Source organism: Ammospiza nelsoni, chromosome 3 (genome assembly GCF_027579445.1).
Source record: "Ammospiza nelsoni isolate bAmmNel1 chromosome 3, bAmmNel1.pri, whole genome shotgun sequence".
In the NCBI taxonomy this organism is placed as follows: Eukaryota; Metazoa; Chordata; class Aves; order Passeriformes; family Passerellidae; genus Ammospiza; species Ammospiza nelsoni.
In genome coordinates, this window is record NC_080635.1 from 10,992,501 (window position 1) to 11,064,589 (window position 72,089).

Genomic DNA, 72,089 nt, shown 5'->3' on the forward strand with positions numbered 1-72,089 from the left:
ATCTCTAGGTTATACTAAGAGCCACAACAGCAAATATTGCATATGCAGTTGAGAATATTTAATAGCAATTTTAAGTTACATAACTCCTAAATTATTTGAAATAGACATTTGTGCTGCTCTAAGCATAGGCAGGCACACACATAGACTCATGAATAATTGTCTTTCCTTTCAGAATGACCTGTCCCATTTCTTTTGATGCCTGTCTCTGAATTGATTAAGTTTGATGTGTAGATGAATAGAAATTCACCTCCAGGTTTTGTCTTAGTAACTTAGATTTATTTTTTAATTTTAGGTGGAGAAGTCAAAATAGTTTCTCCAGAATTGTGATATGTCCACAATTAAATTCATACTTGAATTATCTCAATAAGTTCTCAGTGTTACAGTTAATTCCTTTTCTTGATTTCTCTTTTCTGCTTGCTTAAAATTAATTTTTCTTACATGAAAATGCTGTAAAAAATGTTGTGTGATGCATTATATATTTATGGGACAAGAAAACACACCTACAAAGTGTGAAATGCAGCATTAACAACTTTAAGCCAACGTTATCTCTGCCAGTCTATTTTTAAAAAAAAATATAAATTTCTTGCATATGTGTAACCTCTTATTTTATGAGATGCTTTAGAAATATTTTAATATTTTCATTCTTCCTGCTTTAAACATTAGTAACCTTAAAAAAACTGAAGTAAAATAATGGAAAACATTTCCATTAATTCTATCAGAAATTGATAAATTTGGAATAACAACAGAATTTATTTACAACGTGCTTCAGCAAAAGGCTGAGATATTGCATAACACATTACTGTAGTTATAAACAAAATTTTGGTCATATCCAGCCACACAATTTGACTATTATTCTAGGAAATGGGGCAAATTATTCTGAAAGCTCAAAACAGATTTCCATTTTGGTTTTAGGTAATTATAAAGGGTACAAGATTGATTTTTTTTTTTTGTTATTTATATTTAATGTTATAAATGAATATGGAGCTAGGGAATGATCCAGGACATCTGAATCTGGTGGAACATTTTTCAGTCCTCCAGGACAAATATGGCTGTTGCTAAAGTAGTTACTCCTTGTTTGGATGGCAAAGTGTTTTGCAGAATAAGGAAACTCAATTATGGCTTCCAATAGCAATGAGAACGTTCTGTTAACATTACTGGAAATTAGACTGGACCACAAGAATCATTTCAGTACCTGGTAATTGTAGCCTTTCTTTCCTAATAAAAATCAGCAATCTTTTAGAGTGTCACAAGGAAGAAAAAAATTAATTGTATGCACAAATGGATTGTTCTAAAATGCTACAGTCTTCCAGGGGTTTCTTATTTATAGATTTTTTTCACTAAAAAGGGATAGTCATCACTTAATATCTTGCCACTTTACATGAATATGTAGATTTATTCTCAGAAGACCTCTAAAATATGGAACAAATTAATTCAGTGTTACAAGGTGACAAAGTGTGGCTGAGGAAGTCATATGGGAAGCCTGTGGAAGAATCAGAAACTGAATTTACAGGAGTATCAAATTCTATTAAAAAACATGCTTCAATATGTTCCACATTATTTAGAATAGGGGAAAAAACACTCTGCTAAATATTCAACGTGAAATCATAAATCACATTTTAACCACAAAGGATACTTTATGGTGTGCTTCTTACAGAAAACAGAAAGTTTTTAAGTTGGTACTTTTTTTTTCCACATTGTGGGGAAAAACAAAAATAAAAATAACAACAAAACAGACCCAAAACCCATTTAGACTTCCTGTAAAAATCTAAGCAGCAAGAACAGTCACACTAGTTTTCAATCCTCAGCCTGCAAGTAATAGGTTTTCACCTCCTCTCCTAGTTTTATTAGAGTTGATTCCATTTTCTTGTCAAAATGGATATCCACTTTTGAAAAAGCAGGCTTTGTTTGCTTTGGGCTCTGTGCAAGGAAAGTAACATCCCTCAAGAAGCTTTATCATACAGTCAAAGCTGATGACCTACTACCATAATCTTGAGATGAAAATGAAATATCACCTTGTGAAGTCTTGTGGGACTCCACTTTTCCTGTAATGCAATAACTCTCTGAATGAGATGGATCCCCTGAATATGAGCATATCCCCCACAAGTTCCAAGGACCTGTGTCAGCATACAGAAAATACAAATTCAGCCCCTTTGAATTTTTTTTTTATACCAATAAAAAAGCAATGAATTTTCTAATGAACAACCTTCTTGGCAGTTGCAAACCGTCTGCATATGGTTTTCTTTGTCACAAATGTATCTTTAACTAAAAAACTGTCTCTGAATGTTGGTGCTCTGCTTGTCTTTACAAAGCAAAAATTATTTAAAGTCAGGAACATTTGGAAGTTCTTCAGTAAACAATCTCCATTACTGCAAAATTAAATCTTCAGATATTTGATTCCATATTTCATCAGTGCAAGCACTCACAAATGTACCCCAAGAAATGCAGGGCCTAATGCACTGAGTTTTGATATAAATCAGAAAACAACACTGTTCTTAGACATGAGGAAAGCAGGTAGAGCCGAGGCTGGCACACAAAATGTGGAGAAGTCATTGACCAGACATTAACCTCCAAAACATGGCAATTTTCAAAGTATTTCTCACTCTAGACACAGGCTGCTGTTAGAATAAGATCTTAGTTTCTCTTAAAGACTTTCTACTTGTGGCTTTAGTGGAATCTGCAAGTTCATCAAATGTGGGATAAAGGACAACATCCACCCTATGAACCACAACCCCCTCACTCCTCTCCAAAAGTAAACATTTTGCATATTGGAAAACAAATATTCTGCTCAGGGTGTCAGGCTTGATTTGAGCAAAGCAAAATTAAGCTATAGAAAGTTTTTTTAAATGGCTTACTTGGATTTCAGGAACAAACAAACAACCAAATTGCTCTGATTCCATTACAAAAACATCTCTCTTGCTCCTAAAAAGGATTTAGATACAAATAATGCAACAAATGGCAAATGTGGATGATGTAGCAAGGATAAATTTTTTGTCTTTAACTTCCTTCCTGCCAAATATTGGGTGGCACTAATCAGTGGGTGCTTTTGCCTGGTAACCACATAATGTTCTGGTTATTCCACTTGTTTGTGCTTGGCTGGAAAAGTGGGACACTGAAGCCTCTGACCCAGGACTAGCAAGCACACACATGCACAACAAGGGAGGCAATTACAGATGTGCTGTCATTGCACTTCCAGTGAACTCCTAGAACATTTGTAAACAATTCTGTGAGAGGCAACCAAGGGCCTTTGGAAACTAAAAATTACAGACCAGTTTAACAATCCACTTAGCAGCAGAGTGAGTAGTTTAATTGCATTTGAATCCTCCAATTCAAATGTAAATTAACATACAGATAGCATATTTCAGCAACACAGATGCAAGTGATTTGCATGTTCTGTTCTGTTTATACCATAGTTAAATATGACACAAGTTTCACAAAATAAATAATCTGCCTGGCTGAGAAACTAAACTTTGATTAATCCAAAATTCCTGAAAATATACATATCTAAAAAAATTAAATCCAAACAGATGGAAAAAAGAAAAAAATAAAAGAAAACAAAACAAAGAACTGAAATTACCAATATTTTACCTCAGAAAGATCAGAAACTAAACTTGGAATCATTGGTTTCCCACCTGCCAGGAAGAAGTATGGGGCATATCTGGTGCCTGTATGAGCTGCTGACAGAACCTGACACGGTCTCAAAGTTTCACTGTTTTCTCCCACAAAACAAAGCTAAGCTAAGCAGTTTTACCAGTGATGAAGTCTGTTCTGAGAGCACAATAAATATTTAACATTACAGTATTTTGAAATCACATCCATGGAGGTGATATTTTGCTGTTGTTAATGCTCAAAAACATATAAACCTCTCATCCTTGGAAAAATCCCATTATGATATTATCCCAACCTGGTAGTAATACAACCAAAAAGTATTCAGAATGCTGCTTCTCCTTCCAGTGAGAAAGCTGATGGTAGTACAAAAATTGAAAAACAGAAATCAGAAAAACAACTCTAGTGAGGAAGTGACCTCTTTTAAATGATGAACACATTTTCAACAAATCACTGCCACTTCCCAGGCAAAGCCTTCATTGACTGAAAAATCAGTACAAGAACACTGAATTTGCTCAAAATACAGGTAGAAAATTTTGTCATGGGAACTATAAAAGGTGCAACTCTAAGCAAGGGATTTTATCTCAGTCCTCAAAATTTTGATGAAGTTTCTTCAAAAAAGAGAGAGGTGCACTAATAAGGCATATTTCTGTATTCAAGGGGTGTCTTTTGTAGATATGACTTTATTGCTTTTCAGGGAAAACATATTAATCCAAACAGAACATTGACATTGGTTTCTATTATTCAGAACAACCATTGCTTATCCCAGGGATATGCATTATTTTGAAATTCTTTATTTCATGTTAATGTGTTATGGTCTCAAGAAAAAAAAAAACCCTAGAAATAATTTACAATTAATCTAAACTGTGTTTTATTCTTATGACTATTTTTTATGATCTTGTGCACTTAAATTTTAAAAAATATATTTACACCCTGAACCTCAGTGGCATAAGTTCAAATTGTACATGCTATCCAAAATCAATACATGTAACAAATCTTTCCTGCAGATTGCTGCCTGATTCATATCAAGCAGCTTGTCCGCATATGAAAACACTGACCTTTGAGAAAAGGAAGAGAGAATCAAATATTAAAAAAATAGAAGTTTTTTATCTTACATGGTGGTTCTTGCAACAGAAGTTGCTTATAAAAATCTAATTTAATATTTGAAAGGTAAGATTTCTCAGGAAGAAGTTCCAGAAAAATAATTGGTTTTTTCCACTGGTCTTTATATTCTTTGCTAAGGGAAAAATGTATTTCTCTCTTTCCTTCATACATCAAGAACCTTGGGTAAGTTATTTTCCACTCTGAAACAAAACAAAACAGAAAAGAATTGATTCCTTCAAGTTTTTTGACAAGTATCAGCTTCCAAGGACTGTGGGCATTTACTAAGAAACCATCATTTTTATATAGCCACCATCATCATAAAGATATTAAAGAGAAAAAACTTGGTGAGTTTTTCAGAGTAACATCAAGAATTATCCAATACAAAACCATAGTAAGAACTGAATAAAAATTAGGATCTCCTATAAAAAAAATAATATTTTTAAAATTTATTTGGTCTGAGATTATTTGAAGTTATTGAGATATACCTCGATTTATCTAGTAAAATATTTTGTAAGGAAACATCAAACAACATAGGCTACTTTAACATGTTTGGTATTGAAACAAAATATGTTGTGTTGGGTTTTTTACTTTTGGACAGAATACTTACATGAAAAATTGAGGAAGTTGGCTATTAAACTTTATAAAACTAGGTGAAAAGGACAACAAAGCTGATTAACTTCTTGAAATGTGAGTGAATAGGAAGGAGAACAGTTGAAAATAAAAACATTTATTTTACTTGCCCTGTGAAATCACTACTACTAATAGGTGTTAACTTGGATGGCACAGTAAAGAAGCTGACTTTTAAAAAGTTCTTTTATTTCCCCATTTTCTTCTTGCATTTATTTTGAATCACATCTTTAGTAACACACTTTGCCTGCACCCCCTTTTCCTTATCAGCCAGAGGTGCCCACAAACACCTCAGTTCTCACTCCATTGCTGCTGACTTTGCAAGGGTTTATGGATCTCTCCTCTCAGAATATTCCTCACAAAATCTTTGTAGTTCTGCATTTCATATTTTGGATGAGATGAATCAAATGACTTCAGCAGCTACTCCATAACACAAACAGGCACAAGCTCATAAAAGGAAATCTCTCATAGTAAAATCCTTATTGATAGAAGCAGCAAAAGGTGAATTCCTGTACTTGATATTCAATGCTTCTAGTGCATAAGGAGCCAACTTGTTTGCTGTGCAATAAACCTGCTTCTCTTGCAACAGTATCTTTAATTAGAAAGTAAAAAACAAACCAAAACTGCTTCAAAATTCAAATGAGAAAATTCAGAAAAGAAGGGTGATCAACCTTATTTTTATTACCTTAGTGCAAAACAAAGAGCATATGAGCTATCACTGAGCTCATTGTACCCACAAGTCACACTCTCAGGCACAGACACAGAGATGACAAATTGTTTCACCTCAGATGAACGGCTGAATCCTCCCAGAAGATAAAGAACCAAACTTTGGACAACAGCCCAAGCTCTTGTCGAATAAATAAAAAATCTGCTTAGTCAAAGTTTAAAAGAAAGGATCCTCTCTTGTGTGAAAAGGTGAAACTAACAAGGATAATGTTTGAGCTGGGACAACCTTCTCAGGATTAGTCTCTATGGAGGTTTTCATTATTTTAGCAGAAGAGAATAAATGCAAGCAGTCACTACAAAAGAGCATTGCACAAAATCTTCCTCAATGAGATGTGCTCCTGTTGTTTCTGTTCCATAGAGTGTTTTTAATCCTCAATGTTAACTATTTGATATATTTCATAATAACAATTTATTTTAAATGGCCACACAAGTATATACAATACTCTGTTATTTGCAGGACTGTCTGCTTTTCCAAATTGCTGCTATTGCACTCAGGATTGATTTACAGACATAGGAACACTGCCAAAACAGACTTTGTACCATTCTGCTACTCTGTTTCAACTGGAGCATTCATAAACAGAAACAAATTATGTAGATAGAAAATTACACTTCTTTTAGACAAGAAGAGGCTTGCAAACTCAAAATTTATTTGTGTTTGAAAAGGTATTTGTGAAGGAATGAAATTTTTCGCTCAGCAAAAAAAAACCTACACAACAAGAAAATTAGGAATATGACACAAACAATAGAAGCCAACAAATAATTTTAAGTGCAAAACTCTCTATCATTTACTTCACAACATGCAAGCTGAACAGTTGTACGTGTTACTAATAGAGCAATTGATGTAAATATGTGAAAAGGGCTCAGTGTCAGGATAGATGTGAAATGCATTTCAAGATAAGAAAATAAACCTTAGAGAGATTGCTTTTTTCTGTTATTTGTCACCAGACTTCCCACTAAGAAAATTTCTAGTCTTGCTTTAAAAAGGAAAATATCCTGAATGCAGGCAATGCAATTTGATTTCTTTTTTCGAGACTTAAATTCAATTTGGTTTTGCATCCCCTTTCTTCAAGGGTGGGTTGGCAAGCCAGAATTGAAACCTCTCTGCTGTTTTATCCCTGTGTTCAGCCCTTGCAAGCATGTCAGAAAGTGTGAATTTCCCAAAGCAGAGAGTTTGGGAATAACTTAGAACACTTCCTACCTGCAGTGGTGGAGGATCAGGGAGTGCAGACTGAGCTCAGGGTCAAAGTTAAGGGTTCAACTGTTGCAGACATCTTTTCATAAAAATCCTTTCTTTAGGATTTTCCCTTCTGGGAAGCTGAGGCCTCAGAAAAAGAATGCAAACAATGGTTATCTGCTGCTGTGGAATGCAATAAGTGCACCTGTGATTGGCCCATGTTGGATGTTTGTAATTAATGGCCGAGCAAGGACGGAGCTCTCTCTGGTACAGAGTCGGAGAGAGCTCCTTTGTTATTCATTCTTTTCTGTTCTTAGCTTAGCTAGCCTTCTGAGAACTTTTCCTTCCATTTCTTTTAGTATAGTTATAATGTAGTATATATATATCATAAAATAATAAATCAAGCCTTCTGAACATGAGCTGAACATTCTTGCCTCTCTCTTCACCTGCAACCCTCGTGACCACGGTCACATTCAACCAAGTGTGTCTGGCTGTTATTAGCAGGATCTGCTGAAGCCCCACTGATTTCACTGGGTTTTGAACTGACTGCACTAAAGATGAGTCTGACTCTTCAGCAAAAAGGAATAGTTTGCAGCCTGTATCTCATGAAGTGTTGGATGCTGCTTTTGAGCTGTTACAAATTATGCAAGTTAAACTGCCTTCTTTCCACCTGTGTGATAACACAGCAATAACACCCTCCTTATCTGCTGCAGGATGGTTTGTTTAATATGCAGGTAGGCAGAGCCAGCTTTTGAAGCCCATAATGTCAACAGATCCATCCAAGGAAACGGATGAATGAACGTAAAATAGAATTTTTCTTCTTACTAAAATACCAATTAACTGTTATCACTTGTTTTGTTTTGAGAACCTTACAGGTAGGTAAACAAACAAATCAACCAAAAGGCTTAAATATCTTCTACAGGGCTGAGAGTTTATCAGTGAACTTTCTTGAAGCTGTTAAGTCACTGTCACATGGAGCTGTCAGGGCTGGTGGTGACAAACTCAATTTCAAGCACTTTCCAGCCAGCACTGATGGCAACAGACCTCACATTCAGCATGGCTCCCATTACTGAGCTTAAAACAACAGGAGAGCAGAGGGGTTTTCAGCAAATAAAGCTCTTTTACTCCAAAAAAAACCTGTTTGGGATCTGGAGAGACAGTAGTTTTCCAGACAAGAGTGACTCTGTAGAATGCAAGTGAAGTAATCAAGACACTCCCTGGAAGTAGACAAATAAATGCATTTGCCTGTTTTGAGGCTACTTTTTTCCATGTTGTATGTCTGGCAAACCTTTTTCATAACATCAGATGGCATTAAAAAAACCCAAAACAAGCCCTAGCAGTTAATTGAATGTAGTTTCAGAATGAAAAGAAAAATAAACAAGCAGGGAAAATATTTTTGTGTAGTAGATGCTTTGGAATTACAAGTAAGTTTATAGGAGTTGAAAGTTTACTTTGAGGGATTTTTAGATTTTGATTTTTACACATAATTATAACATTTTAATAATTAGAGGTGTTGCTTTACAACATGCTACAAAGAGTTTTCTCCTGTACCCAATTTTCAGTACAAGGCAAATATAGCAGTGTATAAAGCACTGAACTGACCCTCCAGAATATACTCCCATCTCTCCGCCATAGTAGAGATGAAAATTTGCCAGAATTTCAGCTGAGATAAAACGGAGCAACCCCAGCACCAGTAAAAGTGATCCTTTGGACAAAAGGTTTATCCAAATATTTTCTAAGTCCATATGCAGAACTCAGTCCTCGAATTCTTGTTTAGTAATGGATGGCTTAGAAGAAATATTTTGGCCTTCTCTTTCTGCTTTATTACTGACAAAAATTAAATTATTGAGAAAGGCTGGATACTAGACAAACAATTCTCCCTCATTTCAGATAGAGGATATAAAAGGAGGAATAGATTTGAGCATCTTGAAATTAAAGTTCGAGAAAATAGGGAAATTTCTGCAGTCTACACAACTGCAATGATAAACTGTGGTGTTTAGAAATAACACTGCCTGTGTTTTTGCCTCCAGTAGACTTTTGCAACAGCAAGTGTGACTCTTTATATATTCAGAGCATATATTAATTAAAAATTTTATATAATGCTTATAAAAAGCTTGAAAATTTTATTTCAGTTTTTTATCACAATGCATCAAAGAGTAAAAACTAAATAACATTAGTTACACAGAAGCATTAACTTCATGGCATATTTGCTAAGCGTGCTATTACAACAGGAAAGCAGCTGAGCTTTTCCTTCCCCAGCTACATTTTGTACCAAATCCTTCTCCATTATCTGACTACAGCCTCAGAATGTCCCTGAACTTATCTGGTTTGAACCACCTATACCTGAATGCTGGAACAGCCTTAAGACACTTTCATTATATAAAGTCACTACAGTTTTGTTTTTTTTTTTTCACCTAGTCTAACACAAATAACCAGTATAAATCCCTTCACATTTTATATGCCATATTTTTAAGACTCAAAATGGACCCTCAGTATTTTTAGGAAAGTCTGTAAACTAATACTAACTGTAGGGGTTTTTAAATCATCTTTATGAATAAGGATACCATCTAATAAATAGAGGGTTAAATGGAGTTCAGATTCAATAAGTAAATAACAGTCAGGTATTATAAGGTCTTAACTAATGAGCAAAGCTACTTTAAGAAATGTAACTTTCAAAGCTCACGAGTTTATGAGATTTTAATTAAAGTGTTATGCTCCTAATTTACTGTATACCCTTAGGTGCCCAGGTAATGAATAAAACAGATTGGAGGATATGGGATGGAGTTTTTAATTTTTCACTCTTATTTTAAGGGTATTTTCATTGTTGTACTAGATCTTCTTCATATAAGAAGAGTTTTTAAGTAAAATAGAACTAGATTTATCTCATTGCTCAAAGCATGGGTTCAATTTTTCCTTTTCTAATGTTCCTGTAATAAAATTCCAAATTAGAAACAATGTTAAAGCACTTTCCTTGGTTTAAGTTTGATTTTTTAAAAACCATTTTTAAAAATAAGAAACTTAAATTAAAAAGTAAGATTTATTCTTTAGGTCAGTCAAAAACCCCTTTTTGGATGTTGAGCAAAATAAGTAGAACTCAAAATGTTCAACCAGGCTAGAGTTTACAAAATGTTGTCTGATCATAAGTACTGCAATGGGAATTGCTGGATGTTGATAAAGTGTGAAAACCTGATCTCCATCAGCACCTAAGGCCTCAGCTGACAAGGAAATAGAAGGTTTTTCTGCCTCTTGATATCTGCTCATGTTATAAAAGCCTGCAGGAATAAGATTTTCCAAGAAACCTACTTTAATGAAAGACCGATCTAAATAGAAGAGTGTAACTCTAATTAAAAAAAAAAAAATAGGTATTACCTTCCATTTAAGCTGTGTTCCCACTCTCATATTTATTATTTCAACTTTTTTCCTGTTAAAGATTTCATTTATCTTGTAGATATGCTCCTGAAGGTATCACATGTGGCAAGAATTGCACATGAACACTGCGACAATGGCCCAGAGCATACATGCAATGACCTTTCAGCAAAAGAGCTTTTTTGCACCTTAAAGTTTCCTTTTGTCTTACCTAAGGTTATATATCCAAATAACCAAGGTTTCCTACCTCTTTTTCTGATCTCATCATCATACATATACACCCTTTATGTATATTCTCTGCAGTCATTTCACCTTCAGATGGTTTCTCTTTGGATTCTGCTTGAATTTTTCCTTTTCCTTCAGCCAACTACTCCTTAAATAAAAGTCATGATGGAAGTTCCTCAGCATTTACTGGAAAAAGGACACCACACTCTTCTGGAATTCTAGATTCACATGCCTGCCTAGATCTTTGGTCCATGAGATTTTATCTTCTGACCAAGATCCTGCAGAAGACAGGAAAGGAGTAAAACAGCATGTATTTGTCTTCTCGTTTGGTTTTTGATTAAACCTGGTGAAATTCTTGGGAAAAAGCTTGTCACGCCTTTCTTTTTGGTGCTCTTTCTCTCAGAAATGTAGATAAAATTAATTTAATAAAGAGTTTATCAATGACATTTTCTTCCATGGCAAAATCCCAGCAGCTGCCATACTCAGAGGTGTGGCAATGTGTCACATTGAAACACCAGTGTCAAAGGAAGGAATAAATACAGGAAAAGACAATTTATCTTAACCACTTGCACAGGTTTACCCAAGGTAGTCTCCTATGTCTTTCTGGGGAACAATAGGATTAAACCCCAATAAAGGTTTGGATCCAATGCACAGCTGTGAAAGAGACAAGGCACCTCAGACACCATGGATGTCCCTTCAAAGTCCCTTAGTCAATGCACTGATGCAGAGAACTTTGTAGTCTTGCTCTCTGTTTCTCTCTGTACACATTATTCCCTACTAAAATCAATAAGAAATTTTCGTAATTCACTTTCACAAAGTGTAATAATCTTTGTCAAGAGGTTTGTGGCACATGAAGGTTTTTCAGTTGCTCCTGGGTTTAGAGAGGAAGGGAAGGGCAAAAGGTTTCTCACCTACTATTGCTGAGTGGCCCTCAGCAATACAAGCAGAGGAAAGAACACATCAGTAGCACTTTGAAAGTCTTCCTTTTCTGAAGCAAAAAACTGAGCCTCAAGTGGTGATCCTTAATACCCTCTGTCGAGGCAGCAATTCTATGTTACTGTCACAGCCTTTTTCACAAGTTAGCAATAAGTTAGCATTAAATTCCTAGGACAATATCCCAGGAGCAGTCAAATTTCTCTCGCTTGTTCAGCTCACCAGCTCCACTTGATACGCATGTTCATTAGCTGCAAAGAATTCAATCTTTGATCACAAAGAAAAAAATCAATCCATTCTTGGTCATAGAGAAATAATGGACTGACTTTGTAGAGAGACTGAATCAATAGATATGTGGGTATACACTTTACTGGCTGATTCAGGATGTATTATTCAGCTGCTGCTCATTATATCAAAAATTTGAATTTTTTCAATATTTATCATCTCATGAAAATCTATTAATGAGGAAAAAAAAGTATTGTGAATCTTACAGAACTTACTATAATTAGTATCTTTATCCTGGTGACTGATAGGTAGCTTGTATAACAGCTATAACCCTTCTTTACTGTATCAATAAAGTTTCAAATAAAAGAAGTTCGGAGAATACTGACACTAGAAAGAAGTTTAGGAAAATACCTATGTTTTAACTCTACTCATGCCCCATCAGCTTTTCAATTTATACATCCATTATCAGGGTGTGGCCCAGAAACATTTCCATGAATTTGTGGTGCTGGTGGCTTCCTGTGACACATGATGAGTTCTTTAATCCTATCTCTAAATTAAACTTGTTTGAGTGGTGTGATTAATCAATCAACACCATTATCCTTAAGACAAATACTTCAGGCAAACTCTTTTCATTAGGACCTAATTCAGAATAATTGTTTTCACATCTTCTCATTATTAGTCAGTCTTTATCTCCATTCATATCTGACAAGAGGACAGAAGGACAAGAGGTAAGACAATGCCACAGCAATTGATGTTTCCTCCCAGAATGCAACAGATTGATTATTGTATCTTTTTTTTTTCTTATATAACTACACTAATTTTCTCCTTCATTTGCTGTGCTGTAATGAGAGACCATTGAGCTTACCAAAATAACCTTAAATCTTCCTATTATAAGTGTCCAATGTAATTCTTACTTAGAGGATCTGGGTCTATGGGAAGTTACCTGAAGGAAATGTGAAAAATGAGCATTTTAGAAGGTGAAATTAGCTGTGCCGTAACTGGCACAGCCCTGTGATTTCAGCTGTGACACCGACTCCACACTCCAGTAAATCAGCTGTACATCTCTTCTCCTCAGCTCACCCTGAAATGTTCCTTCCCAAGAAGAGCTGCACTGATTTACAGTCCTTTGGAAAGGAGCTGAGCTGGCAGCAGATTCTAGCAGCTGGGACAGATTCTTACAACAACTAACTAACAAATCAATATGCTATCTGAAATTGTTAATTAGCAAGGATTTTTTTGTTTGGTTGTTTTTTAATTGTCAAAAAAACAATGGAAAGAAGACAGGAAAGATTTGTTGCAGTAATTCCTACTTTCATAATTTACACTTTTTTATCTACAAAAACTCCTCACTATTTTGTTTTCCTTAATTAATAGTCATAAACAGGAATTATTTGCTAGAGCTTCTGGTTTGATTTTGTTTTGATTCAGTGAAAAATAGCATGATTTATATTCTAAAAGTGAAGCTAAATATAAATATATGTCTTTCTTCTCAATGTCTCATTGGAGCTAAACCTCTTCATATGAAGAGCGAATACAAAACAACAGCAAACAAGAAAAAGTGTTCCCCCTACATCTGTGTTTTATTTTCAGAGGCAAATTTGATTTTAAATTCATTGGAGAGAGAAGTTCTCTCTTGGGAAGGGCTCGAGTTCATTTGCAATTGGAGGAATGAAAAAAAGTCAATATTTTTACCCACTTTATTTGCAAATGTAACTCCAAAAAAAGGTAAACAATGTCAGTGTTGCAAAGAGCTGAAACAACACATGCAGAAAGGTCTTAACAGACAGGATAAAAATCCTGGTGGAGAGGCACTGTTATGTCAGCTGAGGTAGCACCATATGTTCTCTTTCAGACCTCTCAATCTCGAATGATAATGTTCAAACCTCCTCTTCAATTTAGCTCTTATCCCTCTGCTCAATTCATACCAGTAAAACAAAATCAGCGTAAACTAAAAAAAAAAAAAAAAAAAAAAAATTAATTAGCTGATGAATTGGTAGCCTCAAGTATTTTTCACCATGGCAATTCATACCCAAAGGTGAATTTTCCCAAAGCAAAGCTTTTTGAGTAAACCTGAATGGCTTCACCTTTGGAACACTTCAGCTGCTTTTTAAATTAGAGCTTTTAACTTTCAGAAATTTAAGTTTTCAGAAAAAATCAAAGTCATCCTGAACAAAAGCTTAATTTGGATAAATGTATCCTTGAAAAATGACTTTCTGTACCAAATCAAGGTGTCTGTTCTGTATTCACAATGTTGATGCTGTCTTTAAGTAATCTTAAAGAATAATTTTAAGGAACAACTTAAATATAAGAACTTGCTCTAAAACAGAGATGAAATGGTATTTTCAATGAAGCAAACAGAAATTTTATCATTATTGTAAAGATAAGGATTTTACACAAAATTTTACCTTGCAACACTTATAGGACTTTCTTGGACTAAGTGCCATTTTTCCTCTCCCACATTTCCTAGAATTCCTGTTATGGAAGGTTCCTGGGGACACCTTCATGCTTCCTGACAAAAAAACCCATCAAAATCCATTAATTCATGTGGATAATTTTCATGTGAGGGGCTGAATTCAGAGGGAGTGATGGAACAAGTGCTTGGAGAAATGTCATCCATCAGGTGTTGGAATTAGAGTTCTCTTGTACCACAATTTTATCTTCTGTTGAAGAAGGGGAAAGAACAGTTTGTCTGAGACTTTTTAGGGAATGTTACACAATTTCAAGGCTGCCCTGTTTGAAACCCTGACAAAAGGTTAAACTTTCCCACTTAACTTTCAAAGATAAAAGAGATGCCTACATTGAAACCTCAGCCACTGAGCAATAGTGGTAAAAGAGATTCTGTCCCTGAATAATGTGGCCTGTTTCAGATAAATTTCCAGGGTTTAAGCTTTGGTTTCATCAAGGGCCATAGGATGATTAATACTGGAGGGAACCTCATCAGGTCACCTCCTTCCTGCTCAGGGCACAGTAATTCACAGGAGCTCAGCTTGTACATTTGTCTCCACATTCATGTATTACCCAGCACATCATACCAAATCTGCACCTCTAACCTGGGATCCTGACATAACTTCCTCAATACACATTTATATTTGAAAAAAGAATCAAAATTAAAATACTTCACAGTTTTCCTCACTTAAAATATATATGTATATATATTGCTGGTATTAGCATATTATAATTAATATATTGGAATTCATTTGGATTAATTACTTTACTACTTGAGTTTCAAGACAGCTTTTTTTTTTTTCTGTTGGGATACACATTTTTTTCAAAGGATGAAAACCAGGATTTATTTGGTATATTGTAAAACCCAGAGGGCTTTTCTTGACTTTCACTATTGTTGCATGAGCCAAAATCCCATTATACCTGGCAAGGTAAGGCAGTTTCATTGCCAAGGAGCTGGAATATTTAACTGGGTTTTAAAATATGAGCAAATAAATATGGATGGTGACATGAACAGAAAATAATCCATGTGACTAGCACACGAGTGACAGACACTGTTTTGACACAGGAAACACTTGTTTATAAAATCATTTGTCAAGGAGGGGAGAATCCCAAAGATTTACAAAATCTGCCTCACTTTATCCCAGTATTTCCTGTGAAAAACACAGTTTTGCAGCATTCATACTCTTAAACAAGTGTCAATACATGGGATATTATATTTTTTTTTTTCCATTGAGAACCTTGAAGGAGATTCATTTGTAATACCTGACAGTGAAAAAGTGGCTCTGGAATGTATGACATCATTTGCCTGAAACCTATTCCTGCCTCAGAGAGAGGCTGATACTCTAAATGACAGTATTCCAAATAAATCTCATTCCATTCTGTCTTGTAATCATTGCATTTCTCAGTGCTGTCTATTAAGACTTGCTAAAAAAAAGATCAATTATTTTCAGCAAAAGTCATGCTGTGTTCTGATTAGAAAGGAAACTGTAGAGGAATTAATGTTTTTCAGGTAATAAACCAAAAATCCTGCTTATGCTCTTGCATTAACCAAATCTTTCTAAGATATAATTCAAATAATTAGTCAGTTGTTACTGGTTTCATTCAGAACAACCACTGTTGTATAATTGATATTAAAATCAGATATCTTTAATAAGTGATAGTGTTTCAGAGCTTAAGGAATGACAGCCATTTCTTTTAGCAATGGCAAATAATTTGATAATGATAAATGGAAGCATATTAAAAACTCTGAGTGAAATTGCCACTCTTTCCAGGGTGAACACCACTCAAATTCTGTACCATTGAAGTGTTGTGCTCAAGTCACTCAATTCCCATGATTTGTATTCTCCACATAACTGCCAACACACATCAATTTTATGCCATTTTAGCATATCTACCTCACTAAAATGTGGGGCCATCCGTGTAGTGAAAAGCAGCAAGAGCAAAAGTGTACTGCTGCTGAGGTACTGCAAGATGTATAATGAATATTGCTGAAAATCAGGATTATTTGCAGTGACTTCACCAACTCTGTGGCGAGGTTCTTAAACCTTACACTAAGATATAATTTTCATATTTTTTTACATTATTGCCAGTTTCTACAAAAGCAACAGTTCTAACCAAGAGGGAAACACTTTAAATAATATATCTTGAAAAAATGTTTGTAACTGCTTTGGGAAACTGCAAATACTTTTGCAGTTTCACACAGCAGTTATAAACACTTTTACAAGACACCCAGAGAGGGAAGCATTATTTAACCACACAGACCAAATGGAACAGATTAGCTGAGAAAGAACCCTATAAATTTAGAAATTCATTTGTACTCAAGTATTGAACCTGAATCCTTCACATTGCAGCAGATGCCTGCTGGACCATGGAAATAACAATATTTGGTAATTGCAAAAATTTGATAATTAATTGCAGAATTCCCTGTTTCAGTGTGGATTCGACTTTGACAGAAAGCCATCTTCCCCACCACCCCAAAAATACAGAAAATCCACAAGTTTGGGGTTTTGATGATCAATACTATTTGAAAATTTCTAAGGGATAGCAGCTTGAGTTCCTACCATAGAATTCATAGAAACCAGCTGAAAAACTCATTCACACTGCATTTCTTACAGCTGTCCTGAAGGTATTTGCTTCCTAAGCGTCATTTCCCATTTACAGGAGCAGCAGGTCTACATCTGCTTTTCCGAGCCAGCAGATGAGAATACAAAACACATTTTGCTTCAGCAGCCTTTCTTTAGTTTGAGTTTGGGGGTTTTTTTTTGTTGGTTGGCTGAGGCCTTGTGATCCATTTTGCATTATTCTGGAACAGCATAAATTAAGAATTACTCTGGCATGCAGAATTAGTTGTCTAGAGGTTGATCCTTTTGGTGATACATACATGTCATAACTTTGCATAATGCAAAGGATACACCTTGCACTATTTCATTTCCCTCTCCCCTTTATGGAATCAGCCAAAGAAAGAGCTTTCATGTCACAAATTCTGGGTTAAGGGGTTATGGCTCCACCTCAGGTTCTTGTTGCTCCCCTCGGAAGGCAGCTGCTGCAGGTCAGCTGGCATTGCAGCACAGACGCTGCCTGCTCCAGTTCTGTCAAAGGGGCTGAGTTTAAAAAAAAAAAAAAAACCACCACAACAAACCACAGATGGGATGAGAGGCAAGCAGATGCAGAGTTAAGCTGTCAGATCCAAAGGGTGATAAATTCTGCCTTACAAAGGCAGAGGGTGCAGAGGAGACAGCAACAAACCACCCGAGTGATCTAGGAGGCTGCTCAGCTGCATCCAGAATAGGAAGTCTGAGCACATCCTCAGAGGAGTTCTTGGGTGTGTTTTGCCACTGGATTTCCAGTCCCATGGGACAAGGTCAAGTTTTGCAATGTAAAGAACTGCGAGTTCACAAAGGAATAAAATACACCTATTCTATATATTCTATCCATGTTATAATGCTATATCTGTTTGCCTTTTAAAAATTGTGTTGTTAATCATACAAACTGGGATTATTTGCAGAATAACTAATTAATCAATAGGGTGAACTGGATTTACAGTACTAAAGTTATTAGAGACATTACAATTTACAGCTGCCGAGATTTTGCACCACTATGTGAGAAAATTTTAGCAAATCATTGAACATCACACAAAGAGAAAAGACAGAAGAGTTATTTATAAAAACAAAGAAGAAATATTTCTGATCTACTTTTCTGGATAACAGGAAAGCCTTCCAAACCAAGATGATGAATAAATTTCCTGTGTTCCATGTCTGCTTCCCCTTTAGTGCTAATTATACTTCTATGCTTATCTGACACCTGTCTGCTTTTAAATCACTAATTAAAATATGAAATGTGGAAAGCTATTTTTAAGCACAGCATTCTATTGTTTCACCAGGCTGAGTTATTCCTTGCCTTTTCAAAGAGGTGCTACCATACATTTCAGATCTTAGGGTCCAAAATGGAACAGAGACCAAACAAACTTTCCCACCACTTTTTGGAACAAAGCTTTCTGCTCTGTTTGCAGTCTGTCTTAACAGTTAACCAAAATCACTTTCCTCTGGGAACTATTCTGATTTAATTAGTAATGCTGGAGCATGACCACAAGTACAGGCACGTTAATTTCATCTGCATTCCAAACACAGGGAAAAGCCTTTTATTGGAAAGAAAGATTCCTTCTACTTCTTGTGCCTGCACAATTCTCCTCTGTCTCTTCTTAGCTGCTTGTTCTGGATGTTCATTTTCTTGTCCCAAAAATCCCTCCATGCAAAATTCATCCACAGAGTGCTCATCTTCTCCAGGACAGTTCAAATCACACTGGCAGATACTTGCACAAATAAAGGTATTTGAAGTACAAAAATAAGTCTAAATGGTCTTTCATTAGTATTTTTGCAAGCTCATGTGAACACAAAAGCACTAGACTATAAAATACATCAAAAATATTCTGAAAATTTTACTAAGCAGTATCTTAAATCTACTTAAAGTACCGGATCTAGCTTTTGAAGGGATACAGTTGGAATTTAAATAAAAATGCTCTCATATTCCATGCTGTTTGAGGATGCAAGCTCTCACTGAACATAAGAGAACATCATCTTTCACAAATGTTGTTAGGAGGTTTGTTGCATATTCCTGAATTTTACACCAACAATTTTTTATGCAACCTTTTTTTAATAAATAATATTTATAAGCACCTCAAAAATGACATGGAGTGTAATGTTAAAAAAAAAGAAAGATTTCATTATTTCTACTTGAACACAAACATCTGCTTAATAGTTACATTTCAGGAGATAAATTCTGCACTGATACATTCACAGAAACATCAATTCAATCTCAAAACCCGGCAGGAAGGCATTACATTACATGGGCTACATGCTAGAGCTCCTCAAGGTAAAATCAAATGTAATGCAGCAAATGCAAACCAGTCCCATTTGTGTGTGTGGAGAGCTGCCCAAAGTAATTCACAGGGACACAAATGTGCAGCCTCCTCTGGGCTTTGGATACCACTTTTTTCTGTCACTCTCTCTGCCCCTTGCTTCAAACTGCACATTCTGGCTTCAAAAGGAAAGCTCCTGTCACGTGAGAAGAAAAAGGGATTTCTTAATCCATTCCATTCATCTCTCATCCCACGTTGTTTTACTTTGATCATACAAAATTTAGAGGCTTTTACACGCATTTCCAGTGTGCCAGTGCAGACCATTCAGACTGAGGGCAGCTTATACGTGTGCATATGTACACATACAGATAGCTGGATCTGACCTCCACTGTTCACCCAGCTGCCCTTTGGTTCCACACAAACCACTCCAGGGATGTGCAAACACAACAGGAGAGATCCTGTCTGCACCATCTGAACCTCCTCTGTACCCACCTGACGCTGACAATTTGCACAAAATCCAGCGACACAGAAACGATGTTGTATCTGCGCCCAACTTCGCAAATTTCATTTCAATAATACAGACAAACATGGGGATTTCAATTTTTTCAAGTCTTACTCTTTTCTACTTGTTGTCATGGATACTACATCTTCTCTTTCTCTTTTCTCTCTTTCATCATATTTGACTTTTCTCTGCTGGTGTCCATGGTGACACCCTGCTATTAGTACACAATGCATGTCCTAACTTTCACATCCTTAAAATGGGCTCAGGTATTTTGAGAAGTTTCCCCTATGTGACAGATACTATTGCATATTAATATCTCTTTACTAACAAGGAATTAAAAAAAAAAAACCTGTGTATTTATGGGATGTTTTCAGTTTTATTCACTTGGATAAACTCATGAGTTGCAACATCTTCTTTTCAGGATGGCCTCTGGGGACAGCTGCCATACATTCAATCCATCACGCAGGCAAATGAGGATGCAGAGCAATCAGGCAAGTGTTTATGCATCAAAATATAATTGGCTGAATTTCCAGAGATGCAGAGCTTTAAAAGTAGACAGTATAAGCAAGCAGGCAGTGCAAGAAATCTCATAATCTGAGAACATTTCAAAAATACACATTTCCCCCTGTAACTCACAGTTACTTTCAAATGATTTACCAATATGCACCTTGAGGGGCAAAAAGAAATCCCTAAAACCCCAAGATAAGCACCAAACCCAAAGATGACAATACTAAAATGATGCACATTTTTTCATTGTTTCAGTACTTCCCCGTTTAACAGACTGTTTTCAGCAGATTATTCAGCAAATACAATCATTGGTAGGTCAACCTACCAGTTAGAACTTGAACTGGCTTGAAGATGCTATTTGCACATCTGTCTTTTTGTGAAGGCAAACTTTGTAGTAACGAGTTGTGGTTTTAAAGATGAAGAGTTGTGATGTTTTCTGGGGTCCGCCATGGCAGGAAGGAATGAATCTGACTCCATGTTCTTAGAAGGCTACGCTACGCTACAATACAATACAATAGTATAGTATAGTGTATAGTATAGTATATATTATAGTATATTATATGTTATAGTATAGTATATTATAGTATATTATATTATAGAATGCTATACTAAAACTGTACTAAAGAATAGAGAAAGGATGCAGACAGAAGGCTACAAAGAATGATCATGAATCTCATGACTCTCTCCCCAGAGTCCGACACAGCCTGACCCTGATTGGTCATTAAGTCAAAACAATTCCCATGAAACCAATCAAACAACCACCTGTTGGTAAACAATCTCCAAACCACATTCCAAAGCAGCGAAACACAGAAGCAAATTAGATAATATTGTTTTCCTTTTTATCTGAGGCTTCTCAGCTTCCCAGGAGAAGAATCCTGGCAAAGGGATTTTTCCAGAAAATATGACAGTGACACAGGGTAATGCTGTTCTTGTGGCTTACTATAAGGACCAGGCAGGTTTGGTTTACAAAACAGAGAAAACAAACTAACAAACAAAAGGTTTTCTGATATGATTCTGTAGACTGGAGATGAATTCCCCCAATGAGTCAGTGGCAAAACTTCCAATAGCTTCAGTAAGGCTGGGCTCCCAAATGGCACTTTGAATTTCCACAGGCAGTGAAGTGTAACCTGGGCATGCAAACTTCAGCCCCAGAGAAGCTCTGGAAAACAAATAAGTGATTCACTGTGTTGGACTTTGCCAGGCAGCAGCTGTCAAACATTCCCATGAATATTTGGTGGTAGGAATCTTGGCATACTGCTGTGTTCAACACAAATAAATAATTCTGATCTGTTTTGGTGTGATAAAGTAACCCCCCCAAAAAATATGCTTACAGCTGCATGAAATCATATTTATCAGGGAACAAGTGTAGGAATTTTTAAGTTTTTAGCATTCACAATAAATATTCCCTAGTGCCATAAATTGTAGAAATTCAGTCATGGACACTGTAAATCAGATTTGCAAGTTTTTCCCTGAGATGCAATCCAAAAACAATTCCTCTGATTTCCTTCACTTATTTTTGCCATCTTCCCAGGAGAGAGCTATTCTAACTTGCTTGCTCAGTAAACTGATATCTGAAAACTGGCTGCTAATTACCATGTGTTTCAATTCTCAGCTGGTGATCTGGGAAATCAAGTCCTGCTCTCCCATGTACAGTAAGATCAATAAGCTACCACCTAGACTGCTGAGACATGATGTCAGTATTGGCTGTTCTACAGAGCATCCCCCCTCTGATTTGCCTCTAAATTGTAATGATAATGTGCTCTTAAATTATTCAGACCGTTCAAATTTACCCTATTAAAAAAAAAAAAAAAAAACAAAAGAAAAAGTAAAAAGGAATGTGAACCTGGTAGCTATAGATATCTGATCCCAGTAGAGTTTCCAGATTTTAAAAAGGGCAGAGTTATTTCAAAGTCTATCATACAAGTTATGTGTTTTCAGCTTTTAGGAAGACAACAAGCATGAATGATGGCTATTTCCTCATTTAAAATCAATAGATTTCGCCTCTGCAAAAATTAACTATGCAGATAAAAGCAAAAAGCATTGAACAGATAATTTTTATGGAAAGATTGGGATTTCTTTCTCATATGGGATGGTTGTTACAGGTCTATTGAGTGCAATAGAGTTCAGCAAATTCACACAAGTAGCGACTCAGATGCTCCTCCATTATTTGTGTCTTCACTAACTGGTGTCTTAAAAATGATGAAGACCTGACAAGAGGAAAAACTTAGTAACTTTGTGTTTGATTTTAGCTTTATATATGTAATGAATACTAAGTCTTTATATATAATTAAAAATCTGATAGTTTTGGAAGGGTGTTTTACAGCCTGGAGAAACAAGTAACCAAAGTGAATTCCCATCTTGAATTACCTGCTGGGTTTGGCAGAAGAGAAAAAAAAAAAAAGAAAAAGAGAGAAAAAAGAAGACTTGCAAGGCAATAAAAAATAGCTCCCAAATGGCTGGAGTGGAATTAAAATTGCAACAGACCAGATTTAACCACGTTAAAAATTAAATACTGTTACTGGCAAGCAAAATTTGCAAAGGATTGTAAAATTATGGACCAAAAAGGCAGGTTAATCCATTTTCAGTTTCATAGTTTGTGATATTGTCTCAATTTTTAAAGGCATTTTCTGACATTGCTCAATTCCATTATGATGCTTTATAATTATAATCCTTTATTTGTGGTCTCTGTATCTACTCTAATGCTAAAACCTTAAGCCTCTCTAACACTAAGGTCATTATCTGATCTCTCCAGTTTATCCTCTCTGAAACATTAACCTTATCCAGGGATCTCTTAAAGGGCCACAAACATTTAGGGCCATGAGAGCCCTGACTGAAAACAAATTCAGCCCTTTGCTGATTGTCCTGGGGTGACACTGATGGTCTTTTTCTGGTGGCAAAGCCATGCATGCATTGCATGCTGTGCTAATGCTGTTGTGTGCTTGAATCTCCCTTTAGTTTAAATTTCGGGTACAAAAAGCAACCAAAAAACCTAGAACAGCAAGTTGATTTAATCAGCTAAGCAAAACATCCAACAGATGATCAAATTATGGATTTCTGTAGTTTTCTGTGGGCCTTGCACCTGGGGAGGAACGAGCCCAGGCACCAGCACAGGCTGGGCAGGAGCTCTACAGAGAAGGACCTGGGGGTCCTGGTGGACAAGGAGCTGTCCTTGGGTCAGCCCTGCCCTGGGGGACAAGAAGGCCAACAGGACCCTGGGCTGCATCAGGAACTGCAGTGCCAGCAGGGCAGGGAGGTGATCCTGCCCCTCCGTCAGCCCTGGTGGGGCCAGTCTGGAGTGCTGCGCCCAGTTCTGGGATCCTCAGGATGAGAGAGAGACCTGGAGCTCCTGGAACTTTTATGGAAAATCCTCTCCTTAGGACTTTTCCTCCTGAGAAGCTGGGAGGCCTCAGGAACAAAATGCAAACATTGATTATCGGCTGCTGTGGAATGCAACAGGTGCATCTGTGATTGGCCCATGCTGGATGTTTGTAATTAATGGCCAATCACAGTCAGCTGGCTCGGACAGAGAGCCAAGCCACAAACCTTGGTTATCATTCTTTGTTATTCTATTCTTAGCTAGCCTTCTGATGAAATCCTTTCTTCTATTCTTTTAGTATAGTTTTAATTTAATATATATCATAAAATAATAAATTACGCCTTCTGAAACATGGAGTCAGATCCTCATCTCTTCCCTCATCTGAAAACACCTGTGAACACCATCACAGAGGGCTGCTAAGGTGATTGGGGAACTTGAGCTCTGCACTTACAAGAAAAGGCTGGAGGAACTGGGCCTGCTTAGCCTGAACAGAAGTCTGAGAGGGGACCTCATCAAAATAGATGTTTTTGAAGGCTAGGTGTCAAGAAGATGGATCCTGGCTCTTCTTGATGTGCTGAGCAACAGGACAAAAGGGAACAGGGACAAACTGATGCACAAGGAGGTTCCATCTGAATGATGGCAAGAACTTCAGTATGTGAGTGTGACTGTGGAACAGATTGCCCAGAGAAGCTGTGGAGTGTCCCTCATTACAGATATTCAAAGACTGCATGGACACAGTCCTGAGCTGTATGCTCTGGGTGACACTTTCTGGATAAGGTGACCCTAATGTGGTTCCTTTCAAGCTTACCCCTTGTGTGATTCTGTGATCATTGGTGGCCCAAGCCCTGCCTGGGGAGGATGTTTTCTTCTGGTTATGGGTGCTTGAAGAGACAGTCATTTCAAAGTAACTTACACTCATTAGGACTCCAGAAGGATAAAATAAATTTGCCTGTTTACTTCCTTGGTACAATTCCAGGCAATTCCTCTGTGTTGTAAACCAAACAAGCTGAGCAGGTGACCAGCTTGGCTGAACAGGGAACTCCCCAAGAGGCTCAAAAGAAAAAAGAAATTGTATGATCTTCGGAAAAAAAGTCAGGATTTGCAAACACAGCACAGAGCTGTGGTGTATTTATGCAGGAAGAAGAGACAAAAGGTTTAATTAGAGTTTAAATTAGCCAATGATTGAGATAACCAAAATGTTTTTTTTAAGTGTGCAAATAGGAAGAGGTCTAAAGGCATCATTCTGTCTCCTCCAACTGAAATAGTCTGTTGTATTCTACTTTCTTTTAAAGAATTACTGAAAAAGAGGAGTACCAGGACTTTAGTTACCCTAATATACCATAAATAAAACAATTAATTCTCAGCAACATTAAAATAAACAATTCAGGCATTTTTCACCAGCAGCCTAGAAGATCCTAGACAACAAATGATTCTTTAAACAACCCAGTCATGTCAATGATCTATTTTAAGACAGGAAAAGTGCTACAGATCACAGCTTCCTGTTGTGGTCTATGCTCAATTCACAAACAAGCAGTGGATGCGTCTGACAAGCAGGACACCAAAAAAACAAAAAAAAAACCCAAAGTGATGGGAATTTGCCTCAATAACTCCCATGTTTTAGTGATTTTTTACTTCTCATAAAAACTATTTTCAGTGATTGACACCTCAGGAGAAGTAGGCATGCCTGGGATAGAAGTAAAAGCATGGTAAAGGGTAGCATAATGTCATAAGCAGGTCAGTAAAATCTTTGGCTACTCTTTGTTTCCAACTCAATGTCCAGAAATCCCATTCACTTTACTCACACACACACCCCACAAATACTCAGAAAGGCCCTGTGCAGGAGCAATAAGAAAGAAAATTCTTCCAGTTCTTATTCATTAAGAATTTCACCATGATGCTCTCTGGTCAGTGGAGAAGGCTCTGTGAAACCACCAGCAGAGAAGAAAGTGCCGTGGCTGGGGCTCAGCACCTGGTTATGCTTCCCTGACAGAGTAGACACTGATGATTTCTGGGTCATGTCTTGGCACATACATCTTGTACCGTCTCCAAGCACAAAATAAATTTTAGAACAGATATTTCCAATCAGCTTGCTGAACAGCTCTTCAGTAAAAACACCAGGTTCCAACAAAAACCACATTTTAAACCCTGAATTACTAACTTTCCATGGATTTATTTTTAATTCATTAAAAGATTTTGCCAACAGAAGTATATAGTTATAATACCTCAGAGGACCTATTTTTCTTCTCCTCAATGTTTTCATTATCTGCAGTGAGCTTCACCCCCATGCACATATTCCCCATGATCCACTATAATCACCAAATCCATACAAGGACTGACAGATAGGTACCACAGGAGATATAACCCAGCTTAAGACCACAATAGGCAAGAGAATGGAAGCAAAATTGATGAATTACAGTCCCAGAAAGCACCAAAGTAACTTTTCAAATTGAAATATTTTGGGTTTAGATCTTTCACCAATATTTTTCTTGGGGGAAGAATATTTGCAGCAATATTTTAAAGATTTGTAAAGCAAAGTACTGAAGAAATGGTTTTAGCAGAGCTGAGAAAGGGAGTTTTCTTTTCCTGATGCCTTTTTTTTGTTTTCAGTTGTACTTTCTGACTGTATTTTTATTGCCCATGAGAACAACCTCTAGGGTTTTGGTTTTTTTTTTTCCTCCTACTTATTTTTGGAAGACAATTAACCAAAGCTAAGCTCTCTGTAAGCTCAGGCTAGGTGGTGATTGCTGATACAAACTTAACATGAAACCTCTTGAGCATTCCAATGGCTCTGTTCTGCTTCCCATGGAGAGAGGCAGCTGCTCTTCAGCACAGGGCTTGCTCAATGTTGGCTTGCAAGCCTAAATGAAGGAAGTTGGGGCATTGAAGTGAATTCAGGAAAATGTGATGGAGCATAAAGAAAAGGAAGGAAAACCCGAAGCATCAACATGGAATTCCCATCAGTGGGCCTGAGGTAAATGTGTGAACTGTAAATTTGTGTACTAGAAGTGCAAGGCTTGGAGATGCTTTGGAGCAGTCTGTCAGTGTATCACCTAAAGCTCCAAAACTCTCCTGCTCTGTCTTGTTGAACTCCTGCCCAGTGGAGAAGATACTTCTATTCAAGCAGAGCAGAAGTTAATTTAAAGATTTAATGTGCAACTGCTTTTAGGTAGTAATAAAATCCTTTTCAAAGCATTAAGTGTGCAGCAGAGTTGTAATAAATAAAAGAGCTTTCAGACTCACATCTCCAATTTCCTGGTATTTAAATCCCTATTGATGATGCCATAACTACCTCCATTTAGACCTTGTTTTGGAGACTGTGTGTACTACTGCAACAGCTCTTAAAACTTTCAGATGAAGTCAGAGGTTACCAGAGTGCTCAATAATTCAGACTTTACTCTCCAATTGTGCTCAAGGCCACAGGAGAATGCAACAGGATCTCAGAGGTTGCAATTTGCAGTCCTTATTTGGGCTAAACCCACCTGATATTCCCACTTCCAACAATATTTGTGTTGTACTTGAATTTGCTATGTATTTTATTGTATTCCTGAAGGGTAAACCTTGGTATTAAAAATTACAAGATAGTGAAAAAAAAATATAGGTAACTTGAAAGGGTGAATCCAAACAACATATAAGGACAATAAAAGACTCGTCACTGGTCAAATTTTGAAGGGAAAAGTTAATATTGAACCGTGACCATGGGAAATGGGAACATTTTTATACTACTTAATAAGGAAAACAGCAGAAGCTGCAAATTAACTAAGGAATAGGAAGCTGAGCATTTTACCACACTAATATCCTCTCTTATTTTCCTTAAGAACTAAAAGTAACCACTTCAGTAGAGATTAATTTTCATATTTAAATTTAAAGTTTATGTAAAAAATTACATCTTGCAAAACACAAAAATCACTGTTCTATCATGCATTTTGAGAGTTGATTAAATTTAAGCAATTCCTCTTTTCCTAAATGCTTTGAAACAATTGCTCTGAACCATTAAGTCCTTGGGCACATCCAAAAGTATGTGTGATTTAGATTATCCCCTTTCTTTGTTATTAAAGTAATTCAAGTACTCACATTTCCAGATTTTGGTGACAAATAATTATTTGGTTTGGTTAGCAATTTTCCCCCCAAGTGTGTTCACTCTAATTGCTATACCTTGGATTTTTCTACTGAAAGTTTATTCAGTGGCTTAGAAATAAAGGCATTTATCCACACTTCTATTAAGAAAAGGACTTTACTGGGGAAAGAAAAGTCGATATTCAGACTGGAGAACTCATTAACACAAAATCTCCAAACTTAGCATTTAACTACGGATTCCCTTGTAAAATACAGTATTCAGAAACTGATTTTCTAGTTTTTCTGTGGCCATAATTAGCTGAAATCTTGTAAAGAAAAGGTGCATATAGGGATTCCTCCTCCACAGAGATTACCTGATTGTTTCAGCTGCTGTTAGTCTGCTGGGCCGAAATAAGCAATAAACCAGAGCTCCTCCCAGCTACCTACTTCCACAATGGACAAAGACCTGTTTTCCCATTTAAAAGAAGGCTTATTTTTCTGAAGGCTTATTTATGGGCTGGGGACAGCAATTCTGCTGACATGTGTGTGTCCTTTTTCTAAGCCCAGCTCTCCTAAATCACCTGAAGCCTGACAAGCACATCTTTCCTGAGACACCATGAATAAGAACAGTTCAGCTAAAATCCCACTGTCCTTCTCATTAAGGAGGGACATCTCCCCCTTTCTTCACACCCAGTCCTCTGTCCTGTGCTCTTAGCACCTCTCAGTTCCATCTCTATGCTGTGGGCAGACCTGAGCTGACGACACTGTCATTTTTTATGAAAAATCCCTTCACCAGGATTTCTTCTCCTGGGAAAGCTGAGAAGCCTCAGCATCTCCATGTTTGGTTACTTTGGAATGTGATTTGGAAAGTTGTTTACCCAACGTGTGAATTGTTTTTACTTAATAACCAATCCCAGTCCATCTGTGTCAAGACTCTGATCGGTCACAAGGTTTTATTATTCATTCTTTTCTAACCTTCTAATGACTCCTTTCTCTTTCTTTAGTATATATATTTTCTTTTAGTATAATATTTATCATAAAATAATAAATCAACCTTCTAAAAACTTGGAGTCAATTCTAATATCTCACCTCGTCCTGAGACCCACTACAACACCACAACAATTAATAACCAACAGCTGACATCAAGCTGAAGTTTATTTTACTGTATTCATCTCTTGGGAATTGGTATGATTCCTGAAGTACAATAAAAATGGCAATCCAAATGTAAAATTTCGCTTATAATCCAAATTGATTAGTGGGGTTTGGGACTTATTGGTACCCTAGGTTCAAGTGATGCCTAGAGAGGCTGGAACAGAGGCTAGACAGAGTAAGAGAAATAAAGTAGTTATTTTTTAAAAAGGCCTTCAAAGGCTACACCTTGGGCAGTACAAGAGCCTGGCCCTGGCTCCACCAAGATGGATGGCGAGTCACGAGTTCTCACACTTTTATAAATTTTGGTCCATTTGCATATTGGGGTTAATTGTCCATTTACAGCCTCAGGTAATGAAGTTTCATCCTCCCAGTTTTTCTGCCCCCAATTTTCTGTTTATATTTTTTGGGCCTGAAGCTGTAATGGTGTCCCTGGTTCTTGAATTGCAAAAGGATTGTTTTGTCTGACTGAACTGTGAGGAGAACTTGCTAACACTTTATATGAAGTTCAGAATTATATACTAATGCACTACAGAAAAGTATGTAAGTACAGGAAAATATGAAAGCTACAGCTTAAGGCATCACAAGCAGAGTTATTCTTACCTGTCACACTGCTTATCCAAATGCCAAATATCTGCAAGAATTTTAGACAGCGTATAATGCACCAAAGTTTTCTGAAAGCATCAGAGGTTTTTTGGCTTTCCCATGGAAAGAAACAACGCTGCGTTTCCTATTTTCCTGTTTTAAACTCTTTTGTTTCCTTCCCTCCCCTCTACTTAGCCCTGATGCCCTGTCCTGTTAAGGGCTCCTTCCAGCTGTACACCAGCACAGACCATCTGTCTAATGATGATTTTATACATGGATTACTTCCAGCACAGAACTGCTGCCCACAATGGTCCCTCCCAGAACTCTCTTTCTTCCTTTTATGCTCCTGTACTTCATGTTCATTTACATTGACCACACTCATGCTATTGGTGGCCACAGAGCAATAAAAATGTTCCACCAGCATTTATTAATCCATTGATAAATTATATGAAATCACTCTACAAAACCTACATTGCTTTTCAAGCTCAGCTATTATGCTAATACATTACTGGTGCTTACTTGTGTTTCTAATTCTCCTTTTTCCCCATGGGCAGCTGAGCCACTCAAGGAAATTCACTGCAATGCAAAAAGGAAACACAAGAAATCTACCTACTAGAAATGCTTCATTAGTATTTATTCATTGATTTCCTTTGTTTGAGAGAACAATGAACCAGAAATGTAACAGAGCTTTTAAAAACAAGTTTAAATTCCGCTTTATCCAAACTATTGTGTTCCATCACCAATCTCAGTTGCTGTTTGCCAGAAAAACAACTCTTCACTTTAGGGGATTTGTTCCAACTGGGATTTTGGATATATAAACCAAATATGAGAAATTATGCCATGAAGAACTTTCCTGTCAAAACAGATGTTGAAAGCAAAAAGAATCTGAGGGAGCCTCAATGTAAAGTACAAATTGACACTCAAATACTGGATCAGCCTTGCAGCCAATTGAGAATAAAACTAATTTTCACATTTTGAACTAAATTAAAATATTTTTGCAAAGCATTAACCTAAAATTAATTAATCAAATTATTTTTTTATTAATTTAATGGCTATTTATTAGGTAGTAGGTATCAATCACGGGAAAATAATCAAGTATTTTAAAGCGTAGTACAGGTTTAAGGTGTTCAAATAAATGGCCAGTATGTATATATATTCAGTGAAATTGTTAAGTGTAAAAAGTTAAAAAAATGCTCAGGTGATTTCTTAATTTAAAGTAATAAAACGTCCCTGGGACTTAGATGTTAAATTCACTGAATAATTTCAAGTTTCTGACTGAAAGGCTATTTGAAGAAATTTAGTTTTAATTTACCTTAGTTTAACTTTTCAATGTATTTCTTGACAAAAAATCCAGAGCAGGGTTCTATTGAAAAATAAGCTTATTTCTGTATTACATTTTAAATATTTCAATTTTTATACAATTTCTATAATTTTCTATGTTAAAAGAATTCCTTTCAAATTTTATATTGAATTTCAAGGATGTCAACACTGAAAGTTTTACTTCCAAATTTTCTTTTCCCCAGATGGGATTATTTGTTTTGAATTCAACTTAATTTTTTAAAATTATTTAGCCATGGATCCTGAATTTTTCAGCAAACAGTAAAAAACCCAACCAAACCTAAATCATTTTACATTAACCGTTCTCATCAGACCCAAAAAACTAATTACAGACAACTCAGCTCAAGAAACTTGTGAGTTGTAGTAAAAGAAATACTTTCATTAGCCAGGACTATATCAGCAAATTTGTTTCCTGGTACAAATTTCACATCTATTCTCATTCACAGTTCTGTCATAGTTTGCCCTAAATGTTACACATTTCCCAAATTCTGAACTTTATTAATTACATTTAGCTCTTTTTAATAAAAATTGAATACATTCTCTGTATCTTCCCTTTCAGATCCACTGCATGGACCATTTCTGCCATAGAAGAAAACTTAAAAAAAAAAGTAGCATGAAAAATTTCTAGCAGTTACAAAACTGACTGTGTCTTGTTATGTTTTCACTGATTTTCTGTGGGCTTCTTTTGTTTCCATCAGTACTAGATAAAGACCACTGATAAGATTTAGAGATCTAGTTATCTCTTCTGCCACTTCCACACCCTGGGTGCTTGCAGAGTCATCTACTCTAACCATGCCTTTGTTCTTTTTTCTTTTTCCCAGAATTTATTAACTATGCAGGGGCACAAGTTCACGCGAATTATCTTCTAGAATTTTTTCTTTTTTTCCCCCCCGAATAATAAGAGGTTCTGGCTGTATTGGTTTCCCTACACAGAAAAGAGCCCTTCTCACCAAAAGGAAGTGCACTGTGAATGAGCTCAGAAACCTCTGACACAGCCAGGGGAGAAAAAGTACACAAAATGCGTTGCTTTGTAAAGCCTGGCTAAGTTTTGTCACTAATTCCTCTGCCAGAAGGTGAAGCCAAGTTTGCACTTTTGTGTGCAAAAGGGTTTGAGAACCCTTCTTTGAAACTCTCTTCAAACCAGCAGATTACTATTCTTGATAGATTATCTTAAATAAATTAATAATGGTTTTTATCCCCCTTCTTCTGCATATAATTTTCTTTTAATGTTTCCTGTTCTTCCAGCTTTATATCTATGACTTTCTGGAACACGTAAGTAAATTCTGGCCTTTCCTGATTGGAAAAATGTATTTGCAGTATGGGTGTGGAAGTGCATATCTACATATTCACATGTAAAATTTGAGATCAGAAATAGATTGTTTTCAAACCATCTCTATGCCATAACAGTTCTACCACAATGCCTGCAAATAGGAAGTCTGAGGTTGCAGCAATTTCAAGTTAATAGTGCTGCTTTTCCTGTATACTCCTCAGATTTGCAAGCACTTTAAGGTTGTGTAGGGTTCATAAGCCCAGCTTTCAGTGCCTTCTTTGCATTTGGCAATTTAATTGCCACAACTTTAAAAATTTCTTTTACAGTAATCAGTCATGACTATTTCTCAGGACTGGGCTCTTTAATTTCAAAGAAATATATTGAGCTGTGGTTTTGAAACATACAATGGATAAAATGTCAGTAATCCAATAAACATTGTGGAAAGAAGTAACAAAAAAAATCTCAAACTCCCATTGAAATTCTTAGAATTGCACAATACACAATAGATACAGGCTGCTATTAAAACTCCAACAGCTGCATTGAAACTCAGCAACCCATGACCATAATAACATAATCTTATTTTTTAATGTACCCTACCAAAGCTCAAACTCTGATTGTTGTTCTCAAGCATACTTCTGACTGAACTAAAAAGAAAAATAAATTGTTTTCAGTGAAATCACTACAAATACTCATCAACCATTGGAGCTGTAATTCCACTTTTGTTCCCCACCATTTTAAAAAAGATTATTTACTGCTGGTCCGTGCCTCAAGCATCTGATCAGAAACTAATTTTTTCCTTATCAGCTTCTCCAGACAACAAACTTTTTTCCTGAGGAAATATCAGTCCTTTAAATTTAAACATATTGTTTATAAACATACATAATAAATATTTTCCTGTTTGTTCTTACAGGGCCCAGATTTTACTGGCTGCATTCATAGAATAAAATTTCACCTGAATAGGTACTAAGACATATCCTGAAAGGTTTAATCTGTGTTTACTTTACCTAAATTTATTTCCTCTAGAAAATAACCTGTTAAGACCACAGCAAACTATTCCAGGTGGTGATTTAATTGAAGTTGTATAAAGAAAAAGAAAACATTCCTGGTTTATAAAGGGAAAAATGGAAATTGCCAGATAGGTATTTGCTTCTCCATTTATTTATTATTAGTACATATTTGTTAGTAATACATAGAGGAATGTATCTGAGCCTTTCTAGGCACTTTGCATGCAAAACTACAAAGAAATATGTTGTAATTCTAGTTGTTATGCTGCTGGGTGAAAGCAGGAAAGATTGTTTTTTCCACCCATCCTGGATTATAAAGGAGAAAAACCTAAAAGGCGGATGCTCATTCTGTTGTTGATCTGCACTTTTCCCATCCATTATACTCTGCCATTTGTATAATTCCAACCAATATTTTCTAAAACACATTTTTCAAATGTGTTGAATAGACATTTTCTTACTACGTTCATTACAAAATACTTTCTTGAAATATTTGAAATAATACTTTCAATTAATATGAATTTCTGATTCCAGCAGAAGCTAATGGACAAAAATTATGAAAACTGAGGATGAAATATTATTTTTTTTAGGTAAGGATGGACACAGCACAGAGAGTACTTTCTAAATGAAGAATACAGAGAAGATTGAGGCATTTTAAGACATATGTCTTGCAATCCTCCATTCAACACGGCCCCCAAAATTTCTTTTACATACTCCATATAAATCTGTATGCATCAGGCTGGCACAATGGTTTATTTTTATAGCATCAGGATTATGACTTTTATGACTGAAAAATAAAAACCAGATTACAAAACCAGGTAGAGTTATTAAAATATGATACAGCTCTGACAAGATGTTAAATCTTTAAGCAGCATCCCAGAAGTCATCACAAGCCTATAGAGGCGACTAACTCTAACATGAGGCATCATAATTCTTTGTAAAGTGACTTAAAGGCTTTCAGAATTACATCTGATAATTTGCTAGTCTAAATTACTTTGAACACATCTAGGAATTCTGACCGAAAATACTTCTTGCAAAGCAGGTCTGGTGTACACAGGAGAAAAGTCCCAAGATATTGTGCCAACCACAACAGATTTCCTTTTGTGAAGGCATCCCCTGCTTTTCTAGAAATCAGTCTCCTGTCTCTCAGTTGTCATTTGCAAGTAGGGAGCAGAAAGTCAAGCACAGACAAAGAGGATAATTTCCATAAACAGTGAACTGAACATAAATTTGATTTCTTTTTCCTCTTTTCATTCAAGAGAAAGGGCTTAGTAAAACCTGGAAGTTTCAGAAAGGACAGGTCAACATAGTATAACTATGAATCCATGGAGACGAAACATTTCTCTGAGTATTAGAGACTTTTTTATTGTTTGAAAGATTGCTTAAATACAGCAAGAGAGTCCAATTAAATTTGGTACCTGTGGGACTGGAAAAGGATAAGAAATCCCAGTGAAGTTTGGCGGAGTTGAAACAAGGACATGCAGTGAGCTATGGGCTACATGGGTTTTTTAGTACTTTTAGCTAAGCCTAAAAGATTGCATGAACATAAAAACCTAGAGAACAGCAAAAAATGAGATGTCCCAGTTGTGTGATCTTACAGTGCCCAGGTGGCATAAAGTGCCAATAATATGGAAAATAGGAGTCATGCAAAAAAAGAAAAAAATACAAAAAGGGAGAAAGGCACTGTGGTGCTGACCACAGTGACAAGTTTTATTCCACATTTATCCACCAAATTAGCACTGCAGGCTCTCCCTGTTCATTAAGGACCAAGCCAAGACAGTTCCTTGTACAAACATAAGCAAATGGAAATTTCTTTCATTCACTATAGAGTGAATTTGCATAATGACCAAATTCAAAACTTAATCAAGAATTATTGTAATTTAAAAAGCCCTCAACTTATAGCTACTCAGCCTCCACACATCTACCATTTATTACACAAGCAGCAGCATTCTCAAAAGGATTAATAATTTTTGCCATGTGTTGGAATGGAAATAGTGAAGACAATCATTATGCTGCAGCATAACACAGCAAAGAGAACAATTCCAGCTTTGGAAAAATCCACTGAACTATTAGTTACATTAATTGTCATTTCCACCCTTCCTTGAATAAACAGAGAGGGAAAAAGCAGTATCAAGGTGTGCTCATCTCAATTAACAACAAATTCACATACATGTGAAGAGAAGGAATAAAATAGCTTGAGATCCCTCACTCCAAAGGCAAATTATCCTTGTGGCATCATTGCTCACTGTGGTAATATTGCACTAGAAATACCAGCTGTGCATCCATGTTTAATTTATTAAAAATCAAATTCATTATGTGTAAAACCAAACAACAGTAGAAACCAAAGAAACGTGTCTACTGCATTTCCTGCTTGTATTTCCCTTTCAGGTCTCAGATATGAAGCATTTTCAGTCAAGTTTCCAGCTGTGTCCATTTCATAGATGAAGTGTAGCAATAGATACAAAAGGTATTATATTCTAGTAATTCTGTATTTCTGGTTTCCAGCTCTAATTTGAGGGCCATCTTTGAATTAAATGCACTGTCATTTTACATGTATCAATCTGATATCTTATTAATCTTTTACTTTGAATGGGGAAAAGTCACATAGAGAATGTCAGCATCCCTCAAAGCAGAAGAGCCAAAGGACTGGATTCAAAATTTTCTGAGCTGACAAATTCAAGACCTAGAGCTGACTTTCCCAAAGACTCTCCTTCCATTAAAAAGCTGAATCTCACTTTTGATTTGATCTTTTTTTCAGATGTATTTTCCCCAGTCTGTATTTTTTCAGAAACAAAAGTTTTCATTGTATTCATCCTAACATTGTTTTGCTGAAGTAACTCACTACAGAATTCAGTGTATGTCTGTAACAAATTAACTTTTCCCAGTGTGCACTAATTTATATTTTTAAACCAGAAACCACCTGTCATGAGAATTCCCCCTATGCCAGGTTTATATTTAAGATTCTCTCACAAACCTTCCTCAAGGACATTTAGATTATGATTATTCTGAATAATTCTGCAACTACAACCATTCCCATCCATTCCCTCAGGACATTAAGGATCTAGCTATGCCTACACATTGCACTCATTCTCCAAAAAGTTCTTTAAATAGCCAGAAATAGAAGCCTCAAATCCTAATTTAGCTTTTTCTTCCAAGGGCAGTGAGCCAGTGCTTGGGAGTAGTGACCCAGCTCCACACAGAGACTTGTGATTGACCAAAATCACCAAGATACATGCACAGAGCCATTAATAACAGCAAAACTACCCCAAAAATTGCTGCTGCTCCACCCCACTGTCAAAGGAATGGGCTTTGAAATTGCACATTCCTCCTACTCCATACGGAGAAACATCCAACTCCAGGACAAGCACAGCCCCGAGTGAACATGCATGTAAATAGCTGGATTTTACACTGAAATGAAGAGACTTTCTGCAATAAAAAGAAGACAGAAAAGGGAAAAGGAGAGAACTGTTAACACTTCATTGTCATTTGCCATCTGGCTGAATACAACAAAGAAGCTTTTAATGCAAACCCAAATGTCTAAATTTAGTCAATAAAAGAAAAAACTGAGGACCTCTTCAGCACTGCAACCAACTCTCACAGTTTCTCATGACAGAAGACACAAAATCCCCTTTTATTGTGCCAGAGAATGCAGTTAAAACTAACTATACCAAAAGCTTGGAATATGGGCTGCATATAAACTTTTCCTTTTTTTTGAAAACAAACAATGTAAAATGGTTTTATAAATATAAAAAAAAAAAAAAAAAAGAGGAAAACTTATAAGTGCCCCTTTCAAGAGTTCTCTTTTTCAGCTTAAACTTGTGGAAATATTTTCCATGTTCAGACATTTTATGCTGGCAAAAATGACCCAAAGGGAAAGCAGCACAGAGAGAAAGAATCAGATTTTTTTTCCCTCCAACATATTACTGCAATATCCTTAGGAAACAGCAAATAAAAACTCCTAGAAAGAAATAAACTTCCTGAATCCTTTATATTTGTCCTGTTGCAAGGAACCATGTCACATATTATTCATGAACTTGAAAAGATCCATCTTCAGCTATTTTGAGTGTTTTGCTTCTATTTCTCTTTTCAACTCTTAACAGCTTTGCTCTGGAAGCAACGCTTTCACTTTTAAATTTTGACACCTTACAGGGTAGTTTTTTAAATGTGAAAAGTACAGTTTATCTAAATTTCCTTGTCACTTTAAGCAGAAAGATACTGAGAATTCAGCTAAAGGTGTTGGAAGCTGGGGGCTGGAGGCAGCATTTCTTCAAAGTTTTGGGGACTTTGTCATGAGAAAAAATAGATTTTTTCAGCGTCCATATTCTAAAGGAACATCTTTTTTCCCTCCCATTAAAAAGGAATAAAAAAGAAGAGTTTTATTTAGGACTGTCCTAGTAATGAATTATTCTCTCTTATCTGCAGAGACATAGACAGCTTACCAGAAGTGAGATGGCAGGAATTGTATTTCTAATACATTGGAGCAAGATAACATACTACATAAAACAGCACTGCTGTTGAAGCAGCACTGCTAGAGATGGGAAGTAGGTATTTCCCATTATTAGGAAAAAAAGAAAAGAAAGAAATGTTATTCCTGCTAACAGAAGCATCAGCAGTGATTTCAATATACTAGTGCATGCTCTGGGAGTTAAATTTTAAAAATACATACTTAGAGCCAAAATCTGCCACACTTTAACCAGGATAGGAAAAGGCTCATTTTAAATTGATCTTCATTCCAAGCAAGAATGTAAATACATACTTGAAAGGAAATGCCCTTCATGGAGAAAAACATGGAAGTGCACTATGCACTAAATAACTAATAGGTAATTGCAAACACTCATATTACCACATGTCGCAGACATCTTTTATGGAAAATCCCTTCCTTAGGATTTTTCCTCCTGAAAAGCTGAGAAGCCTCAGGAACAAAATGCAAACATTGATTATCTGCTGCTGTGGAATGCAACAGGTGCATCTGTGATTGGCCCATGTTGGATGTTTTAATTAATGATCAATCACAGCCCAGCTGGCTCGGACAGAGAGCTGAGCCACAAACCTTGGTTATCATTCTTTCCTATTCTATTCTTAGCTATTTCCTTCTGATGAAACCTTTTCTTCTATTCTTTTAGTATAGTTTTAATGTAATATATATCATAAAATAATAAATCAAGCCTTCTGAAACATGGAGTCAGATCCTCATCTCTTCCCTCATCCAAGAACCCCTGTAAATACTGTCACAACCACACACAACAAATTATAACACAAGTCCTATACCTGAACAAGACTTGTGATCAGATCATGTGGCAAGGTAAAAGGGATTCATGAACTGCCCAACCACCAATGTATCCTGTAAGCAAGAGTGTTTTCCTTCATAAAAATAGAACAGAATTACATGTCTTACTGAAAAGGACTGGATACTCCCAAGGAGCAGCCTACAGATGCATAATCAATTGCTAATTGACTCCAACAGCACATGGAATGAGGTATTAAAAGGAAAATTTGAGAGACATCATAAAGAGACAAAAGCCATCCTTCCTTTTTCACAAGACTGTCAGAGATTGAGGAAAAACTAAGTCAGTAATGGCTTTGAAACAAACCTGCCCAGAGTTTCAAGAGAGCTCCCCTAAAAAAAGCCTTAGGCTTAATATCACAAATCCCATGCACTACCTAAATAACCATTAAAAATTATGTTTTTTCACTCTAAAAGGAGACATGGTACAGCAAAACTGCTCCAGATGTGGCTTAATCCTTCCAGTCTCAAATAACTGCAACAAGCAGAGCAAAGTCATTTCAACTGATCTTTGTGACAGAAGAAAGAATTAAGTGGAAACAAAGCTCATGTTCAGTACAGAAAGCCTGGCTTCAGAAACACCTTGACTGGGCCCACGAACTTCTGACAAAGCGCAAAAGAAAGTCTTGGTTTGAACCAGTCTGTAACTAGAAACAACTGGGCACATGCATGAAAAATAGAAAATTTTCACTCATACTTTCTTTTCTTTGTAGTTAATCACAAAACCACAGAAAAGGGGACAATGACTAAGGCATTTTCAAACAGGAATTAGAGTAAAAGTCGTGGTACAAAGAAAGGTTGTGTGTCTTACATACAGCTGTTTAAAGAAAGAATCAAACAGAAAATGTAGCTGAAATTCAGCCTTTCATTTACTTCTGGGAGCAGATCACTGAAGAGAGAAAAGCTGCAGAATGTTTTTATGTTTTAAGGAAAAAGGAACAACTAACCACAGCCTACTGAGCACAGTATCAGAAGACTGTTAGAAAAGATCCAAACTCCTTTGACACTCTTTTGATTCCCTTAGCTTATGGAACATTTGTTACTTATGCAAATATTTCTGACAATCACCAGAAATTAAAACATTAATGATTTCACATTATTGTATTACCACTAGGGGTAATTTGAGCGTGTCATAAGACTGTCTCCCAGTCTATATTTGAATTTTAGAATTGCCATGATCAATATTTTATTGTGCTTTTTTGCTTAGCACTAGAAGAAAATAAAAAAGAAATATGACTGTAGTGGAAGAAGTTTTCAAATGTATTCTGCTTTATACTTTTATTTTCGATCAACCATACTCCTAATACATTTTACTTGGGGTTAATTTAGTCAGCACAAACTTTTGGCCTATAATTTCTGTTTATCAGAATGAAGATTCCATAAATCTGTTTTAACAAAAGCAACGCTGAGAACAAACATGTTTGGTCCATCATAAATAGATGTGTCTCAAAAATATACATTGCATCTCTGATCATTGCATTTTTTGGAAAGCCTGAGTGCCTGAAAAGCTGAAATTTTCCTTGTGTTACGTACAAAAAAAAAAAAACCCTAAAAAAGTAAACAGTTTTCTAATTCAAATATATTTTAATGCCATTGTGTACTTGTAAGTGAAGCAATTATTCACATCCTCAAGTTCTCCTCCACGAAAGATGCAAATGCAAGTTTGCATGCAATAGCTGGCTTTTCAGGGGAAAAAAAAAGGGTATATTTTCCACATTAAAACAATGACAACTATGCATTTTATCCAAAAGTTGAATTGAAATTGCTAGCTTTTTTTATTCAAGTGGTAAAAGTCAAAACACAGTGGTCTCTAGAGAACAGTCAGATACTCCAAAATCTGTACTCAACACCATTGATGGTGAGCTCCATCTAGACATACTCCTAAGAGAAGTGGTGAGCAGATTTAGCATCACATCCACTCAGATCTGCAGAGAAGTTGAGAGACAGCAAAGCTGAGAGTCCTGAAGCCTTGAAAAATCAGCACAAAATTAACAGCCTGATTTTGGCAGCAACAACCCTGTGCTGCTGGGTTAACAACAACATTTTGTCAGATCAAAGTGTTTTTTGGATATATTTTTTTCACCACCAAGTCATAATCTTTCCGCTGATAGTTAAGGTTTAAAAATTCCTTTTTTCCAATTACTGCAAATATATGCCACAGCATATTTTAAAAGCAGCCAGACCCCAGTTCACATTGATATTCCAAAAATATGCTCCCCTCTGCTGAATTCTGTTGTTTGACCTCATTCCTGGAAAACTGTGCTAATAAAATCTTGACTGTAAACAGATACCAACAACTGCCAGGGAATCTAGCAAACAATAAATGAGGTCCAATATCCTGTGTTATTTAAAGTTTAGCCAGAGTCACAGAGATCATAGCACCTGTACTTCCATAACACAGCAATCATTTTATACTCCATTTACACATGAGTCAGGGTTTCCATTCTTACCCTTCCAAAACCTGTATTTTGAACCAATGAGCCCCACAAAGCAGTTAATGAATTCCATAGACTACATAGCAGTGACTGGATGTACCTTGAAGTGAGAGGAGACACTTTTTAGGAGCTTCCCTATGACAGTGCAGCTCTGCATAATGCCAGCAGAAAACTCTGCCTTCTAGGCAGTAATGATCCTGTCAGCAAGACAGGAAAAAAATGTAAACTCTGCTATAGCCAGGGGATGTAAAAGATGACTGAAGCGCTAAAAAAAAGAAAAAAACCTCTTAAACATAAGAGTTTTGGTCCCTACTTGAGGGTGAAAATGTGAAAGTTTTATGCAAAGTATATTTATATAAAGGGTGATATTGCTAATCTACAGTAGTAAGCAATAGCTGATGTTTCTTTAAGAGGTTTAGGACTAAAAAAACCTGAAGTGACATTAAAACTAAAGCTGTCTAAGTGCTACATGTAGTGTGCTTAAGAAAACCCAGGAAGAGAAGGTGGTTTAGTTTTTTACTGAGCTCTAATGAAACTGAGCACATTAAGTGACTGCTAGGTGCAATCTGCTGATCCAGAACCAGATGCAGAGCACGTTGGAGCTTCCTGTCAAGTTAATGAGCTGCAGATCAGACCCACGGGAGGCCTGGCCCGCAATGCTGACACTTTCTGTCCACTGAATGCCAGAAGTATCTACTGTATTTTTTGTTCCTTGGACTTGTTTTCCATGCTTAGCTTCCTCTTTGACTCTATAATAAAATACATTTAGAACATCTTCACACTAAGACTTGTACTGAGAACCATTCACCTTCCTCATATCCTGCCTAAATATCAGATTTACAGTAACAACATTTTCACCCACAGTTTCAGATCCCATGAGAAAATCCAGAACTTTACTGAAATTTTGTGGAGACCACTGGGCTTGTGCTTCTTGACTTGAGATACAGTTTCAAGAGAAAAAAGTGTGTTTGCTTGAAGAAAAGATTAAACTTTGTCTATTTGAGCGCCTCCAGGGAATGTGCAAATAACTGGCCTTTCAGCTTGTCAGAGCAAAGCTGAACTATTGGATCCACACAGATGTTGGACAGTGGATTCTATCCAGCCTTCAGCTCACAGACTCCACCATAAAAGATGTTCTAAATGAAATTCTTTTCTGGTGGATAGTGACTATTTCTGAGGAATCCTGTGTTTTGGATTGAAGAAGGAAAATAAAATGTCAGTGTGTAGAATACCTTTTAACAGAGATCCCTTTTTTTTTCTGCTTGAACACCTTGCTAGACCTGCCTTTCATGGGAATTGCAAAATGATTTCCTGGTGAATCCCTGTACTGCCTTCCAAGCTTTTTTTCCTGTGGAATAGATTCCTTCTAAACACACAAGATATCCCAAAGGACACTAATCCCAACCAGGCTGTGGTGTCTTTGTCATTCAGTGAGTGTGGGCAGAGATCTTTCATCATAGGGATGCTGATGATTGGCTAAGATTTGGGAAGTGCCTGTGGGTAGGACAACTTTAGTATTAAAAAATCTGTGGCATGGCTTAAGGGAGGTTTATATGAGTCAGTACACTTTCATCTGTAAAAATATGGACTTTTGTCTTTAGGAAAATCCTTTGTGAATGAGCAAGTTGCCAACATTTTGATGTAAGAACTGTTTAAATTGGCTTGTGTAGTCACACAAATGAAGAAATGTATGTGTGGTGATAATATGGAAATGTGCCATTTTGCTATAGAGAGAGAGCTACAATTATATTTGCTAGAATAGTCGGTCATAGGACACAGCAACATTTTAAGCATCTTCCTCATCCTTGCAATAGGTAGCTGCTCATTGGATTTGGGGTGAGGATGTGGGATTTTGCTTTTTGGAGGGCTGTGTTTGGTTTCTTTTCTTTTTTATTTCACCAAGTGTCCCAGTCACTCTAACAAAAAAAAAAAAAAAAAAAAAAAAAAAAAAAAAAAAAAAAAAAGCAGAAATGCAAAACAAAAAATTAATTACTTCTACCAATAACTTGCAAAAGGCAATGTGAAATCCAGAAGATGTAGAAGATGGCACCTCTCCTTACATGGCCACTGAAGGATTTTTAGTGGTACCTCTCCTGTCACCATGTCATTTTTATCAATATAATGATCACTTCCTTCAAAATCTTTCCTGCTGTATCATTCTGCTTTTATTCACGCTGTGTGCTTGCACACTACCAAAACATTGACTACCAAAGCTGGCTCCTGTCATAAATCACTGCAACTTAAGGTATTATTTCTATAAATATAGACAAGACCTAATGTGTTAAAAACTTGAATTTCCACAAGCATATGTAAGTTTTGACAAAGATTTCAACAAAAGTTAGAATTTCTGGCTAAAATCAAGTCGGAAAAATTACTGTTTCCATATCATCTGTGGGAGTTCCTGCGTATCTAGTTATCTTGCAGGATCTGCTGCTGGTTTTTTCACATTTTTCAAATTTCTATCTTGATGTACTATAGAAAAGTTTACTAACTCTTCATATCATTGATGTCAAATGCAGAGAATGGAGAGCATTTCTTGCCGTAACTTAGCATGTTTATGGAAATCAAAGCTTTGGCAAACTTAAATACCAATATGAGAATTTATACTCATGTTGTATTACTCTTAAGTAATACAGGAAGAATTTTACTAAGTAGCATTGAAAAGATGTAAAATATTCATATATAATTTATTCAACTGTTTATGAGGAAAGCCTGATGATAGAATAATTTTGAATAAATATTTTATACATTGATTCAGCTAATTTATAAATAGCAAACTTAACTGGTTAATATTTTATTCAATGTAAAACACCAAAATTCACTGGATACATTTTATGGAATCTAACTCATATATATGTAATTGCATATCACTACTCCAGGATTCAAAACAATATTTTTCACTGCTGATATTAAATTAGTAATGAATTAATATATCTTGGTTATCTTTGGTTTTATTTTTAACCTAATTGTCTGTGTTGGATAGAGACTTTCACCTTTTTAGTCACTTCTTACAAAGAAGCTTCTTATATAACTATAAAAATCATGTTTCCATAGTCAAAAATAATAGCAACTTTGTCCAGACCTTTCCCCTAATTCAGAGTAACAGCAACTGGAAATGAAAAATTACCAATCCCTTAGCTAATGGTACAAGATGTACTCAATTGTATGAACTAGGAGCAATGAAGTGCACAAATTAATTAAAAATTAAAAATATCAAGGAAAAAGGTCTGTCACTTGTTGGGCCAGTCAGGGATTTAAGTATAGGAAAAACATGGGAATGATGCAAACTTCCACCAAAATGAGAATAACAAAACTGCCAAAAATAACACAAGAAGAACAAGGGCTAAGGAAATGCTTTCTGGATTTGGATGTAGGTCTGATACATCCTCATTTGCCAAGCTCAGAAAATATTTTCAATTGAAGATAGCTATAAAGCTTATGATATGGATAAACATTAACAGACCAAGTGGAAAATAACTCCAACAGCTGGGGATATCTGAGGTTATGAAGACTGTAAAATAAATATTGAGAAACTGTTGAAACCTAAACCACTTAATGAGTATTAATATTGTGCCAGCTTTCACAATAAAGAAATAGAATGATGCAATTAATAAGTAAAGGCTGAAACATTTTCAAAAGAAATACTTTCAGCAAAATAATTCTGATTTCACTCTCCCATGTTTAGAGAGTTAACTTTTTAAAGCCTGTATATATAAATATAGATATGTGAGTTTTTACATTTTATGTAGTAATACGCAATATTTATTAATAAAAAAATAGAAAGATGCAATATCAATAAAAGACACAAAATACAAACCAAAAACCACCAAATAACTGACTAATCCTCCAGTGAGTGGAATGACAGGACTGCTTCTACAAATGCTTCAAAGGTACAAGGTTTCTCACTATTTAACATTTTCATGGATGTCCTGGGCAATCAAACATTGTCTATACCAAAGATAAATGTCATTCACTTCATTTGGTATAGAACTTCTTATGAGATCTTGAATGTGTTCATTAATCTATGGCCAAACATTATAAGGAGCTTTTCAATACTATGGGAGATTTTCATAACAAGTAGAGATTGTAGAAAATGTTTCTTTTGTTCATTTTGGCAAGAAGGTATCGTGGCCATTAGCACCATACTCTTGAAACTTTACAACCAAATGTGTCTTTTGGAATCAGATTCCACCAAGCACTAATCTTCATCTTTCATGTTGATAAAGATTTTAACAGCTGCACATATATTTTTCATTAAAAGATACCCTCAACCCTGTAATCTATGGCCATAATATTGGATTCAAGCTTAAAATGTGAATTAAAAAAAAAAAAAAAAACCCTGTTCTGGAGAATTAAAATTTAGCTTAAATCAGACATAAAGGAAACGGAACCTGGGCTTTACTCATCTCCCAGCAGTATCATCTCCTTTGCTGAAGCAGTCCTGCAGAATTTTTAACTTAAATGTTGGCACAGGAAAAAGTTTTAAAATACTGCCAGCTATTTGAAAATTAAATTGTCCTTCTACATTCATGCATATCTTAATAGCATTATTCATTTCTTATTCACATTAGACTTCATCCTAATGCATAAGCATTAAAGCCTCAGCAGCAGTTTCAGCTCTGCCATACACAGCTAGGTGCTGGATATAGATCATAAAAAAGTTTCCTGCCTCGAGGGATGGGGAGATCAAGACCTTTATCCTGCACAGGCTCATTCAGAAGATCAAGTTTCATTAGCTGTGAGAAGAGTGGCAACAACATACAAGCCTGCCTAACTCATCCATCCCAAATTTTAGTTAAGGAAACGGTCCCAATGATCTCAGTGGAGCTGCTCACGGAATATTATAAATTTAAATGCCAGCATACGTATTTGAAAGATCAGGGTCACAGGCATTTTGTTTCTTCCCTTTTCCACTGCACATGATTTATGCTTCCTCTAATGGTGAGTTGTCAGACAAGAAGTGCTGCAAGATGAATTATTGTCCAAAGTGTTCCTCTGGTCCCCCAGGTGTGTGGTGTATTATGAAATGTTGGCTTGGGATAATTCAACAGCCCATCTCTCCCTGGCTTGTTTCTAGGCTGAAAAATGAATTTGCATTGCTGTACTTGGATTTTGCCACTATCCTTCCTCTGCCAGACTCTGACACTTTCCTTTATACGTAAATGACCCACATGGAAGGCAGGACACCTGCAAAGAAACTTCTCTTCAGATGACAATTTTAAGTTTCGAGTGTTAATAATAGCATGACACCATTTGAAAAAAATGTTTCTCTGAGTGCTAAGCCAACGGTTGCAAGCTTTGCATAAAATCTGGTATTCCTGGATTTGTTTCCCATCATATTTGCCACATATCATATATATTACCATGCTTCAATTTTCTTTCTACTGTAATGCTTTTTAACCAAAACATTTGGGGAATAAAAGTATATTTAGATTACAAAAGTTTTTAGAAGTCTTATACAAACATCTATCTATTAACCTCATTGAAGGGAAACAATGGAAATTAATATTTGGCTTTTTCCTTAATCTTAAATTATCAATGCGTTTCTCTCATAAGGAGGTTGGCAAGATTAAAGGGTTTTTTTTTTACCAAATTGCTAACATTTATCTTCAGTATAGAATTTTCCAATGGAAGAGAAGTGCATGGGAAAAGTGCAAAAAAGGCCAAGATGCAACAGAAAATATTCAGTGTTTTTACAGGCTTCTACTCATGCAGTGCTACTTCATACCTGAATTTTTCACCTGCATTCAAGAGAGTATTTTTTCTATTAAAGACAGTTTGTCTGTATCAAATAGTTGTATGTGAAGTGAGTAACATCCATTTTGACTTACAGAAGTAAATACGAAACTGGAGTTTGGGAATTTCTAAGCAAAAAAGATTTCAGTTTAATGTTCCACTTCTGGGATTATGACAGTGAAATCCCAAACCATATGTTCATATTTATGTTATTCTAATACAACTTTCTGAATTGACTTTTACTATATTGCTTGTGTTTCATAAGAGATTCTAAAGAATGTATCACTAAGCTGAACTCTAAGAATCAGTGAGTAAATATCTGCCAATATGTATACTTGAGTCTTTGAAATGATTATTAAAACTTATTTCATACCAGTGAATTGAAAGATCTGACAGTATATGCTATTTGGAGGTAAGAAAAAACAAAGAAAAAGAATCCAAACTTTTTCATCAGTCTCTGAAATCCATGAAAATTTTGATTAGCAATTATTCACAGAGGTAAATTACTCAAGTGCTCCTTAAAATAAGCTGTCAACAGGAAAAGGATAGATATACTTGGCAGACTCATGAAATAGGGTTAAGACTTAAAATTAGCAGTGCAATTTATCATTCAGATTACTAAGCATGAAACAGTGCAAACAAAAACTCACAAAATTTGGCAGGGAAAGAAAAGGAACAATATAACTGCAGAAAAGAAATCATACAAGGTATTCTATTATATTTAGTGATGATACCTGCCTAATTAAAAAAGAAAAAAAATCAGTCTTCTGTGATCTAAAGTAAATAGAAGAAAGATAGAAAATGAGATAATCTACATTATTGATATGAATGTGTAGTACTGCAGTGATATGATTAAAACTAAACATTTCTACACTTGCATAGTCTTTATACACTGATACAGAGCTAGGTGTACTGCAAATATATTACCTGGACAATTCTTCAGCACATGTAAGAAAAATTCCTTTTATTACATGATTAGTGTTTATTTATAGGGCTCTTAATTAGAGCAAAATTACCAAACCATCCCTCTGAAAAATGAAGCTGTTCCTTTATTTGCAAAAAGATTGTTCTCTCATCAGCTTTCTCATGGCAAATATGACCGTGGAATGCCACACCTGATTTCCACAGAGCCATTTTTAGTGCAACTGTTGTCTTTCAATAAAAACATTCTCCCGTCTGCTGTTCAGTCTTTGTTTTTGTTGTCACCATTGCCATCCCTGTCCCTCTGCCATTATTCTGAGGGGACACCAGGGTGGGGAAACCACAGCACATCCACCTGACAGCAGCACAGGTCCCTTCTAAAGCTTCCAGCTTATCCTTCACTCAGGCAGCTCACCAAGGCAAACATACCAAGCCCAAATTCTTTATACTGCTTTCCACACCCTAGTGCACTCATGGGATCAGCAGCAGGTGGTTTTCAGTAGGAAATTCAATAAAATAGTGACAGAAAGTGCTAGGGCCCACATATCCCACACCTTATTCAGATTTTATACAAAAAGAGATTATTTCTTCATTTCGTCTTGAAATTTTATTAATTCTCTAGTAAGCAGATCAAACTTTTAATTAAAACTAAAATCAAATATCAGAACAGTCATTTCTCACAGTAACTTTGGAGACAACCTTTTGTAGAGTACTGAAAGCATTCACATATAAACACACAATGCTGTTTCATCCTATTTCTAAAGATAGCATGGGAAATGGATGAACATTTCAAAACAAAAATAAATCTCTCATTTCCAATATCAGCAGCAGTGTTTAAATAAATTGATGATATTGCACAGGAAGCACAGAGCAAAAAACACTACCCTCAAGGAAATAAAACTAGAGATAATATAAACTTCAGTGAAAATCCCTTACCTCCAAGCAAATCAGCTAAATAAATCTAAAATTATCTCTTGACTACTGTGCCCTGGAAAGAAGAAAAAATTATAAACAACATAGCAGAAACATACCTGCTGATAATCAACTACTGTCATCACTCGGACAGACACATAGGTTCAATTCTGTCTGCTATGCCACTAAATCCAAAATCTGGATGAGATCAACACAAACCACCAGAGAACATTACAACTGAGGATATTTTACCTTACTTTGCAAAAGGGATGTTTAGTAATATTGATATTTACAGACAGCAATGAATTATTTTTTAATTATTCATACAGCCAGAGTGCTTTGGATTGGAAGAGACCCTAAAGATTGTGTCATTCCAACCTCCCCGACAAGGGCAGGGACACCTCCCACTGTCCCAGGTTGCCCAGAGCCCCATCCAGCCTGGCCTTGAGCACTTCCAGGGATGGGGCAGCCACAGCTTCTCTGGGCAACCTGTGCCAAAGTAACGATATTAAGTGTTTTATGAGGCCTTCCAAAGCCAGAATAGCATCTGATTTTAATGAACATTTTCCTCCTGTGTTCAAGAACTTGTAATTTGATCTCAGGCACTTCAATCCATGTAGAGACACATTGCAGATTCTAGTCAGACATTTAATGACATGTTTTCCCATGCAGCATTTATTAACTTTCTATTTAATAGTTTATATCTGGAAGCATCATTGATGAATACTTTAAGTATGCTGCTATGTTTGTTGACAACCACAGGAATTTTTAACAGACACACTCAATTGCTGCAGTTAAAAACCCCTCATATATATATTTCCAAGACTAGTGTGAATGTATGTTCACACATGTATGTATGAGTCAACAAAACATTTCTGCAGGAAAATGAACTATAATTTTCTGAAAAAGAGTGCAGGAATAATGCTAACTCATTTTTTAACTGTAAAAGTAGATGCATTGCTGCATTCAGTGTAGACAGAACAAATTAAATGGCTAATATTAGGATTTTGTAACCCTGTCTATCAATGTAAATTATTCATATTAGTTGAGATTTTGGCAAGCTTTTATGACTCAGGATGAAATTATGCTAAGGCAGCTAGTCTATGTGTCATAAAGAAATATGTGATCTTTCACCAAGCTAGAGAACCACAAAAATCAAGCATTCTGCCTTGAAATTTCAGGTGAGATTTTTGTCACTGGTACCAGTTATTGCCAAAGAAGAGTTACACAACATGAAGGACCCACACTAACTGAACTGTACAGCCACTGACAATTTTGGCTCTTTTTTTGTCTTAACAGACACAAAGATCATAAGTTTTTGGAATAATAATAAAAGAAGAAAGTTTTAAATGCTTGCAAATCCCTCAAAGTTTCACTGACAGTAAAAAATAAACCCATTAAAAGTTACCAGATCAATGGTTGGACTTAGATGCAATGATGAATGTATTAAACCAGAGGAGCAAATAGCGAATAAACATACCATGCCACACATCTCCCCCTTGTGGAAGGAATCCCAGCTATTATTAGCTTAGATGAATCACTAGGGCAACTGCTCTTGGAAAAAACCACCTTTCCAGACCTAGCCTGAAGATTTTTCTTCTCCTCTTTAAAGAGCTCTATTTCTGGATGATTCCACATACTTGGATATTTGCTTTTGCTGGGATAAGCTACTTGCTCAAAACACTGAGTATCGAAACAAACACCATATGCTTGTTCTCAACTCCAATCCTCTGGTGATCCTCCTGTAAAAGAAAGGGTCTTTCTATGCATTTAAAATAATTCCTCATCTGCCTCACACTGGGGGAACATTGCTTTTTTCATTAGGCATAGATACTCAAAGGCAAAAACATGAGTAACAATACAGAGAGCACTGACTTGGGAGAAATTCCTTTCAGGAAGGAGCTGGAAAGCTCATTTCATGCACAAGAAAACAATGGACACATTTCAGCAGCAAAATCCCTGGGTCAAATAAAAAAATAGAAAGATGTTTCAGCATTGAGCACATTCAAAGTGCTGTTTCTTAAGAATGCTATATAGGAAAAACAATTTACACCAGAAATTCAACAACTTAGTATAACTTTAAACTCTTATGCCTAATACCCATGAGATCAGCTACAACTCCATTCCGCTCTAGAAGCTCCCAAGCTGAGGTTTAACATCCTGAATGACACTGAGATGACTTGTTTTGGTCAGCCAACACTTCTGCAGATGGTCCAGCAATAAAAACCACTCAAAACATCTGTCCCTGTCCTCAGCAAAGTATTTCCCAGATTTGTCTGGATTCAAAACAGTGGTGTAGAGGTCAACATACTTATTTACTCTTCTGAATATAAAATAGGAATTGGGCAGGTTTGGGCTAAGTAACACCAGAATTAAATCAAAGTATGAACCACATCTCCTGCGCCTAAGCCCATTAAATTGTACTGGATGAGAAACCATTTTAAGTTTAATTCCATAATTTTAATTCACATAGGCAAAACACCAGAAGAAGAGAATCCTTTTCTGGAGACAATGTATGTGAATAGATGGAAATGTATTATAGACACCAACGATTTTTAGTTTACAGACAAACCTGGAAGAGCGATAATTTCACAAAGTGTCTTTGTAAAGTGGTATCCTGAAAAAATACAATATTGTAACAGTCAGAAGCAAAATTAATTTTCTTCTGAATGGCCCAGAATGTATATAAGGAGAATGAGGTAGCTCCAAATTTCTGATAAACCTGATATTTTGACTTCAAGATGTTCAGAATGCCAGGCACAAGAATGAGATATTGAGCAATTTGTCATTAATCATTGAAATACCATTTTGTTTATTTCAGACTGGCCAGTTGGACAGAGGACCTGCTAGCTGGATCCTCCTGTACCATTCCTTCTGATTAACCTCAGAAAAAATATCTAAAAACATTTTTAAAAACAAGCTCTTCTACTTCTGGCTCCCTTTTACATGGGAGGTTTTACAGTCTTCCCAATGACTTTAAAAACTCTTGATTTATGTGCAAGGGTAATTTGATAGATATTCATTGTAAACATTTTTCAAAAGTTCTAGAACATGTCTATAAACTGACAAAGGTGGTCATAAACCAATGTACTGTCAAGTCTGCTTAGAAAGCAAACTCTAGAGATTACCCAGTAAGGTTTTGCTGTCTCCAAATTCTATGCTCAGAAAGCAGTAAACTTCCAAATAGATTTATTTATTTATTAGCAGCTTTAATTCTTTCCTCCCATATGTTGTTTCCTTCATAATTAATTGTTTAAAATATCAGACAAAATAACAAAAGGTCAGAAGTCTTTTTTTAATCTTATTTTATCATATGCCATGATTATATTACAGCAGAACAGAGAAGGAGTTTTTTTATTATTTAATATTCAAGTTGGTTTATCTCTTGCTAACAGACTGAAATATTTTATCCTATTCAGGAAGACTTTTATTTGTGGGGAAAAAAACTATCTGGTGTTTTCCTGCATCTCCTGTTTCAAACCTTCAGAGGCAAATATTGAAAAGAAAGAAGTTTCTTCCCTAATAGTTTATCTAGGAAAATTCATTTACTAGCAGTAGTCAGCATTTCTTTCATCAGTGTGGAATTATATAGCAACTGACCAACAGCAATGCCACAGATCACCTCTTCAACAGAGAATTCTTATTCTGCTGCTGAAAAATGCACACACTGGTAAGCACTACACTGAAAGTTGATAGGCTCTTGATTTAAACTTTCTTCCAGAGATGCAGTGAGAAATCTTAGTGAACACTGACTTTCTGGGAATGAAATAAGACAGCAAACTGTAGCCCAAAAAAAATTCCTAAAAAACCTGTTTTTATAACATAACACTGTTTTATGACTCTTCCATCTTTTCCTTCCCAGACCACTGCCATGCAGGCAAACCTTTACAGACAAACCTGGCAACACCTCCCTACATCCCCCTGGGTTTGTTACTCTTGTAACAAACCCAGCTTTGGTGGCAAGAGGAAACCCCTTAAGATGGTTAGAGTAATGCTGGGAGGAATAATTAGCCATGTGCCCCCAACATTTTTTCTTGACAAACTATTGCAGTGGAAATAAGTTATTTTTGTGTACTGGTTGTTGTGGAGCAATAAGAAGATGAGTAAGAGCAGGAATATGAGCCAGAAGTCAACTCTCCCACCACCTCCTCTACAAGCCCAGAGTACCTGGACAAGATGAGTGAGAACAGGTCCAAACATCCAGGGATCAGAGAGCAAGGTGAGATCCAAAGTCGGATGCAGGAAAAGTTCAGGAACTCAGGCCGAGCAGAGAGCAAAACTGGACACAGCCACTGCTACAGCATCAGCCAAAGAAGGAGCCAGCAGCCCAGGCAGAGTTTAAATAGAGCCCCTGGGCACATGGGCAGGGTCGGGGGCGTCCCAGGTGAGGCTGGTCAGGACCATTAAACCCTAGCAATGCCCCGAGGGCCCTGACATTGAGCAGCTCTTGTCAGGTGAATGTCACCTCAGAGGAGGGGAACAAAGGCTTTGGAACTGAAGTTTAGGCAGGAAACTCAGAGTTCAACCTGGACTTCAGCTGATGTGAAATAAGTCGTAATAAAACTGAGAACGTGGATGTGGAAGATGTCACTTTTGCACTTCTGCCTTCTTCCAGAGGTATTCCTCCAGTCAGACAGTGATCCACTTTCACAAACACCCAGAAGACACAGTATAGTTTGTCTGCAGAGTGCTGACTGTTCTTCCCAGATTTCAGTTGACAAAGAATTATTAATACAAGTGTATTTTATTTCGAGTACAAATGCTACAGCCCAGATCCTGAAAGCTGCATGTGTGATCCAAGGACAGCAATTTCAATATGAAGGCCATGTGGAGTTAGTATGCATCTCCTGAGCATGCCAGAAGTGAGAGAAATGGCTTGACTGCAGGCCCTCTGGGAGATCCTGGGTAGTTCTGAACTCCTAGAAGGCCATTGCAAATTGAAAGTCCCCATGGATTTCTCTGATTTACAGCTCAGGCAACCATCACTGCCTTGAAGCTCTAAGAAAAAGCACACAAAGCTACTCTGGCCACTCTCTTCTATGAGGCAAAGCCCCTCTGCCCAAGAAAAACACAGAGAGGAGCTAGCTTGTAGAGGGATTGATTTTGTTTCAAAAGAATTAGTGGCAATAGAAATGAAAAATACGTTAAAAATCTCTCAGCGAATTACCACTCAAAGCTACAGGCTTTCTAGCTATGTTTTCATGTTATAATTTAATTCCTTACACCTTCTTCTGGTGATATCAGAGGAATGAAAATATTTTTCTTATTCAAATGGAAGCTTGCAGAGAAGACTCATGTAAGTCATAAATTTTTTCCTCATTTTATCCTGTCAATTCCACCTACCAAAAAAAAAAACAAACCAAAAAACCAACAAACCCTCTAAACTGTGATCCTGTTCAGCTGGTATTGGAAATCTTTGACTGAAATCACCAGTGCTGCAAGTATCTCTGTAGTGAGGTATTAGAAAATCGACCTGAGGCAGAGACAAGACTGCTGCTCTAATTCTCAATATTTGAAGACCCTGCAGGATCCATCCTGCAGGTCATAGTCCCCAATAGCCATCAACAGGGCAGCCCTGGGGCTTTCAGGTGCTATTCCCACTTGGGGAAGGTTTACTTCTGGGATGCCAGCCACAGCTCACAGTCCTCCCCCTCACTTCCCAAGATCAACATTCATTTCCCAGGTTGTCTGTCAAAGTGTCAGCATTTCGACTGCCTGCGGCTGTGAGCTGCTGCACACAGTGTGACATGGGGCCAGCAGTTGCCTCTAGTTAAATAAAAAATAAATAAAATTAAAAAAATACCCCAAAACAAACCACACAAAAAAACCCCAGAAAAACAAACAAAAAAAAAAAACCAAAAAAACCAACCCCAAACATCCTTAATGTAATCAAATGGAGGTTTTTGAGCTCAGTGCTGAGTTTCTGGAGTCTATGCTTGTGGGATGGCATCAGGGCTGAAGAGTCTGTGGTTTCCAGGGCATCAGGGCAGCTCCTGAGCCCCTCTTTGTGGTGGGCATATCCCTGAAGGACAAAGAAAATTCTTATTTTGGAGGAGGCAGAGCTACCACAGTTACCCACACGTGTACAGATAACACAATGAAGCTAACAGAGTAACATGGCGTGGGTTTGGCAGGTGAGCACCTCTCTTGTTTTCCTTCTTTCAGCAATTATTTTAACAGCAGAGATATCAAACCATGGACATCTCTCCTGGCACCTCTTGCTAAGTAAGATTTTTCTGGAAGACTGAGAAGTTTGAAGAAGCAGGCCCACGGTAGGATAAACCAGTGATGACTAAATTTTGCCTTAAGCCATGGTGCCATTTATTGTAAAAAATCCAGAAAAGGCTGGGTTTTAGTAACTCAAATATTTTATGTGACACGAAGTCTGTAAAACAAATTCCCTGCTACATTTTAGCTGCTTCAGTTCACACCTTCAAATAAATTGGAGAAAAATTGCATCCAGCTGCTTTCTGACCTATTCCCAAGTAACATATCTTACCAGGAGTCAAAGAAACTGTCAAAATATGCTAAAGGCAAGAGTGGAACACCTAAGTCCTACCAAATTCACAATATTTTACTGCATAAACCAAGTATGACCCATAACAATTTACTCTGAGAAAGAGTGTGAGTGCCACATGACATTCACTATTGGTAAACTCTAAGTATTCAAACTCAAGGAAAAGTATGAATGTGCAAAAAAAAATTCTGGGTTCTAAATGATGGTATTTAAATTAAAACCTCTGCTTAGTAAAATATTTTGGAAAAGTAAACACATCAGAAATATCTATAGTTGTCCACAGAAAATATGCTTTATAAATTTGTTTTTAGCTGAGATACCATAGAGAATCCTTCCTTCTATCTTAAAAAAATGAAAAAATTAAAAACAAAAACAGTAAAAAATCCATCAGTGACTGGCAATAACTATAATTATCAGTCTTGGAAAGTTATTTTTTGAAAGAATGGCTTAATGGATTTGGATTACTTGCCTCACAAAGGAAAGGAGTAAGATGGTTCATGACAAAAGCATATAAAACTATAATTGGTGAAGAGATGATAAGAGAGAAACTCTAGTTCCCTTTTCAACAAAGGAACAAGGAATCACTTAGTGAGACTGAAAAATGGGAAGTCAGGATGAAAAGAAATATTTTTCACAGAATGTGATTTCAGGCTTTGGAAATTTACTGCCACAGCCTGCCTTTGAGGCCAAGAGTTTAGCAAAATGTCATAAAAACTTTCATGTTTAATTGGGAAGAAGAGTGTATAGGTCTAAATAATGAATGATAATATAGTTTTGGGAAAGTTAAATAGGTTCTCTAGGGAGACCACTAAACAGGGGATATGTTCTATTACATATTCTTGTATTCTACAACACATTTGGGTTAGTATTTTGCAAGAACCCCTTAATAAGTCTAAAAGTCATTGAAGTATTGTATTTTTCACCATTTGCATGAAGATATGATTTTTTTCAGGAGAAACTAGAGATAAAAACATGGTAGAAATGAAAAAGTACTGACTAAACAGCACTTCCATGACAATTTCAAGTAGCCTAAAAAGATATTTTTGCAGTGCAAATAATCAAAGGTTGTTTTGTGAGAAGGAAAATTTTAGGAGTTTTTCAGGTGCAGTATGTTCATGGAGCTTTATGGGTTCTCATATCTTCCAATTTTGATTAATAGAAAATTATTTTTTTTTAATTTCAACAACGTCATGGACTTCACCACTTGTAGTCATTATATATATATCAATGCAACTTGTAGCACATTCTTTCTATATTTCTCCAACACTGCAGTATGCACAAGTCAGTCTGAGGAGTTTTTTTTTAAATTCTTACAAGTTTTGTGAATTTTCAGATTGATTTGTTTGAACTTCAGAGGCTTCCTGTATTGATTTTTATTGAACATTTTTGCAAGAAAACACTTCCTACATGCTTTCTAAAATTTTCCTGAGCTCCAGTGCTGATTTGGAAAATGATAAATGTTGAGATATTCTTCTATGTTTCTGCATATCCACAATACTGGCATTATTATTTTTCTTCTGTTTATGAATTAATTTATGAGAGGTTTTGGCTCTCATCAAAGTTCACAGATGCTTTGACTTCTCAAGGTGGTTGAAATGGAGAATCAGGATCAAGAGGAAGAATATCTAAGACCTGCAAGTAACCTGCTTTTCTTGACAACTAAAAAAGTAAAATGCCTGTAAGAAGAATATGGTCAAAAACCAATGCAATCATATATTTTTAAACAAAATAATATAGTCTAATGTGATTTCTAATGTAATTGATGTTTCATGCTTCATTTATACTGTTGTATGCCTTATTAATGATTAAATTCTACCTCAATATGGAAGCATAAATTATGATTTGATGGAAAAATAAAATCTGATCAAATACCAAAATGAATTTAAATTCCTCCCATCAAGACGCTGAATTAATTTTAGATTTAATCTATGCTTTCAATAAATTGACCAAAACCCAAAATTTGTTTGAATGTTGGTTCATCTGGTTAAGATAGTGGAGCAATTTAACCCAAACTAATTGACAGTCACATAGAGAACAGAGGGGTCAACCAAAAGACTGCTGTAGTATTTTCAGTGCATTTAATTATTTTTCTTGATACAGCAAGAATCATAAGAAAAATGAGAATAGAGACAGAGGTAGAATATTTATCATGCTTAAACATTTTTTCCTGACATGCATGTACCAGTATCACTCAGTAACAGTTTATTTGGAACACCTTTACTGTGGAAATGCTCACTGGAATTTTCCAGTGTTATTAAATTATTTTTTTTTTACAGAAATGCTGTATAATTTACAGGAGTGCTTTGCGACAGGTATGGTGCTGGCACTTTGGAAATGCACATGGAGGAGCTGAATGGTTTAATGAAGAAGCAACCATTTATTCTCAAAATCTAACAAGCAAATGGTCCCAAAATCACTGATGATGTGCCTTAGGACATGGCTTTGATGGCAATTTTATACAATATCTATCCCAGCTTCCATATCTCAGTCCTTGTTTTATGGTTGGTGCGTTATCACTTTAGCAGAGTGCAAGAACAGAAGAAAAATGGAGACAACCCTGAGCAATGAAAGATAAGGTTTATTGGCCAAAATGAATATGAACATCAGAAACAAATGGGTTGAAGTTTATGGTACTATCATTTTGATATGAAGAAAAACTGTTTTCCATGGATCTTTCCCCACTTACAGTCTACAAGCAACACTGAACCAACATGCACACAAAGTCCAGGATATGAAGTTAAACAATGAGCTGCTATACTTAGAGTGGTGTGTCTGTTTTTCTGGATCTGATTCACAACAAATTTTCTCTGATGGAACTATAAAACTGATTTTGGAAAATAATGATTTAAAAATGTAAGCTAGGAAACAGGACTTGAAGTATTTATTTTTAAATTTTAAGGTTTTTTTTCCATTCACAGTGCCAATTTCTCGACCCATTTTGAACTCAGCATAAAGATTTTCCTTTGCAACTGAAACTAGTATTTTGATCAGAGCTGCACTCTGAAATAAAGTTGAAATAAACTTTATTAATTGTGATATTAATATTTTATATGTTGGTTTTTTTTTCCGCTGGGCAGCAGTGTCCATGATGAATCTCAAAAAAAAAAAAAAAGGGGGTTCTAATTGAGCTAGATAAGGGAAGTGTGGGGAAATCACTAGATTTCATGAACAAAACAGCTAAATTTACTGAGTCTTTAAGCCTTGAAGAGCTGTCTGACAGACACGCCATGCAGGCAAGCCCATGTAGAGAGGGATTTAGTCCACTTGAGATAGACGGCGTTGTTCTGTGTGAAATTAGAATTCTAGTGCAGGCAACTAATGATTAACCAGCTGATGAGAAATTTGAAGGAGGAGGACTCTCTCTTCACAATTAAGCTGGAAAATGTTAGTTAGCCAGGTGCATCATGAACAGTTCTAATCTCCTGGTAATGAGGGGATATTCACTTTGGAGGGGGCGTTAACGGATACACAGTGGGATTCCTAATCCTGGGGGAAAGAAGTCCATTAACTCATCTTTATAATTCATCTCCCGTTAAGCTTTATTCATAATACCATAAATTATATGTAAGCATATCCCACTAACTGTAGGAAAACCATAGCAAAACTGTAATTTAATGAGAGATCTTAAATATTTGAATAATTTTACTGAACTTTCTGAGTTTATGAGGATTCTCAAATTCAAACATATGGGAAATAATGTGCAAATCTCTTCCCACACAAGCACTTTCATTCATCTTTGTGTTTCCACGTATTAATACTATGTTTTTTTGTTTTTTGGTCCTTTTCCTATAGACACTTTGTGTTCCTTTAAATTTTGTTGATGCCTTGCTCATTTTATTCTTTTTCACAGACAAAAGAAGAATCTGACTTTTCTCCTTTCTTTCCAGAAGTCTTTTCCAGCTCTTAGAACAACTAAAAAGAAGGAGGAATACCACATTACCAAGATGCACTCCCAGCCAACCAGAAACTGCCCTGTAAGTCTTTACAGAACAACAAAAATAGCAAAGCACTATGAAAACTATGTTAAATATTTTTGAGTGATATAGAAGAGATGCATTTATTTCAAATGGCAAATGCTACAATGCTGCATGAAAACCAAAACAACCAAGCAACCAAAAAAAAACCCCAAACCAACAACCCAACCAAAGCTCTATCTCTTTAGTCAGTAAGCTTCTCAGTGCCTTAAAATCTTTTCCAGATGGATTTTAAATCCTAAAGTGGTCAAAAGCCCATGGCTATTGGCTCTTAAAGTGTAAAAGAAGACAATCATACTGTCTTCCATCAAATGACCTGCTCACTAAAATCAGAATTAAAGCCTCATGGTTATAATTTTTTCCTTTACGTAAAAAAATTCCAAAAAAACCCCAGAGAAATTATTTACATTTTCTTTGGTATAAAATATTAAGTACTAGAATAAAAGTAATGAAAAAAAAAAGTACTTGAAAACCAGTAGTAAAGTATTTACTCATCCATTGTTTTGCTAAGCAGAGAAATGGTCTCTTTGAAATTATTCTTTGGCCTCTCTAATTAATTTTGCTATTCCCATTGATTAGAAGAAAAAAAGTTAACTGCTGTTCAGTAAACAAATTTAGCTAGTCAGATGCTTTTAATCAGCTTTATATGCAGAAGAAATCCATGCACCAGATTTACAGACAAATGAGGGGATTAAATGAAATCTTGTTTAACAAGACTACATGTCAGAAATCTAGAGAGAATCTGGAGTGGAAGAGGGAGGGTCAGAATTCCTCCCTGTTCATGGGAAGCAGAAAGTTTCCACTGCTTTGAACCAGGAAATTATTCTGCTTCTGCAGGGCTTCCCAACAGGACCCAGAGCTACAGGAATGAGTCAGGGAAAGGAGGCACAGGCTGTGATTTAGCAAGTGTGAATGAGCTATAGACCCTGCTGGGAAATGTAACTGCATCTTAACACGTGTTGTTTTTCCTCCTTGTCTTTTTTCTTCTTCTGACAGACATGCCTGAGCCAAGTTGCTCTGTCATTGTGAAAAGGAGCTCCTTGTGCAGCTCCTTGTGCTGACAGTGTTGCCTTGAGCTTAAAATGCCTGTGAAACTCCAGCTTTAGATGAATGTCACTTATCTCTGTGCTCCATGAATATTCGATAAGACTGATTTTTACAGGTTTTTTTCTGACCTCTCTTTCTCCTAAATAACTGCAGAGAGAGAGAGAAGACAGTGATTCACACAGCACTCTGTGATTGCTGTTGTAGATATCAGCTTCCTAGATCAAGGAGTTCATGCACAGTCTGCAGGAAGATGATCCAGAGGGTGGGTGTGTGGTGTTTGTGAGGTCCCCAGGACAAGGTGAGAGATGAGAATTTCACTCCAGGTTCTCAGAAGGCTGATTTAATATTTTATGATGTTATATTAAAAGAATACTATACTAAAACTATATTAAAGAGAGAGGATACATCAGGAGGCTTAACAAGAATGATAAAGAAAAAACAGTGACTCCTCAGAGCCTCAACACAGCTGGACCATGATTGGTCATTAAATTAAAACAATTCACGTGCTGGATAAACAATCTCCAAATCACATTCCAAAGCAGGAAAACAGGGAGAAGCTGAAGCTTCCCAGGAAAAGAAATCTTGGCAAAGGGATTTTTCAGAAAATATCATGGTGACATGGGTGAGTCTTGGGGAAAAAGACACAGAAAAAAAGACACAGAAAAAGACACATGAAAGATCTTTCATGCTGAATTTTACTGAATGTCTTCTCTGATCTGCCCTGACAGCTCTGGATTCCACGGGACACTCTCATGCAATTCCCACTCTCCATTAGCTGGGTATGAAACAGACAATTTTATTAACTGATAACGTTATCAAATCATGGTGCAGTCTGTTACCTGGGATACCTGGGACTCCTTGTGGCATTTAGGCTCTAAATTAGGCACTATATTTTGCTATCATATTCCTCTGCAACAAAATTTCTCCTGTATAATAGTCAGCAAATCAGATTCAGTTTGTCCAGCTGATCCAGCGTCTTTCATGTGGAAATATGAGAAGTTGATTTATATGTTTGTTATTCTGATCTCAAATTGAGGTATTTCCTGCACATATTCTTTACTTTTCTGAAAAACTCTCCTCATTCTTGAACTTGCAAGCCATTTCAGTATTCTTAATAACAGCAGCAATGATACCTCTAGAAAAAAAGAAGTTAAAGCTCTAGCATTGCTTTCCCATTCAGGCCAAAAAATAAGGTGAGGTCACTGAAATATGACTTCAGGCATTTTATCCCCTTCTCTGAGCAAACACCTGCAAGGCACCTCATTTCAAACGGTTTTTAACTATGAAGTTGTCAGGCAAGAGTTTTTCATATATACTTAATGACTTTGTAATACTCATGTCTTTTCATGTTTCCTTGCACAGGTCAACTTGACCCTTGATTTTTATATTTTCATTAGAACTGGAGATAGACAGATGGACCAGTCTGCAGTGGTAGAACAGATAAAACATTTTCCTGTGAAAGTTCTGTCCCAGAACTCTACCAGAGTCAATACAGAGCTGGCCAGGGACATACAAGATGGCAGTCTAGGAACAAGGCAAAAATGTGTGATACATTTTCCCCAGGCTCTAGAAGCCACTTTAATTTGAGTCACCCTAATCAATGTGTTACAGAATTCTCTAAATATTTCTCTTTTGTGAGCTCCCTGACTCTTTGCTGACACCTGCAAATAAATGTGACTGAAAGTGTGACATGGTCACGCAAACACATCAGTTACTCCTCCCCATGATGTGCTCACCACCAGGTCAAACACATTTTCTATCACTCATGTGGGCTGAGCAACTGCTTAATACACATTGTGATATTCAAAGCTGAATAACCAAGCAGGTGCCAGAGAGCATTTCCCAGAAAAGGGTAATAGCTTAGGCCATGCTGCCCATCTCAGAGGCACTTGCAATTCAAATCTCTTTTCAGCATTTGACATGTTAAGTGGGCATTTTTGTGAAGCACCATGGTGTGTACAAAGGTACCTAAATCACATTTCTTTGCACTTTGAAATTATTTGCTTCAGAACTTCTAGGATTATTTGCTTTAAGAGTTCAGAAACTTGTTCACAATCTTTTTAGTTGTTCAAAAAAATTGATAGGAATAAGAACACATTTTGTGTTATTGGAAATACTTCATTAAAAATCCTACCCAAATATATTATGCCTTGCTCTTTTCATAGCACTGTACTGTGTCTAACCTTGCCTAATGACTTATTTGTCCCTTTCTTTTCCACTTCTTATCTTGTCCTTATTTTATCAGCTCTTCCCCACAACTTTCTGTCTGTTAAAGAGTTGGTTCTTCCATTTTGATAAATCTACTTGTTTAACTTCTGTGCATTCCTCTTTCAGGTAGTATTTCTTTAGATTATATTATCAATCACCAGGTACTGATTTTCTTTTTCAAGACTCCATTTCTTTTACCTAATAGAAACTGAAATAATTTTTTAAAAGGCAGATTTTCATTAAATCCTCCACTTTTTAAATCCTGGTGAAGCCAGCAGGGGCAATCTGCAACAACATCTGCTGCAGAAAGGGCAAACTGCTCTGTCTAGTACAGGGCAAAATGGCCTTTGTAATGCATTTTAGAAAAGTCTTTACCACTAATGCACTAGTTTACTGAGGCATGCAAAAGTCATTTCCACATTAATCTACACCCGAAAAGGCTTCTCTGATAAGGCTTGGCCTCAGTCAGTAAATCCTTCTCAGCTCATCTGAGTACTACTGCAAGGCTAATTGCACAAGCAACAATCACATCTCTAACCAGGGGATTGACTTAATTTTAAGCTCTTGTTGGAGCTATGCTCTTGCACAATTTAGTGCTGATTTTCTGTGTCTAGAGCATTACATCTAAACTCCTGTGCTCAGTTTTTGCTGACTATATTTCTAATAAAAATGAAGCATTTTCCCCCTTCCACATCCATACACATGCATCTTCAGTTACTAATGTTAAACCCCTGTCCTTCTGTCTATGTTAGCAAAGTTAAATTCTTTCTAGCAATTCTTTTCTAAATCACTTCACCACAATCACTCTGTGCATGAGAAGAGCAGCAGATTAAAATGACTTCCCAAACTGGTGCTAGACACAAATGCAAAATCTTTGACTAAAATCGATCCACGTTTTTGGCTACAGTTCACTGAAATGAGGATTTGTGATGTTTCTATGGATGACTTTTATCTATGACACAGTGTGCTGCAAGTTCTATGTTACAGGAAGAGACTCAAAATATGAGATGTGTTTTATTCTGAAACTGGAAGTTAGTAGGAAGAAAAGCATTTGTGTGCAATAATGACAGTACTGGGTGAAAAACCACAACAATCACAACATTGAGACCACTGGACTCAGGACAATGCAGGTTTTCCCCTTCGCAGAACATTGCAGTCTTCTAGTATCAGAAAATGCAACCATTTAACAGAAAAGATATGTCAAAATATTGTTTTCAAGAAACACAAATAATTTTTTCTCTCTTTTTTATTTTCAAGCTCTAGATCACACCTTTAATCTTACCTCCACAAGCATGAACCCCTTAAAATTTTTTTCTAGAAACAATGCTAATTTACTGATAATCATTCAACTCAGTGTAGGGGATTAAGTAAAAATAGCAAATATATCAAGATGAGGATAAAATTGCAAAGGCTGGAAACAATGATTCCTCTGCAGCTTGCCAACTCTGCCAGTTGGTGTGTGGGTGGGATGCAGAGACCCCCACCTTCCTGTTCTAGAGGATGCGCCTGCAGGGACTGCCACCACAGCCAGCACAGAACACAACTCTTGCATTCCTTGAGCCCATGTGCAAAGAGAAAGCTGTCATTACGTCCCCAGAGCCTTTTCTAACAAAGGAATTAAAAAAAAAAATAAAAATTACAGATTGTGCTTGCTATGCATTCAGATGACAGCCCACTCGATCTGTGCCGTCACAACGTTTTCCTTCAGTCTGAAGGCTTGTCTGATTTTCCTATTGGACCTGAGCTCCCCCTTTAAAGCTTGCCTGAGAAGAACGATGGCAAGCCAGCATTTTATTATTCCTCTGCACTTTCACAGCAGCTGACACAAAAGATTTAGACAAGAATACCAAAATAGAGAGGGTAGTTAGGCATATCCTGACAGGCTGTTCAAAAATTGGTTGGATTGTCCACTCCTTGAGCACTGGAAGAGTCTCAAATGCTAATGTGGATGTGCAAGAGACTTTCCAGACTAGGCTGGTTCTACATAACAGCACCATGGGTTTGTAGAACAGAAAATATTCCTCATCACTACAGTTTTGTGCCTTATGTGGTTACCAAATGGTTGATGCTTGTGAAATACTACCCAGTTAAATGGGACTTATATCTAACACTGTTTTATTGTCTAATAATATGGGAGCAGGAAGGAATGAACACACAAAGTAAGCAAATATTGCCTACTGCAGTCATTTCAGAGCAAAAATTGTTAGTCTGCCTTTTTCTTGCAGTTCTACAGTGGGTCCACAGCTATAACTGAAATATAGCTTAGAAACAAACAGATGTACTGGATTCAGAACTGATAATAAATTAATGTGATTAACATAAACACAGAAGAAATACTAATAGAAAAAAAATGTCAGGGTATAAGATTTCATGTTATGTAGCCTCAGGAGATGAAATACTTAACTGGTTTGTTTTCTTCAGCTTAACTAATATTTTCTCATCCACTGCTCAAAGGAGTGCTGAAAATTAATTAATGTCTGCTTTGACCTATAGATTGCTTTCAAATGCCAAGTTTTATGAATACTTCTGGATTATGGATTTTTCCTAGGGCCTTGCCTTTGTTGTTTTTCTTTCTCATCTGAAAAGTGCATGTTTTTGCAGGTTTTGCTTTACTTTCAAAAAGTGTGCTTCAAAGCTTGCATCCACTATAACTGCTGCAGCATTTTTAGGTACCTGAGGCTCACTGATCATGTCATGGAGAAACTACATGCACATCTGGATCTCACATCTGGTTGTCCCTGCCTCCACCAGGTGCTGCTAGTTTTGCTTTGCCATGGGATGCAGAATCTCCCAGAATGACAGTGGGTAAGATTGAAAGGGAACCCAAGGTCATCTTGTGCAATCCCTCAGCTCAAGCAATGCCACCTAAACCAGGCTGCCCTGGACCATGTTCAGTGGTTTTTGAATATCTCCAGCATTGGAAACTCCACAATTTTTCTGGAAAAGCTGTGCCAGTGCTTGGTCACTCTCACAGTAAGGAATTTCACGTGGAACTTCCTGTGTTTCAGTTGGTGCTTGCTCTGGAGACCACTGAAAAGAGCCTGTCTCTGTCCTCTATGCGCCTTTCCTTCGGGTATTTGTATACATGAATAAAAACCTTCCTTATTCTTCTCCAGGACAAGCAGTGCCAGCTCTCTCAGTCTTTCGGCAGGGGAGCGATGCCTCAGTCCCTTCATCACCTTTACGACCCTTGATTGGGCTCTCTTTTTTATGTCCATGCCTCTCCTGTACTGATGAATTCAGAATTGGATACAAAATCCCAGGTATGACCTTACCAGTGCTGAGTAGAGGGGAAGAATCACTTCCCTCATATCTCATATTCTTCTGGGGAAGATTTCTTAAAATAGAACAGGAATAATAGTAAAGGTGCAAAAGAGCACTTCAAATGTGCAGTTGTAAATGCAAAGACTCAAGCAGTTTCCCTCTCTTTTGACTGCAGCTGATAAGCTGTGAAAAGCAGCTTCCAAGCTAAAATAAGGCTCGATAGAGCACTTGTAACTGCAAACAGAATTTTAAGGCAAAATAGGAGGAAAAGTGGCGAGCTCCCAGTAAATATGAGCCGAGATAAAATTTTCTATTTGGCTGTTAACTGCACCTTGCAAATAGAACTGAGTATTACTTCAGATGAAGTGTGCTCTAAGAGCAGAAGAAAGACTTGGCACACAGCACTCACTGTTCCAACCCATGAAAAAAAGCCAGGAGCCTGACTAAAACAAGAAAAGTTTCATATCAAGCAACAGACTGAATAAACAAATGTTGTACACTGCTGCATAACTGTGTAAGCATATTAAAATATAGATATACTCCATAAAAATTGCATGATGGAGCTCCATTTCCATCTCCCACAGCTTTGTGCATGAAGTGTCCCCTTAGAGAGCACAGCCAGTGGCAACTCAGGCAGACCTGACCCTTTCAAATGTCACTCTTTCTAGGATAGGAGAAGTTTCTTGGATCTCTAAAACCAGTAGTAAAAATATGCTCACCCTTTTACTGACAACCTCTCTCTTTTCGCAGACTTTTGTCTCTTTGTTCTTATTTGTTCTCTTGATCTTAAACTCAGCAATGAGACCAAAAACAGATACTGGAAACAGCCAATTGAGGAAGCTGGAAAGCAGAGGACTGGTAGCAATATAGACTGGGGGACCTGGGTTGGGTATGAGATCTCAAGTTTGCACAGACTCTTACTACTATATAAGTATTTATATATCCTAAAAATTTCTACAATGCATTACAAAATTGCCTGGTTTTGATGCCACACCCTACATATCAGTGACTTTGACTTTGCACTTCAAAGCAGCTGTATTTTAAAGGGTTTTTCTTTGTTTTGAAAGTGGAGCATGCCTTCAGAAAAGCAGGTATCCATGTGGAAATGCAAAATGTTTTCAGGAGGTCTGAAAAGGCCTACAGAAAAAATTTCTATGATTTTGACATTTTTCTTTGTGCTCAATTATATTCTGTTCTTAGGGGTTATATCAAAAAACTTTCTCCTTTGACAGGTTTATCCCCTGGACAAACAGTATCTGATTGAGATCTTTTATGTGTTCTCCTTTCTAGTTATTATAACTCTTTGTATTCCTGTGATGATTAATTCCCTGGAGTCTTCTCACTGACCTCAGCAATGCTGGCATTTCTCAGCATTATCTTGCCAATCAAAGTATTCCATTTAGGAACCTCAATATAGTTTTAAGACCTTGGCTTCAGACATTCAGTCTTGAGATTTATTAAAATACAAACTAAAAAAAAAAGTTTTGCTCCCATTGAAGCCTGGCAAGTCTCTTCTATTAACCAATGGCTGGATGATGTTTATTTTGAGCATGTTTTCTTAACAGAATAGAGAAAAATTCATTTATCTTTCACAAAATGTAAATAAGCATAAGAGTTTTGTTTTATTACAGTCTCAGATCTAAAAAATTTACAATCAAAACACCCTGTAAAAAAAAACTTTACACTGATTCCCTCTTTTTTCAATATAGATGGCTAGACAAACAGAAACATGCTGAATAGGAATCCCAGCTGTATAAAAAGCAATGGGGTTTGTACCTACTTATAGGATCTCTCCTCACATCTCCAAAAGTGTGTCAGGACCCACTCTGAATTACCTGTGCCTAGTAAAGGATATGAAATGTCTGATGATGCCTTTCTGTCAGTTAATTCCAGAGCCTAAGCCCCAAGATGCCATCCCTGATGGCAGAAATGCTTTCATCCCATGGAAGTATTACATGGAACGCATCAGGTTCAGGTGACTACAGTGGATTGAGAGCCTTCACAAACAAATTTTAGTGTAAGACATCTCAGAAGCAACATTTGAAATCATGCTTTTTACCTCTAACTCAGCTGGATTTGCAAGTCCATGTCTGTCAAAGTGCTGTTTCCTCATACGCAGAAGTGGTGAACAGGGCTCTGGGGGGATGACCAGTACCAAACCCTGGTTTAGGAAAAGCTGCCTCTGGAGAAGGGGGTTTGTCTGGCCTGGGTAAATCGGTAGTTGTCATGTCATATACAAACACTGTGAAAACAAATGAGGTATTTTGAAATTATATTTGCAATGAGCTAGAGTGCAGAAGTACTCTGCTTGTTCACATTGGTTCATTTCCTACCATTGTTGTACATCATCATTTGGTTAAAACTTCTCATTAGAAAAAGCAGGTAAAGTATAGATTTTTAATCCTTACCTCCTGAATGTATTAAAGGACATGCACATGTTTCTAAATGTGCCAGCTCTGCAGACAAAAAACTCTTAGGACCAGAAATAAATCCTTGACTGATGCCTATCGACCCCAGTGGAACTATTTGAAAAAAACTTTCTACCAAGAACTAGAGTCTTATCAGCTGGAAGGGTTTTCCATCCTGTTAATAAGGACTCAAAGTGAGATCTGTAGAGATGGCTCTTGTGTGATTACACTGCTGTTGGCACTAGAAAGGAAAGTACTGCTTGACAGATAAAATATATAGGCTGCCTCCAACAGCTAATACAAAGCACTTTATTTAATATTTCTCTTTGGTATTGTTTTGAGGCTCTGACAAAGATTGCCTTAAAATGACTTTCCTCAAAATGTGTGTACACCTGAAGAGAATATATCTGTGCACTAAGACTACAATCAAAATAGAATATGCAAAAAGAACCTGGAGACAGAAAGAGTTGTGCAACATCACATAGATCAGCTTGAAATTTTCAAAACATCACAAAGATATTCAGAGTATTTGCAGAGTTCCAGTTCAGGAGTGAACTTTCCAAAGCTTGAAACGTCCATTTGGCATTCCTCTAACCTCAAACATATTTGATTGGCCTAGAGATACAGATATATGAGTTCTGTACCAGCTATTTACTTTTCTGGAGATGCTAACAGTAAGTACAGTATGGGCTGTAAGAGACATCTCATGCAGAAGAGAATAGAGGAATGGGAAAAAATGTATGATATCACCCCAGAACTACACATTAATTATTGTATACCCCCAGATACATGCTTTGGATTTGGTTTTGGTGGGTTTTTTTTGTTGTTGGTTTTGGTTTTTTTTGTGTTGGTTTGGTTTGGTTTTGGTGGGGTTTTTTGTTTTTTTTTGGGTTTTCATTTGGTTGTTTGGGGGTTTGTGTTTATTTATTTTGGGTTTTTTGTTTTTTTGTAAAAAGGCTAGTTAGAACAGATGCAGATATGCTTCTCCACAGATATGACAATGCAGAGTAAATGTTTGAGGACTTTGCTTTGTGTGTACAGTACATACAGATTAGTACTTGTCTTTTTCTTTCCTGCCTTTTCCTGGCTAAAGGAGAATGTGTGTATCCAGTGGTATCTATTTTTGCTTACTTGGCACTGAGGATTAGAACCTCTTAGGATGTGAAGTTATTTCCAGGTCACTCTAGAGTAACACTGTTATCCCTATGGGAGATCTGAGAAGATTCTGTCCCTTTCTTTGTGGATGGACACAATAATTGTGAAATAATGTGGTCAATATCACTAGTCAACATTCCTGTCCCGAACACTGATTGGTCCTCCTGAAAGGTCCCAGATACTTCACACTGCTAAATATTCTCCAAATATTATTCACAGTCTAAACCAAAGCACAAATATTCATGTGAGAGAGGAGGAAATGGAAAATAAATTTATTTTCCTCTTGCTTATGCACTTTGCATTAACCCAGTCCTTTTTCATACTAAATCAGAAGGATAAACCCCCTCTCCCCATTTCATGAGACTGAAAAGTCAATAATGGTCTTTTCTTTTTCCTTATATATTATTTTTATTTTAACTGGATCACACTCTTAATTAGCAATATTTTGACTATGTTTCTTAATTATTACTATAGAAGAAAAAAGAGGCCAAAATCGGAGATAAATTTTTATGACTAAGTTAAAGGAAATTTTATTGAGTTGTATGTTTTCACAGAATCACAGAATGCTCTGAGGTGGAAGGGACCCACAATGATCATCCAGTTCAAATTGTAAGTGAATGGCACATAACCTTTGTGCTATTAGCACCATGCTCTGAGCCAGTTTTGTTTTAATTTTTGTAACAAAAGAAAAAAATTTTGGGTATAAATGAAGAATACTAGAGCTCCTCTACAAAAATAAAATTATTGCGTGAATCATCACCAAATTAGTGGCCCATTAATAATAAGTTCATGGCTCTGAAGAAAGCAAACTTTACTTAGACTGATCCAAATGAACAGAGACACATTTGTTGTGTGTGCTTTTTTCTTGAAATATCTGATAGTTATTGTACTATTGTTGTGGTTTTAAGCCCAGCTGTAATGTAGGTGCTACACAGCTTAATTTGCTCAACCCCTCTCTCTCTCCTCTTACCTTGGTGGAATGGAGAGGAGAATCAAAGTAAAACTTATAAGACTAATTTAATAATTGAAAATAAAGTAAAATACAGTAATAACAGTAAATTAAAATAATAATGAAAAAAAAAAGATTTTTAAAAGTGGCGCTAATTCAGTTGTTCACCACCCACAGATCAGTGCCAGACCTGTCTTCCTGAACTGAAATTGTCCCTCCTCATGGGTAACTCCCCCCAGTTTATATACAGAGCATGATGTTCTACAGTGTGGAATATCCCTATAGTCAGTTCTGGTCATCTGTCCCAGCTAGGTTCTCTCCCAGTTTTTTTGGGGCACCTCCTCACTGGCAGAATATGAGACAAGGAAAAAATGTCCTTGCCTCAGGACAAACACAACCCGGAAGAACCCAAAACATCAGTGTGTTATCAACACCACTCTCACTCCAAATCCAAACCACAGCCCTGTAACCACCACTGGGAAGTTAACTCTGCCCTAGCTGAAACCAGGACAACTATCAGTGTATTTTTAATGTTATTCTGCATCATTGCCTTCTTCATATCTGATTATGGAAGGTTGAGAGGGTTGCTAGTGACTGAGCACAGAAAACCTTTAATCAGTTTATTCAAAATTTGGTTTTCAAATACGTGAGCCACTCTCACCACCAGCCTCCATAAAATAAACAAACCCTGTGTGGACAGCAGAAAAACCCAACCTTCTGTGAATCTGGGCTGAATCTAGTCGGTCATGCTCTCAGCAATGTACCGGCAGTGACCCAGCATCCTCCCAGCTCAGTATCTGTACTTTTACAAGTGGTTTAGGGGTCGCAGAGTGCTGAGTTAGAGCCACAGAGAGTGAAGGAAGGACTGCAATGGGCAGCTGGGACACTGCAGACTTAAGGGCAACAGCAAGGGAGAGGTGTCAGCACAGTCATCAACATCAAGAGCAAAAGACTTCCCTCAGGTGCGGGTAGATAGCATTTATCTGTCTCAGTGACATGGACAAATGTTGTCATTGGACAGCTTGCTAGCTCATGTGAAAAGACCAGCATCAATGAACTGAATAAATGGAATTAGAGAAATGCAAAAAAGAACCCAAATGGGTAACTGCAGGATCTCAGTGATACTTCCTTTATTTAAAAAAAGATTCACTTGAGGCCACTGAGATAATTTCAAAGTACAATATTAAGAAACTCTTAATCTAGCCTGAATTTCTTCACAGTGAAAAAGAAAAGGTTGGTTCAATAATCAAATCACAAGTCAGCTGCTGTGATTACTGTGATTCCCTTTCTACTTTTGTTAAAATAGACCATTTTCCCTTTGGGGGCTGTACAAGCCCAAATCAATGAACCAAAATTGGTTCCAACACACTAATTTTGGATCATTGATTTCCAGGCCAACATTTCTTTTGTTTACTAGAAAAAATCTCAACAATCTCTCTGTAATATTTGTCAGCCTTTTTGTCTGAACTTATTTCAAATGCTTTGTCTTCTTTCCATTGTTCTCCTACCATCAGCCAGTGTTTCAGGGTACTGTAATATTTCCTGGAAGCTCACTTCTCACAGGTGAACACCTACACAGAGTGTATTTTGGGGTACACTTCCTGGAAATGATACACTATATTGAAGCTGAAATTGTGCTAGAAGCAAGAGCTTCTACTGTCTAGGCAAAAGTATGAAAATATTCAAAATTAGTCATCATGGTTGGTTTTTAGCTTTTATGAACAGAACAATTCTCTGCACAACCAAGAGAGATAAAAATCACTATTCCAGTACCACCATTGGAAAAGGTACCTTTGCAGTTTTGGTGTGTTCCAGATCTGCAGTGCCATACTTAACTCAATATGGCTTTAACTGAAAGGCTTAATTGGTGCTGTCGTACAGTTCACTCTGCATTTTGCTGAGCTTACTCCTTATTAATGTCATGTCAAGGTAAGTGAAAAATAACACTTTTCTCAAGCAACAAATGGATTATTTTTTTTCCCTTTTCAATGGCACATATGAAATTTTCACAGTGGTAAAGATGAACAGTCACAATTACTCGATCTATTTGAATTTTAGTATGATTTTAGTTTTTTCTCTTTAAAAAAACCCTAATATTTCCTTTCACTATCATGGCAAACACAATATTTATTTGAAAATTTTTTGTACCTTGCATATGAAATAGGTGATAGATATCAGAAATACCATTCATTTCTTGGCCTGAATGTTCATTTCTAAATCCTGAAAGATAGAAAGGAAATCTAAGAAAACAAAAAATTATACCAAATCCCATTTT

At 36.5% G+C, this 72,089-nt stretch overlaps 1 long non-coding RNA gene across 1 annotated transcript; it reads right to left on the reverse strand.

The window, feature by feature from the left end:
* Positions 1 to 13,705: 13,705 nt before the first annotated feature.
* LOC132070494 (uncharacterized) lies at positions 13,706 to 52,582 on the reverse strand. Its single transcript, XR_009418010.1, has 3 exons — positions 52,460 to 52,582; positions 14,389 to 14,492; positions 13,706 to 13,931 (listed from the first exon to the last, which is right to left on the reverse strand). It is a non-coding gene; the product is annotated as an uncharacterized LOC132070494 (long non-coding RNA).
* Between the last annotated feature and the right edge of the window lie 19,507 nt (positions 52,583 to 72,089).